Below are 61,023 nucleotides of genomic sequence, written 5' to 3'. Positions count from 1 at the left end.
ACATACTTTTGTTATAAGGATTTTTATTATTATAAAATTGACACAATTTATTGACTATATTTTGTGGGGTTGTCATTGTGTCATTTGTGTTTAGGAAGACACAAATATGAATAAAACCCAGTCTCCACTCTAAGGGACTTTGTAAACTGATGGGTGAGATACACGGGAAATCTAACATGGGAAGAGGTGCTTTCAGAATCTGCAGAGATGGAAATTAATGGAGAGACCAACGCCAGAAAGAAAGCTTAAACACTGCTTTCCTCTGTGTCAATTATACTTCAATTGTTTAATAAAAGGTTCCATAAATGTTCTGCCACTAAAATTGAACTTTACCTCCTATGAAAATGATTTTACAGTATAAACTATGAAGTTGTCATCAGTCCTTCTGGATCTGATTGCAATTACAAATATCTGAATTATTTCATCAAGAGTTTTTGAAGGTTTTGTTCTATTTTTTAAAAAGAAATTTTTATTTATTTATTTTTTTTATTATATAAATAATAATAGTGATGAAGTTTTGGGGTGGGGAGGGTAGTGACATCCAGAGACGATGGCCAAGAAAGAATGTTGAAGACGTCTTGGGTGCAAAAAGGTGATTTTATTAAAGCACAGGGACAGGACCCTGGGCAGGAAGAGCTGTCCTGACAGGTAGAGTAAGTCTCTAAGGTATTTTGGAAGCAAAGTTTCCAGGACCTTGAGGGGGTAGCTGTTGCTAAGGGAACGCCATTTATTATCATTTAGTAAAACCTCAGTCATGAGACCCTTTAGATGTATGGGGGTCTCTTATGGGGGGCCATAAGCTTGGAGTAGGATTACCAGCATATATCTTGGGGCAGTTGAGATAAAGGAAGTAGACTTACAAGATCCTTAAAGTTGGGATAATGTAAAGCCAAGGTTCCCTTTTGCCCCCAGCAAAGTGCCATCATGGAGGCAGCTGAACTCCTAGAGGGAGGTCACTCTGCCGGTTTCAAGGACTTGCCAATGGCTGTAGGCAGTAAGGGAATTTAAGTTTTCATTTGCCTTAGTTTCCCACAGCACCATGGCCAGCACTGATACCCCTTTCCTTCGTTCTTGGGCGGTCAGGGGTGTCCGAGGAATATCACACATGTCCCACCTGGGGCGGGGGTGTGTGCTAGCTTGTGCTTTGCCCCTCAGTCGTCCTCATGCTCCCTCATCAATAGTACGCACTTTATCCAATGACCTTGGAGCTATAGGCAACTAACAAAAAACTCAGTTAACATGGAATTATAAGCAATAGTGTATCACGCTTGAATATATTTTACTTAAAACAAAAATGTGTATTTATTTGCCAATTATTTGATTATGGGTTCATTGGTTTGATAAATCAAAACCATGCGAATAACATAATTTTAATAACAATTTAACAATGTAGTCGTTCTTGTGAGAAATACAAACAATGCAAGAAAGCAATTACTAGCGATTTGATCTGTTAAGGGCAGACAAAACTTGTCCTTTCTTTCCTTCTAAGTTCTCTGGCTGGTCTAACAATGAAGTTGACAGAGGACAGATGAACAAGAGGAAAACATTTAATTTTGTACATGCAAGAGTCCCACCAAGACTGGTGAGCCTCTCCCACAGTGAGGCAGTTGAGGCTTGAATGCTATTGAGCTAAGAAGGGGGCAGAGGTCTGGGCTTCAAAGGGAAGACTGTTCACAGGAACATGGGGAGAGGATGTTCAGTAAACAAGTTTGCCAGGCCTTGTGGAGACAAGGAGACAGGGAGAAATTTGATCAGGTCCTGTGAGCTCCCCACAGCTCATTGGACCTAGCTCACACTTCGTACTTACCTCTGGTGATAGCTCTCTTCCTGGCCCAGGCCCAGTCACATCCTTGTAGGCGGTAGAGGGGGTGTAAAAAGTCTACCTGAGTATTTTGGGCCTAATTGTCTTCAGCTCATAAAACTCCACTCGTCAAAGTGTCTCATGCTGGGAGATTTGTTCTGAACCTTGTCACAAAAGCCACATCAATCATCAAAACAGCGTATTTTATGATTAAACGTGGAAAGAACTCCTAGGCCTTCCTTGGAGCTGTGTTAACTTATTCTATTTGACGTTTCCAATGCTAAGAGAAATAGCTGTTCAAAGTTTACAAATTTGATTAATGCAGGTGACTTTTTAAGAGGAAACAACTGAATAATCAGATTCACTGAAATCAGGATGTGGGTCCTTTGACATCGAATAATCGTAACTTTGAAAGAAACGTTTTTAAAGGTGACATTTCCCTCCTATCTGGGATTGCTGTGTTCACGGATTCTAGGGGGTTTTTGCCTGTGACTGCAGTTCAGATTTCACGATAGGACATACAAACCTTTCAAGAGACGCAGGAAATAAACTAATTCACATAGACTAGAAGCGGCATAGAAACTTAATTTTATTAGAAGATCTTCGTGAGGAAAAACTAAACATTGGCGGAGGTGTACTTCCGTGGAGAGGAATGGAAGACGCCCTCCAGCTTCTGACTTGGTGATAAGGGTGTGCTGGTGGCCGAGAACAGCCAGAATAGGCACTGGGACTCATTGGGTGCCAGTATAGTGAAGGTGAAAATCTGACTTACAACGTCCACCTCTCACGTCTGTTGCAAAGGCACATGGTCTCCCCGATGTGTTTCCTTGCCGTCTTTACTTCACCTGTGTACAATTACGAAATGCATTGTCTGCCTGAACTTATTTCAAACAAGGAGTCCACCGGCCTGCAGGACTAACGCAGGACATATAGGAGGGGGGAGTCTTTTTCAGGAGGATTCCATTGAATTAGAAGAGGGAAGGATAGGCCAAAGTCACAGGCTGCCAAGTTTGGGTTCCACATGGACATTCGATCCTGCGGGAAGAATCAAGGACACCCAAGTTTTCCTCTTATGGGTTCCTTAGGGCAAAGGTTTGTCATTTTTGGCAAGGTGACTTCTTTTAATTCAAGGACTCTTGGGTCGATTGACAGGCCTATAAATTTTCTTTTAAACAGGATTTGCCACTATTCAACACCTGCTATCCCAATGACAGAACGTGAGGCACAGCTCTTTTCCTTGATTAAGTGGATGGCTCTAAAAAGAGCCTTTTGGTTTGGACAGGAGACTTGAGCTCCAGACTAGGCCATATTTCTACTTGCCCTTGGCCTTATGGTGGCTCTCGGTCTTCTTGGGCAGCAGCACGGCCTGGATGTTGGGCAGGACGCCGCCCTGCGCGATGGTGACGCGGCCCAGCAGCTTGTTGAGCTCCTCGTCGTTGCGGATGGCCAGCTGCAGGTGGCGCGGGATGATGCGCGTCTTCTTGTTGTCGCGGGCCGCGTTGCCCGCCAGCTCCAGGATCTCGGCCGTCAGGTACTCCAGCACGGCCGCCAGGTACACCGGCGCGCCGGCCCCGACCCGCTCGGCGTAGTTGCCCTTGCGGAGCAGGCGGTGCACGCGCCCCACCGGGAACTGCAGGCCGGCCCGCGACGAGCGCGTCTTGGCCTTGGCGCGAGCCTTGCCGCCCTGCTTCCCGCGCCCAGACATGACGAGAAAATATCACAAACCAGAGTACGCTCAGCATGGACTGAGCCAGAGCTACCCTATTTATAGTCTCTAATGGGCGCAAAAAGAAAACTATCCCATTGGCTAAAATTACAGTTTCGCTGTAACCAATGGGATGCTGGTTTTCAAATACACTTACTTTGATTGAACGAAATTAATACGTGACGTTTGCAGAACTCGCCAATTAGCTACAGGATTTCGTCCAGTGCCTCCTTTGTTTAAGAAGCTGTGGATTAAAAAGGACACTTAGAGCCTCGTACTCATTCTTTCTGTTTTCAAGTCCTTTAACAGTGATTCCCGGCCATGCCTGAGCCAGCCAAGTCCGCCCCGGCCCCGAAGAAGGGCTCGAAGAAGGCGGTGACCAAGGCGCAGAAGAAGGACGGCAAGAAGCGCAAGCGCAGCCGCAAGGAGAGCTACTCGGTGTACGTGTACAAGGTGCTGAAGCAGGTGCACCCCGACACCGGCATCTCGTCCAAGGCCATGGGCATCATGAACTCGTTCGTGAACGACATCTTCGAGCGCATCGCGGGCGAGGCGTCGCGCCTGGCGCATTACAACAAGCGCTCGACCATCACGTCCCGGGAGATCCAGACGGCCGTGCGCCTGCTGCTGCCCGGGGAGCTGGCCAAGCACGCCGTGTCCGAGGGCACCAAGGCCGTCACCAAATACACCAGCGCAAAGTGAGCCCGCCGGCTGCAGAGCAATCGGTAAGGCTCGGTCCACACCCCAAAGGCTCTTTTCAGAGCCACTCAGTCTTCTAAAGGGAACTGGCACTTATTTACACTGGGTCTTTGTTTACTGTAAAGAAACCGTATCCGAGTCCCGTGTTTTCGTCTCGCTAGAAATTACAGTGTACAGCAAGTTGAAATAACTCCAGAGACGTATTTCTATGGGTTTCGGTCAGGAAGGATCACATTCGTGATCAGACAAGCCTACTGAAAGAAAGCACCCTTTGTCTCAAACAAAACCTGGTTAGCTTTGAACAGTCAGCCTGGCAGGAAGTTCCATGACCACAAAGCTCTGTCCTTAGCTCTCAGGCGCACCTTACAGCGAAGCCCTGGGCACGCGCTGAGACGCGCACACATCCTTTTATTCACTACTGTTTCTTTTGGGGATGGTGCCAGCTCTGCTCCGCCTGGTTTGGATTCGCCACTCGCAAGTTAGAAAGGCAGCAGAAGGAAATGGAAGATCCCGGCTCATCGGTGGCCACGTTGGTCTGGGCAGCCAACCAGGGCGCAGCGCGCGGAGTTTAAACTTTACCGCCGGCTGCCCGGTGGTAGTCTGTCCTCACTGGGGTGATTCTGGGCCGTGTGGCTTGGCGTGAGGAACCGCTGCTGGACTCACTCCCTCGTTTCTCTGAGTGAAATTCCTCTTTAGGGGAGGGATTGGGTTCTGTTCCCTGCCTTTCCTGTCGGAGAATCCATCCCATGTTTTCTTTCTCTCTGTGCGCCTTGCATTTCCTGTTTCTACGGGAAGACGTTTGGAAAGAAAATGAGAAAAGTCAGAGAAGGCTGTTCCTTCACCCCCGATTCAGGGAGTACAAATCCTTCCCTCCGCTTTAAGCCTTAGGAATGGCATATTTAAAAATATTTTGGTCTTGGCGGGGGGGGGGGGGGGGGGGGGGGGGTGGAAACACTTCTACATTTGAGTCGGGTTTGCTGAACTTCTTGATAATGCCCTTTGTCCAATGTCAGTACTCCAGTGACTCAGTTCCACCCACAGGTGTCTGGGTGAGAATATTCTGCACACATTGAACAGGAGACACAAGAGTGGAGCAGCGGGCTCCATTCTTAGTGGCAAAATAGTAGATGCGGCCACATACTCATGGCCAAAAAGACTAAACAAATATATTGCGGTACATTCACTCGCTAGGAGTCCACATAGCAGGAAAAAGATTAAGATACACAGCGGTGCTTGGTTAAATTTCAGAAACCTAAATCTCAGGAGGTTCATATATGATAGCACTCTATAGAACTCGAAAATACATTATTATTTAAGCTTCTATAGAAGCACGTGTAAGTGTAGGATTCAAAAAACTTTAAGAGCTCCATATGCGAGTTTTTAAAAATCAGGAAGTGCACACCTCAGTGACTGAGGTAAATAACTTGTTATCAACATTCCAGATTTAGTGCTAGAAGTTCATCATGGGTGTTTGATACAACTTGTTTTACACTTAAGATGTATGTTACACATACTCCCTTTATGTAGCAGATGCTATACTGAAAAATATAACAGGGAAAGAATCTTGCATAAAAATCAAGGTCCCATCATCTCATGTGTCCTAGAGGAAACCTTATAAATGAGAATTAAATACAGTACAGGGTTTCTGTAGATAGAATTAGTTTCTTTGAGGGTGTAGGAGAAAAAGACTGACAGGCTATTAAAAAGGCCCATGAATTCAGAAAACTCAAGATGTGGGCTACAATTCAGCCAGAACCCACCTCCAGCTCCTGTAAACTTTTCTGTCTACTCAGCTTCTCAAAATCTTTGGGACAGGTCTCTGACTGGCCTATACATGTTTGTGTGTGTGCATGTGTGTGTGTGTGTGTTTTGTATATGTTTTATGTATTCATGTGTATGTATGTGTGTATATCCCTTCCTCAATTCTGTTAGAAAAGAAATATTTTTAAGTCTATGTATCATTTCTCCTTCCATCGTCCTTCAAGACAGTTGATGACAGGGGCGCCTGGGTGGCTCGGTTGGTTAAGCGTCCGACTTTGGCTCAGGTCATGATCTTGTGGTTCATGGGTGTGAGCCCTAACACTGGGCTTCAGATTCTGTGTCACCCTGTCTGGGCCTCCCCCACTCACGCTCTCTCTCTCTCAAAAATAAGTAAACATGAAAAAAAATGAAAAAAAGATAGTTGATGACAGTAAATTTACCATACATTTGGTTATTTTCATCACTACTTTCAGACTACATATGCCTTTGGTCCTGTCCATTAATCCATTAGTGCAGATAATTGGCGGTAAATTCTGGTATTTCTGTTTTACAGCATGAGGGAATCGGCAGATAAAATCCAGGGGAGGAAATGAGAGGATTTGGAGGGATTAAGTTATCTACCACATAGATCCTCGGCCTGGGTAATGTGTGTGTGTAGAGATGGGTGTGGATGGCATAGGTACAAGTACACGTATAGGAATAGGTAGATATGACTTGCACCTGTCAGCAGGAAAGATGTTTTGAAGAACCCGGGAAGGAGGATTCTGAAATCTGCGCAGAATGGATAGTAGCGCGCAGAAGGCGTTTGTGGTCCCTCTGTACAGGGTTCACACATCGGGTCCATTGCACTTCAACATTTAGAAACTTGAAATTCCTGAAAGGAGAGAAAAATAAAGAACCCAATGCTAGATTTTGTGGGTTATTTGCACTTTGGTGATCCAGGTATCTAACCCCTTGTTGTTCAAAGTATCTTGATTAATTTATGGCACTGCTGATCAGTCTTGGGGAAATTGACTTGAGCTCATCCCAATCTGAATGTCACTTCACTGTCTTACACCAGACTGGCTGGTATCTTCAGTGATCCACATGATGTGCCCCAAGTAATACTTTTTTTCATTTTTTCTCTAAAGAACAACTTCTGGAGCACAAAGGGACAGATTGGAACATAAAAAACAGATGAGAAAATCTTAGCCTAAAGGACAGGCTTTTCCCCAAGTTACATTACCTGAAAATGGCCTTTGTCCAGCCTAGAGAAATTCATGTTTTCTTCATTGAAAACTTCCTTCCAGGTTGAACAAAATGTCCTGACAAAAGCTTAACCCTTTTTTTTTTTTTTTTTTTTCTCACTCCTTCCTAGATTTCATGCAGTTTACCAGCCCTCAGTTAGGACATTGTATCGGGCACATGACATTAATTTGACCACAACTTCCCTTAGGCACCTGTTAGGTTCCTGGATATGGAAGCATCTCCTCACCCACAACTGTCCAAACCACTTTAAATGTGTATTGTTTCTGCAGATGGCTCGTTTATCTGCTTCCTAATACCTTTTCTTTTAAGGCTTATTTATTTTTTTTACATTTATTTATTTATTTAGAGAGAGAAAGAAAGAGCGTGCAAGCGGGGAAAGGGCAGAGAGAGAGAGAGAGAGAGAGAGAGAATCCCAAGCAGGCTCCACACTGTCATCTCAGAGCCCCACTCGAGGCTGGATCCCACGAACAGCGAGATCATGACCTGAGCGGAAACCAAGTCAGACGCTCAGCCGACTGAGCCACCCAGGTGCCCCGGCTGCTTCCTAATTGCTTTCAACTTCTATTGAGCTTCTGTTTCAGAAGCTCGCCTTTTCTGATGTTGTCACCTATTCGGCCTCTTGGGAGGTTTCACGAGAAAAGCAGACATGCGGTATTAAAACACAAAACAAGTTAACAAAACGCACAAGGAAATTATTTTCCAGACTTGAATAGGGTTAAGAACTTTCTCTCAACTCCTACAGCGTTGAACATACGTGTAAGTATTCCTGGCATCACGACTGACTAGGACTGCTTCAGCTTAAACGAGTTGACTGAGGGCCTGACAAGTACTAGGAAGGGGGTCGGGTAGACTACGGGACGAGGACCCCACCCCTGCAGGCGTGCAAGAATCCCAGTGACAGAAAGAAGAACCAATAAGTGCCTCAGCCAAAGGGCTGTGCTTACATCATTTTGAGGGAGAAATTATGAAAAGCTGTAAGGGAACTCTGGAATCCCAAGGATATTAATTTGGGGAGAACCTCATACGTATAGATATTTATTTGTTTTTGAGGAAGAGAATGTGAGCAGGGGAGGGGCAGAAAGAGGGGACAGAAGCAGGCTCTGTGCTGAGAGCAGAGATCCCCAAACATACGGGGCTTGAACTCACGAACCATGAGATCACGACCTGAGCCAAAGTCGGACACTTAACGGACTGAGCCACCCCTGGGGAGAACCTTTAAATTTCAAGGCACCAGGGCAGAGGCTCCAGGCCAGGGCTGCTGAGGCCAGGGGGAGGAGAGGGAGGAGCCGTGACCCGCGCTTATGCACACGCCGTGAGGTCTGGGCTCGTGTATCTTAATAAACAGGGTACATTTCCTGCACTTCATTTATGAAAGGCAGTGGTTCTCATGTGTGTCATTCCCCGGGCCCCCTTTTATATCTATTTTTAGTGGCCCCTTTTTCCAGCCTAAAGTTAAATTCTTAGGTAATAACACTTAAACGCATGCATAGTTTCTAAAGGTCATGAAACAGTGTAACTATTATATAAAAATGAAATAAGAGACAGTTATTTTAACAATAAAGGAGATGACTTCAACATGAATGCTTGCGTCCTACACAGAAACACATAGAGAAGTAGTTGAGTATTTGCACCTGTACTGGTGAGCAGTGAAACCAGTAGGATGGATGTGTATATATATTAAGACGTTTCTTACAAGGACCCGGCTCCTGTGACTGGGGAGGCTGACAAGGCCCGAGAGCTGCCGGGTGAGTCAGGCACTGGGAGACCCAGGGAGGCCATGCTGTTCCAGCCTGAAGACCCGCAGGTTTGACACCCAGGCAGAGCCCATGTTTCAGTCTGAGTCCAAAGGCAGGAAGAAGCCAATATCCCAGCTCAAAAGCAGCCAGACATGAGTAGTTCTTAGTCAAGGGAGGGACAGCCTTTTTGTTCCTTTTTCTGATTTCAACTGATTGAATGTGGCCCATCCACATCAGGGAGAACAATCTGTTTACAAATTAAGTCTACCAATTTATTTTTAATTTTTCTAATGGTTTATTATTCATTTTTGAGAGACAGAGTGCTAGCAGGGGAGGGGCAGAGAGAGAGAGAGAGAGAGGGAGACACACAATCTGAAGGAGGCTCTGGGCTCCGAGCTGTCAGCACAGAGCTGGACGCTGAGCTCAAACGCATGAACCACGAGATCATGACCTGAGCCGAAGTCGGATGCTGAACCGACTGAGTCACCCAGGAGCCCCTTAAGTCTACCAATTTAAATGTCGCTGTCATCCAAAACCCCCTTGACAGAAATCCCCAGAATAATGTCTGACCCAGTATCTGGGTAGTGCACGGCCCTGTCAGGTTGACACAACAGTCCTCACAGAACCTGTGTAGAATCATCCTGGAGCCACAAAGACCTTGTAGGGTTGACTCGGGTGTTCAAACACTGAAAAGAGACTTAACTCTCAGTGAGGCGACTTTTTTTTTTCTTTTTGTAAACACCAATGATTCTTGGGGGACATGAGCATGTGAAAGGAACAAAACACAGTCCGGATTTGTCGGAAACTTCAGTGTCCCCTAAACTACACACAAACACGTGGGCAAAGACCTCGTGCTTCCGGGTTCTGGGCTTGATCCACAACAGGTCCCGCACCTTCAGATTTACCCGGAGACACTTGGAAGTCGCGTGTCCCCTGACTCCGTTCTTCACAGGACACCCAGCAGCCCGTCCGCTCCTGTCAGGGGTGCACCTCTCCCCAGTCACTGGGACAGCCTAAATCCGGTCTGCCTCGTTCCTGGCATGCTCCCGAAGGGCCACTACTGCTCTGCGGGAATGCAGACCCTGGTGACTTTGATCGCACGGGCTACAGCATGGCAATGTTAAAGGAGAGAGCTGCTGGGAGGCTTCCGAGATGCTGGGGTACCCCCAGAAACAGTCGGCAGTGCTGATAGATCCGTTCGCAGAAGACCTGGAGAGGCGTCAGCCCTGGGTAAGCCAGAAGGTCCACGTGTCTAGCCGAATGGTTCCCAGAAGCTGACCCTGGACATGGGAGTAAGCACAAGCGTGAGACGAGGTGGACAGCTTCGTCTGTGGGTGCGCCAGCCCGCCGGCTTTGAACGAAGGCAGCAGCACTGACACTGACATTCAGCTTCAGCCGGAAGAGAATAAACAAGCGGGACACTGAAACGCAGGAGGGGGGCCACCTGTGCGGGGCCCACTGTGATACCGGAGCTCCTCTGTGTACCCTCGACCCTAAGAACATAGGGGAACTCAGCTCTCCTCGAAATGTGGCTCAGAGGCACGGTGACCCCGGAGGGAACGGACTCCCCACAGCCGCCTCCTGGGTTGGCCTTTACAGCAGTCACCTCCTTGCAGATGCCTCAGAAGCCTCCCTCCCCTGGCCACCTGATACGTATGCACCCGATAGGTCAGCAAGTCGTCTCTCTGTAAAATCTGTCAGAGACGCTGAGGGACCCCCTCCCCCCCCCCCCCCCCCCCCCCCCCCCCCCCCCGCTTGCTGGAAGCGTAATAGACATGGAGTGAGAACACGCTCTGGGAAAGACGAGGCACATGGGAGCTGCTGGTGCTGGGACAGCGATCCCCAAACCTCAGAGTTGACTTTGTTTTCTTGTCCTTCTCACAGACGTGTTGTACAAGCCTAGAAGGAAAGAAATGAAAATAAATGTGTGTGTCTTTGGGGGGCAAAGAGAACTGAAGAGAGAAAGGGGTCCTCCTTTGGAGAAAGGGGATCAATTATTGTGTCCTTGGAGAAGCAGGTGATGAAAAAAAAACAAAAAAAAAACCACCATCAGGGGCGTCTGGGTGGCTCAGTCGGTTAAGCGTCTGACTCTTGACTTCAGCTCAGGACATGGTCTCTCAGTGTGTGAGTTTGAGCCCCGTGTCAGTGTCTGCGCTGACAGTGTGGAGCCTGCTTGGGATTCGCTCCCTCTCTGCCTCTCCCCTGCTTGCACGCTCTCTCTCAAAATAAATAAATAAACTTAAAAAAACAAAAGCAAAAACACGGTCACTGTCCTAAAGGACATAGATCATGATATACAACAACAGAAGGAGCTTTATACGTGACATATCTGATTCCCGAATCATGATCTGGTATGGTGTGTTCTAAGGGAGGTGGAACAGAAGGGGCAAATTCTTCAAAGCAAACCCCAGCATTCAGGGCTCAAGCCACACGGTCCCAAGGATAACTAGTCTGGATTCATTTGTGTAGAAAGAAGCATTATTGTGAAAAGCGTTATTAACGAGGCAAGTGACATTTTAGAGAGGTTTACTCCGGCGGAAGCGTGCAGAGGGAGAAGACTGGGGAGGCAGGCACCCTCCGCGTGACTGAGGGATGAACGGAAGCAGACGCCGAGTCCCTCACTCTGCCCCCTCCACCATCCTATTCCACGCCCCACCTCCTCTGTCCTGGCCACTGAACAGCTTCCACCTGCTGAATGCTCCCAGCCCCTCGCCCCTGCATCCCCCAGCAGCCCAGAGATCCCTGGGACTTCGTCAGATCAGCTTCAACACTTCCGAGCCCTTACCCTGGTCTCTGAGGGGTCAGGTGCTCCGGCCCAGGGCTGCCTCGGGCCTCCGATCCCTAGTGTCCAGCTGGCCTCCTCTGCCCCAGCCTCCCTGACCCCTCTGGCCTTCGCACTACCTCTCCCTCTGCCCGGAATGCTCCCCCACGTTCCTTCTCGCCGCCTCCCTCCCAATGACCCTCCTCCGTGGCTAGGACCGGGCAGCCTCACTGGTATCAGGCAAGAAATTACCTCGAGGTCCCGCGATCTCCCGCAGAGGGCACGGCACAGAAAGACTCAGACTGCGTTTCAGCGCTCTCACCACAGTGCCTTACTTAAACCAGTTAGAAACCCAGCAAGAAGCAGAGGGGAAGAGAGAGGTTCGGTGTACGAGTGGGCCGAGCCAGCTACCTGATTCAAGTGTGTGTGACTCTCGTCTATCTGTTCTCTCCGAGCATCAGCCCGCGGGGCAGATGCAGGGCCGGCGCCTGGCCCCACGGAAGCTCGCCCAGGAGTCTGCTCAACAGCCACAGGCTTTATTTTTGTTCCCAGACCCCTGGTGTCCCCAGAGTGGGGCTGACTTCAGGCCTCATGATTAGCGACTGACACGAGTCTGGTGTGCGTGAGTTCCAAATATCTAGCATCTCATATACTTAGTGCAAGAATAGCTCTGGACTCTTTCGCCCCTACGATCTCTACTGAACAACATATGCCCTGTTTCCTATTTACCTCTTCTTATGACATCTTAAAGGTTTTTGCCTCTATGTTACTAATTAAAAGCATACTTGTCTTTTATAATAAAATTACTAATTTATAAAAGTAAACGTGTGTTACAATCCATGTCATTTGTGGGCGTAATCCCTGGCATATAACGGTAAATATATGCCGGATGGATGAGTCATGCTTTCTTTCCTCTCCAGCTCCTGCTTTTCCTGAATCGTTTGAGTGTGCACGCACACACGCACACACGCACAGGCACTGGAAAGGAATCCCACAGAACTGAGTTCTGGTGTGCTAGAGGGCTTGCCATTTGACCTGTCTCGTTTCTGACTGCTCAACTGTAAATTAGAGGAGGGTTTAACAAGACGATCTTTAAGTTTCCCTCCGGCATGTAGGGCGTCATCAATAATGTATCTCTCTGCTCCAGGTTTCTTTGTGCTGTGGCTTCACCTTAGTCCATCAAACACATCTCAACAAAATCAAAGGCCTTCTGTCTTTTGATAAGATTGTTAGGAATATTATCGTTAAGATCCAGAAGCAGAGGAAAATTTTCCTATATAACATCAGTGAATTTTGCATAAAGGAACCCATAAGAGGAGAAATTAAATTTTAGAGCCTTTTCAAGTGGTATAAAGTCAGTACAATAACAGATTTACACACAAGCCTGGGAAACTTTGCAGAGCTTTAAAAAAAAAAAACAACAAACATCTGAGGGGCACCTGGGTGGCTCAGTTGGTCAAGCGTCCAACTCTTAGTTTAGGTTCAGGTTGTGATTTCGTGGTTGGGAGATCGAGCCCCGTATGAGGCTCTGTGCTCCCTCTCTGTCTGCCCCTCCCTTGCTTGCACTCTCTCAAAAAAGAAATTATTTTTGATTATTTGAAAACTAGAGTAAAGTTCTCATGAAAGTAGTTAACAATGAAGTAACGTTATAGATTACCATCACTATAAAAAAATTAGGGGCACCCGGGTGGTACAGTTGCTTAAATGTCTGACTCTTGATTTCAGCTCATGATCTCATGGTTTGTTAGTTTGAGCTCCGAGCTGGACTCTGTGCTGATTGATAGCACAGAGCTTGCTTGGGACTCTCTCTCTCCCTCTCTCTCTGCCCCTCCCCCATTCGTGCTCGCTCTCTCTCTCTCTCTCTCTCTCTCTCAAAATAAATTGCTGGAAGCCAGGCTAACCCAGCCTGAGTGGCAGGGCCCGGGCTGTGGACGGATTGGTGACTGCAGGGCGGCCCCGCCGACAGCGAAGCTTCCTGTACTCCTGCTTTTAGGTGATTTGGCCTTAAAACTACCTGGGGTATTGTCTGTCAGGGAATTGCCCTCGGCAGGCCCCCGGGAGAAGAACCATTAGGGAAGAAAATAAGGTTCTGCAAGAAATTGCGGGGCCTTACGTTTAGCCCTCGCCATTCCCTATGGAGACTCCTCTTCTTACAGGAAGGATAGCCTCATACGTTTGCCAGCAAAGAAGGCCTGTAAAGGAGAGACATATGGATTTGAAAGCCCCACTCCGGCACTAAGGAGTGTATCTCTGGGCACAGGTGACTTCAGCCCCTAGGCCCACCTGGCCCCCGGAGGCATTCCAGGTGATGACTGAACCTAGTTGGTTAAGCTACAGAATGGTTCATTGGTTCCTAGGTGCATTGTCTCTCTGAGAATGTATGAGGCGTGGGTTTCTAAGGCTTTTTCGGCCCCTTTCCGGCACCTCGGACCGAGGCAGACACATTGTTCTTCTGGCCTCATGTGGTCAGGAGGTCATGTCCCTGTAACTGTTCCTTCCACTTGAGGTGTTGAGAAACGGAGGGCCTTTCACGAGAACAGCAAAGCAAATGCTTTGTAGATTATAGATAAACGCAGATGCATAATGGAATAATGTAAGAAATTAATCTATACTCAAAGGGTATGTGGGAAAGTTAGGGGAAAATCACCATGTTATTTGTTAAAGGCCCTTTATACATAGGAACATTTTCAAAATTAGGTAATGTTAGATGACGTAGGCTACAAGGAAATCACTAGCAAACATAATGCCACGTTCACGACAAAAAATGGGCCAGTTCGACACACTGCTGTTGTCTGTGTCCATTTTTATTTTAGTTTTTTATTTTTATTTCTATTTTAGTTTTGTTTTATTTTCACTTTTTCGCCGACGCCGTTCATCCTTCGGGAGCCCCTGGACCTGCTGGAGCTGGACTCCGGCAAAAAAGAAATAAAAACTTAAAAAAATGAAAGGCAAAGAGAACACCACCACACGGCAATTAGAAAGGCCAAAATCTGGAACGCCGAGAACACCAAATGCTGACGAGGACGTGGAGCAAGGTGAAGCGTCGGTCGCTGCTGGCGGGAGTGCAAAATGGAAAAGGGTCTTCCATCCCGGAAGAGAGTTTGGTCAATTCTTACAAAACCATACATCCGCTTTCCACATAATCCTGCAATCGCCTTCTTTGGTATTTACCCAAAGGAGTTGAAAACAGGTCACACAAAACCTGCACTCAGGCGCATGTAGCAGCTTTATTCAGAACTGGCAAAACGTGGAAGCAACCGAGACGTCCTTTGGTAAGTGACTGGATGAGCAAACCGGTGCAGCCAGACAACGCTATCACTCGGCGCTAAAAGGAAATGAGCTAACGAGCCGGGAAAAGACGTGCAGGGACCTAAAATGCATATTACGGAGTGAAAGAAGCCAATACAGCGTCACGGAAAAGGTAAAATTATAAAGATAGTAAAACGATCACTGGTTTCCAGGGGCCGAGGGGAGGGAAGGGATGAGTATGTGGCGGGAGCACAGAGGATTTTGAGGGCAGTGGAAACACTGCGTGATGCCATAATGCTGGATACATACCATTATCCACTGAGAGTGAACCTGATGTAAACTGTGGACTTTGAGGGGCGCCTGGCTGACTCAGTCGGTTGAGTGTCCGACTTCGGCTCAGGTCACGATCTTGGGATTCGTGGGTTGCAGCCCCGCGTCGGGCTCTGTGCCGACAGCTCAGAGCCTGGAGCCCGCTTGGGATTCTGTGTCGCCCTCTCTCTCTGCCCCTCCCCCGCTCATGCTGTCTCTCTTTGTCTCTCAAACATAAATGTGAAAAGAAAAACCTTTTTTTAAATGATAAAAAAATAAAAACAAAAAGTCAAAGATAAAGTAACATAGAAGTTGTGGACGTACTTCTTGTATATTTATAAGCTTGTCACTCAAGGACAGGAAAAAAAAATACTATTCTGCCGATTGATCACTTGAGGCAAAATTTCCCATCTGTTCAAATTGCCTATGAAAATATAGAGACAATTTAATATGATTAATTTGGAATATGCCAAGAAATAAATGACTGACCAGCCATGAGAAGTCTCTCAAAGGCGATGGCCTTGAGATGGGTGAAAGGAGAAGCTAGTCTGAATCTTTGCCTGAGACCTCACATTCAAAGTTGAATAGCTTCAGACATCTTTTTGGAAACCATATTATAATACCTTTGCTAGATGACTTATAATTTCAGATTTCTGAATTTTTATACTAGTGGTGACTTTAAAAGAAAAATTTTAATGCACTGGAACAAAACATAAGAGACAAAATAATTCCCAGAGATTCCCTGAGATGCTTAGAATGAAGAAAAATATCCACCGGTAAGTGTTTTTTGAGTGTGTTTTAATTTTTTTAAATGATTTTTGGGGTGCCTGGGTGGCTCAGTTGGTTAAGTATCTGACTCTTGATTTGGGCTCAGATCATGATCTCACAGTTTGTGAGATGGGGCCCTGTGTAGGGCTCTGTGCTCAGCGTGGAACCTGCTTGAGATTCTCTTTCTCTCTCTGCCCCTCCCCCACTCATGCGTGCATGCTCTCTCAGAATAAACATTAAAAAAAAATAAAACGACTTTATATCACATCTGCTTTAATTGTGAAAATAATACAGAACAAAAAATTGAGAATATAGGCATGGCCTTTTCATGCAAATATTCGGGTGTTGCACAAAAATGTTCAATAATGGTAACTTTTGAAAGTTCCTGCACTTGCGTATGAAAAAAACGAATACGAAGTACACCCCAATTAATATTAGAAATATGTGCATATGATGTGAATATGGAGTTGTACCTAAAACATGTTCTAATCCAAACATACTAGTGTTTTTTACCAGTTGGTTCTTGTGAATGTATTTTGAGAACATGGAACTATAAAAAATTCTTGCACTCAAATTTGAGGGGTAGATGTAACAGATGTAACACTGGATTTTTAAAATTAATTCTTGGGGCACCTGGGTGGCTCAGTTGGTTAAGAGTCCGACTTGGCGGGGCGCCTGGGTGGCTCAGTCGGTTAAGCTGCCGACTTCAGCTCAGGTCACGATCTCGCGGTCCGTGAGTTCGAGCCCCGCGTCCGGCTCTGGGCTGATGGCTCAGAGCCTGGAGCCTGCTTTGGATTCTGAGTCTCCCTCTCACTCTGCCCCTCCGCCGTTCATGCTCTGCCTCTCTCTGTCTCAAAAATAAATAAAAAACGTTAAAAAAAAAATTAAAAAAAAAAAAAAAAAAAAAGAGTCCGACTTGGCTCAGGTCACCATCTCATTGTTCCTGAGTTCAAGACCCGCGTCGGGCTCTGTGCTGACAGCTCAGAGCCTGGAGCCTGCTTTGGATTCTGAGTCTCCCTCTCTCTCTGCCCCTCCCCTGCTCACACTCTGTCTCTCTCTTAATCTCAAAAATAAGTAAACATTAAACAAAATTAAAAAATAATTCTTGATATTAACGTGATTGTTCTGTAGCTTTTTAATTTAATTCCACCACCAACATTTTAAAGTCACATCTTGAAAATAAAGTAATAGAACGTTAAGGTATCCTGCAAGTGTTAAGACATTTGTATTTGGCCAAATACAATTATTTATATTTGTCTCCAAGCAACTGAAACTTAATACTGCGTGCAACTAAAATAATTATACCATGAGTGTGTGTACATGTATATGTATATATGTATTTGTTCATGTATGTCACATACATAAATGTATTATTTATACACACGCTAAAATAAATTCTATTTTAATTTCTCCAACGCTTTTACTCCAAGGGGATTCCAAAAAATTCAAAAGCATTGGCTATCTGGTTTTTGATTATTTCATGCTCCCAGCACGGAACAGCAGTGAGATGGAAAATACAGATAGATGCAATCCTGACATCTTAGCTATATATTCTGTAAGCCCAAATACACTATACACATACATATATACGTACACACCCTAAAACAAAATGATACATAACACATTTTTATATTTTTTCATTTATATTGTATTTAATGGAATTAATGGAATAATCAGAAACTGGACAATCGCTGACCCCTTATTTTTTTAGTACTCTCTTGGGGTAAGAATGTTAGAAAAATTAAAACTTCGTATTCTTTTCAAAGAAGTGGCATGCGGCTGATAATGACTGGGAGAACCATTTGGGGCTACACGTGCAAAGAGAGCACACAGACGGCATCCTCATATTCATGCTGTGGACTCTATTAATTCTTTCAGAAGTTCAAGGTGGAATATTAAAATTACTAATTTATTATGAGTATTCTTTACAAAACTTTTTCTATGTTTATTTATTTTTGAGAGCCAGAGAGACAGAGCACGGGCAGGGGAGGGGCAGAGAGAGAGGGAGACACGGAATCTGAAGCAGGCTCCAGGCTCTGAGCTGTCAGCACGGTGCTCGAACTCAGACCGTGAGATCATGACCTGAGTGAAAGTCCGACGCTCAACCATCTGAGCACCCGGGCGCCCCATGAGTATTTTAACACATACCTGGATGGAAGTCCATTGTGTCTTTTCTAAAATTTGTAATTATATTGTTTTTTGAAACTCTTTATTTAGATTGAGACCCCAAATCTGGTAAATTAACCTTGATAAGGTGATGTCTTATATTGGCAGAGAAGAATGAAGCAATTAGCTCAGGAAGAAAAGTGAGTTAGAGTTAAAAAAAAAAAAAAATTATTCTGGACCGAGATGAAGGACTGTCAGAGAAAAGTGTAATATGCACTTGGCCTTTGAAAACAGCATCTGCCACTGAAATGTTCTTGAGGCTCTGGAGTCAGGCAGGTGCACCAGTGGTCACAGAGAACTAACTACCCAACGTAAGCCCTAGAGTGGAGATTTTGGTCTCTCTTTATTCACCAGAAGCCCTGGAAGAGGTAGTGATTACAAGTTTTGAGTTAACGCGTCCAAGACATTACTGACTGAAAGTAAGGCCGATCTTAGATGTCCGGACTAACAGTAACAGTAAAAAGAGAGGGGAGGCAAGAAAGTATGAAAGAATCATGTTTAAACCGTGCTAAATGGAGAATTAAAATTAAACAAACTGGCACCTGGCTCACTCAGTTGGTACAGCACGTGACTCAATCTCAGGGTCAGGAGTTCAAGCCCCGCACTGGGCGTGGAGCCTAGTTAAGAAAAAAATGAAAACGCTGTAGATCAAGCCTCAAAAAAGAGCTCCCTGCCTTTTTATTCACTGAAATTTCATTTCAGGAGAACAGATTTCATTTTAATGACAGCCATCATTGGGAATGCAGACTGATTCACAAGGCCTTCTCAAATTATTCTGTGTATCAGCTCCTGCCAAGGGTATCCCCAATGCTACCGCCAACAGGATGGTTATGAAATAAACAAATGAAATGTCTTCTTGTCCTAAAGGCAGTGATTCTCAAAATATGATCTGGGGACACATGGGGGTCTCTGAGACCCTTCTGGTGGGTGTGTGAGACTAAATTTATTTGTGTCATACTGAAAGTTACTTAACTTTTCCACTCTCATTTTCATTTGACAATCATATTGCAATAGATTGACTGCAGAAACAAATACTGTACATGAATCTAGCTGTCTTCTATTAAGCCAGAAATTAAAGATATTTACAACATGTAAACACAGTTCCACTCTTCTTCCTGAATTTTGTTATTCTGGAAAAATATAACTATTTCTCATAAAATATGTATGTTGCTGTAAAATGGGAGTTGCCTACGTGAAAATCACAACGAACAGACACGGGTTCCAGAAAAGAGGTCATTACAATGTGAGATAAAGGAGGCAGGCTCAGTATGCACCTTTCTGGAACTTCACTAGGAAAAATGGGGTGGAGTGAGGTGTATCTTGGAAGGTGTACCCAGGAAAACGTGCAAAAAGTGACCCCTAGAAAAATTCAAGTCTGAAAGTAGTGCCTGGATTAGCAATCCTCATCCTTAAGGGGTGAACGGAGGTGATTAATTTAGGTTCTCATTTTCCTCTCTGTCCCCATCTTTATCCCAACACCATTTAGGTAACTTGGTGAAAACGTAGGCCTACAATGAGAGGTAGCAGAAAGGTCCGTACTCAGCATTGACCGTAAAGAATGTTAAAGGGACTGTGACTTGGTAAGTTTCCTTTAAACCAATTTATGTGATTCAGAGCCTTCCAACGGGAAGGGGGAGGGGGGACAGCGGAGATACTGATAAACGGTGGTATTCCGTAAGGGGAGAGAAATAGATGTTCACCCAGATAAGATTTTCACTAGAAGCTGAAAGATATTCTTTCTTCTCGTCGTAATTTAAAATTTTCTCACTAATTAACCGAACGAGTGATTCTTGGTGTGAAAATTTAGATGTTAAGTGAAATACAATAAGATGATTTTGGGGTGTCTGATGTTTGTGAGAATAAAAAAAAAAACCAAACAAACTTTAGATCTTATTGGAAACACGAGGCCAAAATGTAGCTTTTGCACAAATTAAGAAGCACGGACCAAAGCCTTCAGATTAAAAATTGCATTTGCCTACCTCTAAATCGGGGCAAAATGGGCACTAGTGTTTTTGGAAAGCGTAGATGGCTGTGAAAGGAAGCCTGTGGGGGCGTCTGATCCCTACCTTGGAGGCACCTTGTACACGTACACGCCCGCGGGGGCGGGGGGCGCGATCTCCCGGCGGCTGCGCTTGCGCCTCTTGCCGTCCTTCGGCGCCTCGGTCACCGCCTCCTTGGAGCCCTCCTTCGGGGCGGGAGCGGACTTGGCTGGCTCAGGCAGGGCCGGGAGTAGTTGCTGAAGGGCTTGAGAATAAGAGAGAAAAGGAGTAGGGGGCTCTACGTGCCTCTGTTCAGAGCTTGTTAGCCTTGACTGGTCTTGTCACGGAGCACAGGAACCACCCCCGCCCCCCAAGCCGAAAGGCTGGAGAAAAACTGAGGGTCTCTAGGTTCTCTTTATGCACAGCTTCTCACGCGAAGAAAATTAAACAAACCGGGTGTCTAATTGGTGGTAAATTCTAGAGGGCATCATGTGGTTGTATCCAATCAAAATAAGTGTATTTGAAAAGCCAGGATTCCATTGGCTTAAATAAGACTGGAATTTTAGCCAATGGGACAGCTTTATTTTGGCGCCGCGTGAGGACTATAAGTAGTGAAGCTGTGTCCCATCCTACTCACCCACATCCTAGTCCTTGGTGAATTGTTTCGTGTCGTTATGTCTGGACGCGGGAAGCAGGGCGGCAAGGCTCGCGCCAAGGCCAAGACGCGCTCGTCGCGGGCCGGGCTGCAGTTCCCGGTGGGGCGCGTGCACCGCCTGCTCCGCAAGGGCAACTACGCCGAGCGGGTCGGGGCCGGCGCGCCGGTGTACCTGGCGGCCGTGCTGGAGTACCTGACGGCCGAGATCCTGGAGCTGGCGGGCAACGCGGCCCGCGACAACAAGAAGACGCGCATCATCCCGCGCCACCTGCAGCTGGCCATCCGCAACGACGAGGAGCTCAACAAGCTGCTGGGCCGCGTCACCATCGCGCAGGGCGGCGTCCTGCCCAACATCCAGGCCGTGCTGCTGCCCAAGAAGACCGAGAGCCACCACAAGGCCAAGGGCAAATAAGGTCTCCCTAGCAACTTGCAAACCAAAGGCTCTTTTCAGAGCCACTCACTATTTCTGGGAAAGAGCTGGGACAGTAGTTTTAGGGTCTACCTAATAATGTGCCACTGAACCTTTAAAGCCCAGCCCATCTGCGTTTCAATACGCGTACCAATCAAGATCCTGCCTGCAGGAAAAGAACCAATTAGGGATGTTGCGCGGGCTTTTTAAAAAAGCAAACTGCTCTCCTTTTGTAACCCCACATTTTTACACGCGGCAGTACATACAGCCCCCTACGGGCGATCCATCCATCAAGTCGTAAGTAATCCACAAGAGCTGAATGGAAATTCAGCCCAAATACGTTCTTTGCAAGTGAAACCGAGAGAAAAACTGAAAAGGGGAAGGGGGAAGCAGATGCAGGGTTTAACAACCCGCAGTGTTGGCTGACGCAATTGTTCAAGATTAAGGGTTCGACCCGAGCGTACAGCTGTTTTCAGAAATCTCTGGGTGGCTCTGAAAAGAGCCTTTGGGGTTTTGCTGCCTTCTCAAAGGCCAACTTCCTACTTCTTTTTCGGGGCCGCTTTCTTCGCCTTGGCAGCCTTGGGCTTCGCTGCCTTGGGCTTGGCGGCTTTGGGCTTGGCCGCCTTCGGCTTCACAGCCTTGGGCTTGGCTGGGCTCTTCGCCGCCTTCTTGGGCTTGGCGGCGGCCTTGGCCTTCTTGGGGCTCTTGGCCACCTTCTTGACCCCGGCAGCCGCGGGCTTCTTCGCCTTCTTCGGAGTTTTCTTCACCGCCTTCTTGGCTCCCGCAGCCTTCTTTGGCTTCTTGGGGGCGGCCCCGGAGGGCTTCTTGGCCTTCGCCGCGCCCGCCTTTTTGGCTTTAGGCTTGGCCTCCCCGGAGGCCGCCTTCTTGTTGAGCTTGAACGAGCCCGAGGCGCCGGTGCCCTTGGTCTGCACCAGGGTGCCCTTGCTCACCAGGCTCTTGAGGCCCAGCTTGATGCGGCTGTTGTTCTTCTCCACGTCGTAGCCGGCGGCCGCCAGCGCCTTCTTGAGCGCGGCCAGGGAGAGGCCGTTGCGCTCCTTGGAGGCGGCGACCGCCTTGGTGATCAGCTCTGACACCGGGGGGCCGGTGGCCTTGCGTTTCGCCGCGCCACCGCCCGCAGCTTTCTTGGTCGCCTTCTTCTTGGCAGGTGACTTCTCCACCGGCGCCGGGGCAGCCGTCTCGGCAGGCGCGGTTTCCGACATGGCCAGAGGCAGGAACTGCGAGAGGAAGAGAGACTCAAGATCCAAAGAGCAAGTCGTGCAATGCCGCCCGACTCCGGCCAGGCGCTTATATAAGCCGGTGGCGCTCTGTGATTGGTGGAGCGTCCAATCCACTGCCCTCAGGCAGCCGCCCTTCGCGGTTGGCCTCCAGAACTGTGTTTGTCAGCCCCCCAGGTTTGATTAAATGCTGAAGATAATTGTACAGAATTTGACGCTTTGAAGCTGTAAAGGAGGAAAGCAGCCTCCAGGTTCACATGCTGGCTTGTGTTTTCATGAGTCGTGCGCAACAGATGAAAGCTATTTTTAAAAATCTTTTCAGCTTTTCGCGTATATCCACTGGGTTTAAGGCATTGTGCTAGTTTGTTGCAAGTTGCAATAAGTGCCTACGAACTATCAAGTGCAGATTTTTTCAGAAGCTTTGTCCCTAGGCTCGGCCTTTGATTTTTTGCTAGAGGAAGACCCAGGTTTCCTTGGTTTGGACATAAACTTTGTTTCCAACTGTAGCAAGTAACACAGGGGCAGCGGAGACAGTTGCCTGCGGCCCCAAATTCACCACATACACCCCACACACCCCACTTTCAAGACCAGTTCTGCTTCCTACGATTTTGCAGGTGACAGTATCTCTAGAGAATGTCTTTTGCAGCTTGGAGATGTTCAGTAGCCAGAATGACGTCTACCTTGCAGCGGGAGGAAGAAGAATGACTTTGGCTTCAGGATCCAATGCCCTGGATTCAAATTCAAACTTCAATTGAGTGTGTGTGTGTGTGTGTGTGTGTGTTTTTTTATCGAGATCCTTTCTCTCTTTAGTGTTAAGCAAATCCATGATGATAAGTACAAAAATTGCCTTGTCCGGATAATGTGCTTTAGGAAAAACTCAAACCTGCTGAAAATATTCAAGGGGTTCCAGTAGTCCTCAAAAGTACAGACTGTGTAGATGACATGGGACTTTGTCGGGTTTCCTAGGGGCTCTTCTCAGTGCTCTCATTCAAACCCCATATCTCCGTCAACATTTAATAAAATACACTGTCAGGAATACCCTCTTCTGTAAGCAGCCAGGAGACATCAATGTGGGCATTTTTGTGTGTTTGAGCAAAGGCAGACCTGTATTTCAGAGAAATTGTTGACTATCAACTATGAGAAGGGTGGGAATTGAGGGACTGCAAGTTATAGAGGTTCAGAAGAATTCAGGAATACATTAGCATCCAAGAGAACGGAGGCAGTAACCTTGAGGTTGGAACGGAGGGAGGATATGTTTGCTTCTTTGTTTGGGAGGAGGGTGAGGTGGGGAATGGATAGGATTTTGTGACTGGCCTGGATGAGAAGGGAGGTCTAATGATTAGAATCTCTACTGCAATCAACACTCACCTAGTTCTTCCCTGTGACAAACTTTAGGGAAGTTTAAAGTTGCCAACGTATTTCTCCCCAAAGAGCTCCTGGAGTTGAACCTGTAGCCAACTCAAGGCCAAATCGGGACAGTGTCGTTTTCTGTTGCTCTCAAGTTAAGAGTGCTTTTTAGATTTTTTAATTGTGTTAAGAAAAAAAAAAAAAAAAAAAAAAAAAAAAGCCGGAGACAATATTTGGCCTGAAAAGGTCAGAATGTTTGCTATCTGGCCATTTTGCTATGTTTTGGACTCATCCACACAGACACAGATTATGGGATATTGCTACAAGCCTGCCTTTTTTCAGAACCATGCACGTCAAGAACTAAAGAAGGGATATTAACAAAAATGTTTTAAGCAAGCATTTTCCACCACTTCAACCACAAAGCTTTCAGAAGATCTAGGGCGGGGGAAACCCAAACCTTTATGCTTAAGAGAGGCATAATTAACAAGGGCTAACATTCACTGAGCATTCACTAAGTGCCAGGAAGTAATCTAAGATTGCTCTGCAGTCTTATTTGCCACAGTTTACACCTATACAGAGACCCAGGGCAAGGATGAGTAACCTACCAGAAGTTATATGGCTAGTCATTGGCAGTTTTAAGGTTTGAACCTGGACCACAAGCTCTGTAAGCAATATATGTCCTCAGCTCTATTATGATGGGAAAAATCCTAGAAAGGGTGAGGAGAAATCAATCTTTGAAGCTTGTAAGAGATAACATCAAGTAGTCTCTAAAACTAAGAGCCACTAAAGAATTTCTAAACTCCTCTATAAGAGGACTCTGGCCCGCAGGTCAGAATGGCCTTTTTTTCTTTTCTTTTTTTTTTCAGAACGGTCTTTCTTGTCAATTCCCCGACATTCCAAAAAGTTTTAGGAGCCTGTAGCTGGGATGTCAGCCTCTCCGGAAGGGCAAACCCCAAATACGGGAAAGAATATAAGGCCCAGATGGCTGACCAGTCTGAGAACACTCGAGAAAAACTGCAACCTCATGGGAATTAGGATTTGTAATCAAAACAAGCAAATAAACAATTATAGTCCTATGTGAAAAGCACCAGATTTTTCAAAAAAAAAAAAAAAAAAAAAAAGTAATTGGACAAATTTAATAGACACAACAAATTTATTAGGAAACCCATTATTTTTGTGGAAACTAGTAACAGCTTTAAAATCTTAGTTCCGTCTGATTCCTTTTGAAAAAAAAAAACAAAACAAAAAACCTCACAACCCAACTTCACACTGAGAAGCACAATTTTAAAACAAGGAAATACCTTATGCTTTTTAGAGCTCCTGAGAACTCAGAGGACAGCCTGCAGGTCAGAATATGTAGGTCATTGTCGGCCCATTTTCCACAATCACATATATGGATAAAACCGAAGAGACTATTCTTGTCAAACATCACGTTGAAACCTTCTTAAGCACGGAGGGTACTACATGTTCTGTGCCTCCGAGTTAAGAGAAGCAAATTGAGGCCCATTCCTGATGTAAAAGCACTGGGGCCACTTGGCAAAAGCAAATAAGCGGTTCTTACCAACTGCACAATGCACAGAAACCTGAACTCAACTTTAAAACTTTCTTTCCTTCAATCACTTCGTGGCCCAGAACAGCTCATTTCTAGGATGGCTGGTTCGTTTCAATATATTCAAACAGCTCCTTTGTGCTAAGTACCGGGAGGGGTCAGCCAATGCGAAACCTCCCGATTCACAGCACAGCCACCTCCTGCAGTCTTCGGGTGCACACGCCTGGCGTGGCACAGGAGGTATTGGAAACCGTCCCGTGTTGTTCCGGAGCCTACCGTATATTCCCTACAAGTTTAACAGCTCTTTCCTGGTGACAATGGAGGGGCTCTGAAAAGAGCCTTTGGGGGAGAGTGTACGGAGAACGCTACAAAGCTTTATGCCCGCTCCCCACGGATGCGGCGCGCCAGCTGGATGTCCTTGGGCATGATGGTGACGCGCTTGGCGTGGATGGCGCACAGGTTGGTGTCCTCGAAGAGCCCCACCAGGTAGGCCTCGCACGCCTCCTGCAGCGCCATCACGGCCGAGCTCTGGAAGCGCAGGTCGGTCTTGAAGTCCTGCGCGATCTCGCGCACCAGCCGCTGGAACGGCAGCTTGCGGATCAGCAGCTCGGTGGACTTCTGGTAGCGGCGGATCTCGCGCAGGGCCACCGTGCCGGGCCGGTAGCGGTGCGGCTTCTTGACGCCGCCGGTGGCCGGCGCGCTCTTGCGGGCCGCCTTGGTGGCCAGCTGCTTGCGCGGGGCCTTGCCGCCCGTCGACTTGCGCGCCGTCTGCTTCGTGCGAGCCATGACAACTAAGACTAGCTACTCAGCACTGCGGGATCAAGAACACGGGTCCCAGTACTTATAGCGACTCTCGAATCCTGATTGGATAGTAGGCGCCCGCCCCGCCCAGCCTCGCCCCGCCTCCAGAATTCACTTGGTTCAATCCATTGAGGACCGGAAGCGTCTTCCCGCCTCGCCCGCCGATCTCTGTGATGATGCACAAAGAAAATGTCGGACTTTTCAAAAAACTTCTAGGATGCATGAGCATCCCTTCCCATGTTGTATTGAGAATCCCAAAGTGCATTTCATGAATTTAAAAAGCGTCATGATTGCATTCCTGGTAAAAATGCACCTACTTTAAGTGAAGTCAATTGGCGGGACTGACGTGGTTTGCACGTCCTGCCACTGCGTTCTAAGCCAGAACTCCCAGACGAAGAGAATCGCTGTTTACCACGACCGTCCAGTTGCACCTCGGACGTTGTATGGTAAGTTAGTTCGGCTTTCAGTACAAACCTGCCTTTGACAGTGAAGACTCGGCATGACCGGACGTTCAGCCACTTTGTGATGGACACACCGGGGGCCGAGAGTGCAGGGACGCGCGGATATTTCAGGCACACTAGTTTCAGGTTTAACGGGTCCTAACCCACGCTAAGGACACTCATGGTACGGCGCTCAGCTAAGTCAACAAAGGGGTCTACAACTCCTTAACAGATTTCGTGGGTGGCCCTTAGAAGGGCCTTTTGGGCAATTGGTGCGACAATTTAAGGTCATCTTAGCCCCCGAAGCCGTAGAGGGTGCGGCCCTGGCGCTTGAGCGCGTACACCACGTCCATGGCCGTGACCGTCTTGCGCTTGGCGTGCTCCGTGTAGGTGACGGCGTCCCGGATCACGTTCTCCAGGAACACCTTGAGCACCCCGCGGGTCTCCTCGTAGATGAGGCCGGAGATGCGCTTGACGCCGCCGCGCCGGGCCAGCCGCCGGATGGCGGGCTTGGTGATGCCCTGGATGTTGTCGCGCAGCACCTTGCGGTGGCGCTTGGCTCCCCCCTTGCCCAGGCCCTTCCCACCCTTGCCGCGTCCAGACATGTTTCCGGAACAGACAAACAATTACTCGCCGAGGTAGGAGTTTATATACTCCTCTGTCGGACCTGTTTGGGAACACCGCCTACCCACAGTATCCGCCCGGTGAGGTCTCCGACCGAGCCCAGCCCGAGTTTTCAGCATCAATGCGAGGGGCGGTGCTTACGGTCCTTGGTTTAAAAAAAGGCGCCTAATGGAAAGTTCCTGCGGTTCTCTGCGCTTGCCCGGACCTCGGTGGCCGGGTGAAATCTTGCTGTTGTTTCTGTCGCTCAGCACTGGTCGAGGTGGCGACTCGTGGCGGGGCAGCTGAGCTCGCGTGGAACTCTCCTGAGCTGCGATTGCAGGCATTTGGGGCGTTTGTGAAACCGCGCCGGGCGCCGGGTCCTCTCTCCGTGACCCGTCGGGCGGCCCGCGTCAGCGCCTCCTGGCTACAGGTCAAGGTGCGGTTTTTACCTCCCCGTTTCCCTTCTTTACGTATTACTTATTGTCTTCTTTCCCTTCCCCTTCGCTGCCACATATTTTGGGGGAAGTGACTTATTCTCTTCATCTGGGTTGGAAACACTAGGTTTCTTAAGTTGTTGAGGAAGGTGACCTTTTACCCATGCCTTGCAGAGCGCAGGAGCAGGCGGCAAAGCTTTTCCAAGCTCCCCCTCCCCCACCAAGTCCTTTGATGAACTGGGAAACCGACTGCACCCAGAAACCCTCTGCCTTTCATTTACAAACAAAAGGCAGGATGAAGAGACTAGGGAAGGCTTTATTCCAGGGAAAAAACCTTGGAAAGGCGGCGCTGGTGGTTTCCCTGATCGGGCTGTTTGGAACGGCCTCTCTCGGGCGCTGGCTTGTCTCCCAGATAATGAATCGTTTCTCCCTGGAAACCTGCTCGTCCACACCCACGCTTCTCTTTCCCCCAGCCTCTGTTAGGTTTACACTTCCTATTTCAAAAGTGTGTGATTATTTACTCCTTGAACAAATACCTAATTTTATTCCAGGAATCAGCCACTGGGTGTATCCTAAACTGTACTTCCCGTAAGTTAAAAACACTACTTGCCTGTGTTGTATTCGTGAACATTTCTTACTGAGCGTCTAGTCCCGCCTCTTTTTCCATCCCTGTTTGAAAATGGAATCTGCGTGCTTAACCTTGAGGAAGTAAAAGGTGTATCTATCTGCTGATGAATAAGGGCACTCTTTCCCCTGCACCTACAGAGAAACGGGCAGCATTCTGCTTCAATATATACCAGCTGTTCTTGGAAATATTATTTGGAGACCAGTCTTTTCAAGACAAGTCTTGCAGCACAGAAAAGTTATGAGTGTTCCTTTGGTGAAGGTAACATACCTTGAAAGGCGTGTAATTTGATTTGATTGCATTGCCAGTGCTCTGTCCTGAAACATTCACGGTCTCTGTTTCCTGAAGGTGTAATTCCCTGTTAAATTCGAGACTCTTCATTCTCTTTTCCCCCTTGCATGGAGGGAGCAAACAGACGGGCCTGCAGATTTTTTAGCTACATCTGCTGGCAGTCTGTTCCCTGCATGCAAGGGGGAGAAGAGAATTAAAAAAGTCCCCAATATTTTAAGAGTTTAAGGTTCTCATTTCATTTAAATGAAATACTATTAAGATTCTTTTTTGTGTCTCAGCATGTAATTATGCTCATTGGCATGACCTGTCCAATAATTTCTTGGTGAATACTTGGGATACATGCAGGGATTTCCCCCCCCCCCGCCCCCCACATTAGGAGAGATAGTATTTTCCAAGAGAAATATTGACAATGTTTTAAGTTCGGTGAAACTTAATTAGGCCCTTAATTAGGCAAAATTAAGGCCCTTAAAAGGCCTAATTAAGGCCCTTGCCCCTTAATTAGGCGAAAGTTGCTTGCTGATCCACACCTCCCTGGTTGACAATTTTTTAATATTATTAGTTCCAAATGTTTGGCTCAATCCTTTTCAATATTGTCGTGTTTTCAATTTAATTTGCCACATCCTTATTTCCTTGTCACCTGATTTTGTTTTGTTTGTTTTGGTTAAGGCTTTGGAAGTGGCTGGGAGATTGTTTTCCTTATCTTTGACTTTTTTGTTGCTGTTCTCCACTCAGAGTTAGCTTCCCTACTAGTCATTACTCCCTCTCCCAAATCTCATTTCTCCTGTCCCCCACATGCATGCACACTCACTTATACATGCACACAGACATACCGGTCCAAATGCCACTTTTTGGAGTCTTTCCACTCCGTGAACTTAGGCTCTCAAGTCCTTTCTCCCACTTTGGTAGTGTCTTACGTCCACACAGAGCAGCCTTTCACCAGCTCAGAATCTTAACTGTGAGACCCGGAAGCAAGGAGTTTCCTTTCCTTGCCCTCGCCTCAGAGCAGTTACCACCCCTGCTGGCATCCGTAAACCTTCCTTCAGCTTCTAACTCCTTCCATGTGCTGTTAAGACCAATGGAAGGGGGTGCCTAGTCTAGGTGGCTCAGTTGGTTAAACGCCAGACTTTGGTTCAGGTCATGCTCTAACAGTTCGTGGGTTCCAGCCCCACATCGGGCTCTGTTGACCCTGTGGAGCCTGCTTGGGATTCTCCCTCCCTCTCTCTCTGTCCCCCCACCCCCATCAGTAAATAAACTTAAAAAAAGGGGGAGAGGGGTAATTGAAGCGGGATGCACTGCTCCCTACTTCGGCCTCTTCCTCTCTTCGTCTTACCCGTCCTCTTTCCTCGGGTCATTGTCATTTTCTTGTCCGTTAATGGCTGGAAAAGTGATTTTTCAAAACTCACTGGTCAGTGGCAACTCTTGCTTTGTTCTGAAAGTCTAAAGACTCAAGTGTATTCTCCAACATAGGCATTTCATGCCTGACGTCTCATTTTATCGAATGTCCTACCTTGTTTCTGCAATTTCTTACTATCACGTGATCCATGATGGTCTTTATATTGTTTTCTAAGCTTCTCTTAATTTAGCTAATTTTCATGCCTGAAATCTATCCGACAACGTTGCCGGGAAATGCTGTTCATCTTACCTTACTCATATCTCCAGGGTTGGCTACTGAAAACATAAAAACCACAGTGAAGCTGAGGGCCCTGGTGTAGAGGCCCCCTTAGCCATCCTGGCTTCCAAAGAAGGGGGAGAGGCCAAGAACGCAGTTCCTAAGCTTCTACTCTTCGAAAATGAACTGGTTGCTGTAGACTGAATGTGTGTGTCCATTCAGAATTCATAACGTTGAAACCTGAACCCTAATGTGATGGGCCTTGGAAGTGGGGATACTGACAGGCGCTGAAGTCGTGAGTGCAGAGGCCTCCCAGATGCTGTTCGTGCCTCTGTAAGAGAGACCCCAGTGATCCACTGTGTCTCCCACGGTGTGAGGACCCAGTGACATGACCGTCTGTGAACCAGGAAGTAACTTCTCAGTACGCACTGAATTTGGCCAAAGCCTTTGTCTTTGACTTCCCAGCCTCCAGAACTCTGGGAAATAAATTTCTGTTGTTTGTAAGCCACGCAGCATATGGTGTTCTGTCCTGGCAGCCAGAACAGACCAAGACACTGGTGTCCTGTAAATCAGGTTTAAAACGTACTCAAGATTCAGATGAACCTAGGGGAAGGGAAGGAAACATGAGATAAAAATAGAAGGAGGCAAACTGTGAGAGACTCTTAAATACCAAGAACAAGCTGGAGGGGAGGGGAGGGGAGGGGGGAGGGGCTAGCTGGGGGATGGGCATTGAGGAGGGCACTTGTGATGAGCCCTGGGTGTCATTGTAAGACATGAATCACTGGGTTCTACTCCTGAAGCCCAGACTACACACTGTATGTTAACTAACTAGAATTTAAATAAATAAAGAAGAAAGGGGGAAAAAAAAAAAAGGACTCAGAATTGGTGCCTTTGGTTTTGGTGGTTATTCCAGGTCATTTGTGAGTAAAGCCAGAAAATTCTGTTGGAGATCATGGCCCAAGAGTCCAGGTATGAACTGAATGAGGATGAGCAGGGGTGAGCGTTTGGTTCAGCTTTTGTTTTTGCCATTTACTTGTTTCTTGATCTTAAAAGAAAGAGCACTTCTTGGAATTCAGCCACTATATTTTCCTTATTCATGCCCTTAATTTATCTCTACTCTTTTGCTTTCACAAATAGCACTTTGATGAATATTCTCGATATGTCCTTTTATGGGTCTGTAGGAGAATTTCCTTTGGGCATAGACCTGGGCATACCCAGTTCTACGAAGTAAATTAGAAAATTCTTCAAAATGTATTGTGTAAGACCACCATCAGCAAGCCACCACAAGAAAGGAAGTTTCTCCACCTCGCATGCCACGTGTGATTTTTACCCAGTATTTCATTATTTTAACTTGCATTTATCTGATTACCTAGTGAAGTACAAAAATTCTTCATATAATTGTTAGCTATTCAACTGTCTCCATTTAAAGTCAGATTTTTTTTTCTTTAAGACAGGCAATAAACTAATATACTCAAAGCATATTTTCTTCCACAGAACTATCATCCCTATAAACCCTGTTTCAGGCCATTTATGTAGATGAAAATTTTTAAGTGCACTTGGTACCAGTTTCCATCTCAGAAATACATTATTTCTAATCTTATCCAGATAAGAAACCTTATTACTGGTAGAGATATATTTAGAAATGCATTTTCTACACTTAATCTCTCATAATGAGAACCGTGTCAGTGGGGGACACTTCCGGCAGCATAGCCCGCTGCAGAGTGAGCACCCCCCATGCTTCCTTCGTAAAGAATCTTTGGCCGGGTGCCTGGGTGGCTCAGTCAGTTGAGCATCCGACTCTTCGTTTCAGTTCAGGTCATGATCACACATTTTGTGACTTCAAGCCCCTGCATCAGGCTCTGCGCTGACAGTGGGGTTCCTGCTTGGGATTCTCTCCCCCTCTCTGTTCCTCCCCTGCTTGTGCTGTCTCTCAAAATAAATAAACTTTAAAAAATATACATAATGAATTCTTGGTGACTTTGCTTCCTTCCCTGCTTGATGGCCTCTCAGGGCTTCTCCCCTCTGGAGAGCCTGTGGGCAGTTCTAAAACCGTCTTTTCTCATCTAATTATCTCAGCATCTCCCCTGCCTCCTAAACACTGGTGTTCCTGGGGAACAAGTACTACCCGGAATTGGAAGACAAGTTTGGAGAATCCCACCTTGTGAGACAGAAACTTCACAGAAATAAGAATCTTCAAAGAAATAAGATTGGCCACTAGCAGAAGTGAAATCCTTTTTACGAGTTGCTGAGTATTACTGATCAAATTAGATTGTTTTCCAAATATCAACCAATGACAATAGTGACCGACTCCTGAATGTAATCTTATAAGAGGATTTGGGTTTATTTCCTCAATGTTACAAGAGCACACCACACTAGGAATTCTGGATGAAATTAGGTTTACTGGGTCTTACTGTGCACTTAACATCTCTGGGGGGGGCGGGGGTGGGTACTCTCCTACAGTCTCATATATTACCACATTTATCTTTAAAGCAATCTCTTGAAAGCAAGGATCCATTTCATCATTAAGGAAAACGCCATCTAAAATAACTTCTAATCTGGGCATCTGGGTGGCTCAGTTAAGTGTTCGACTTTGGCGCAGGTCATGATCTCCTGGTTTGTGGGTTCGAGCCCCGCATCGGGCTCTTTGCTGACAGCTCACAGCCTGGAGCCTGCTTCGGATTCTGTGTCTCCCTCTCTCTCTGCCCCTCCCCCACTCATGCTCTGTCTCTCTGTGTCTCTCTCGAAAATAAATAAAACATTAACAAAAAAATTTAAAATAACATAATCTACATGTTTGCTAGTCTCTACTGGTGTGGAATCTGGGAAAAGGAGAGTCACAGAATAATGATTTGTAATGGTTTATTTAACAAGTATATCTGACCATTAGAAATGGTACTTCTGGGGGCGCCTGGCTGGCTGAGTCTATGGAGCGTGCAACTTCTGATCTCCGGGTCATGAGTTCCAGCTCCACGTTGGGTGTAGAGATCACTTAAGTAAATAAGTAAATTTAAAAGAGAGAGAGTACCTTCAACAGGTAAATTTCCAAAAAGAGAGAGAGAAAGCGCTGCTGAGAGCGAGAAAGGACTCAGCTGTAGTCTCTAGCCCAGCCTGCATGAGCACCACACTTCCCATGCCTTCTAAAGTCTGCAGCTGGAGGTGACCATACCAGGTACTTCAAAGCAGCTTCAAAGCAGCCCTACCTGAGGAACCAAAGACTTCATCTTCCTTCTGAATCTTTTGGGGCACAAAGCTGGTCTCCAGCCTCTCTGGACAACAGCAAAAGAAAATCCTGCTGCCAACGGGGCAGTGGCTATGGCGCAGAGCTGTGGGCTGTGGTCATCTCGTCTAGACTGATGGAGTCCATTGGGTGACCACTAACTCTTCTGGGTTTTTTTTTTTTTCCCCAATGCATTGGTTATTCACTGTTGTGTAATGAATTACCCCCAAAACTTAACAAAAAATGTATTATTTCACACGGTTTCTGGAGGTCAGAAAACAGTGGTTTAGCTGGGTGGTCTGGTTCAGGGTCTCTCAAGAAGAGTCAAGCTGTCCACAGGGGCCATGGTCACTTGAGGCTTGACTGGGGCCGGAGATGGCTGGGGCTCCCGTGGCTGTTGGGAGTTGTTCATGGAATGTTGGAGAAAGCGTCAGTTTCGTCGGCTGCCTGCATGTCCTCCCAACACGGCAGCCAGGGTCCCCCAGGGCAAGTGGCGGGAGAGAGAGCAAGGAGGACAGTACCTTCTGTGACCTCGTCTCCAAATAGCTCCCCATTACTTTGACTTCATGCCTTTGCTTTATCCCATTCACTAGAAGCCAGTCCCTAACCAAATCCAGTCCAAACTCAAGGGGAGAGGAATTAGCCTCCATTTTTTGAAGGTAAGAGTATCAAAGAATTTTTGAACGTGTCCTAAAACCACCTTTTCCATGCCCAAACTTAGCCTTCCAACAGAATATTCCTCACTGTTCCATAGACACTCTTCCATAGACACCCCCACCCCCACCCTCCGATCCCAGCAGGTGTTCTGTCTGAGGACCTGGAAGATATCAAAACAACCTGACTTCTGCCCTGAGCCTTTTTGCCTAAAGGAAAATAGGTTTTCCTGCCCCTAGCTTTGCTTTGCTTTTTTAAAAATTAATTCTTTATTTTCCTACAGCCATTGGAGGCTTATCCAGGTCTTCCATCCTAGGGTTTATTGAAAGACTCTTAAACAGATCTACTAGCTTTGCCCCCTAATACTTGGGTACTTATGGAAAAGATAAACGTTTCTACAGCTAGTGAAGCAGTAGTTAGTGATAGGCCCTGTCCAAACCCCAGCTACAGTCAGGTTCACATTCAAAAAGATATGCAAAGATACTTTGGACACTGTCAAGCTTTCTATAGTTGTCAGTATTTCATCTACGCACCGTGGGAATCACAATAGTGGTGATTACACGCAGGATGACAGGTGCAATGCCGGTGGCGGTGAGCACGGTAACCGCCTAGGGCTGAATGGAGCTATCTTGGGTGGAAAAGACAGCAAATCAGCAATACATTCGTTCAACGAGGATTTAATTAGCACCTGCCGTGTATCAGGCTTTTAGTATTCCAGAGATAGGACAGTAAACAGAGAGAAAAAACTCTGGCCTCATGACATGTATGTTTTATGGGGAGAGAAGAGTGGGCTGGTTGGCCTCCAGGCCTCCGGTGCCAGGCCCCCAGAAGCTGGCAGAGGAGGACCAGAGGGCCAATGCGCTGAACTTAGAATATCTTTTCTTAGCATGTGTGTGGAGGAGAGTAAACATTCCTGAGCTTTATCCTATAGTTACCAGATGTTAGTGCTAAACAATGCGAAATGCCATGAGAATGGCCTGAACATGAAGCTCATTTGTTTGGCAAACAGAGCTACGGCCTCAGCCAAATTCCGGCTTTTTGCTTTTTTGGAGTTGTATAAAGGGAATGGAATATCGGTAAGAAAACGTGACGCCTGCACGCCTGCTAGGTTCTAGGCAAAACACTAGCAGTGCCGGATTTTAACCTGGCGGCAACCGCCACGTCCTGGGAACCTGGACAACTCAAATCTTTCAACTCCCTGGAAGAACTTCAACGTGCAAGTAACTTGTCCTCCCGCGTGCAGTGGATACACCAAAGTTGCACCGAACTCCACTCCCAGATTGTAGGAGATGGGGCGGGAGGTACCGTATCTATGCTGAATCTTGCTTTACTTGGTGACAAAGTTCCTTTCCTGAAGGTTTTCTATCTTTACATCTGGAGGACTTAAAGGATCAAACAGTAACTTCGTCTCTACAGTCTTATAAACCGTCTATTAAGGAACAGCTTTCGTATTTAATAGAAGACGAACCCAGTAGGCAAAGCCTCCGCCACTAAACGTATTTAGCATAAAGGCGAAGCGACACTAGCTGGAGAAAAATTGTGGTACGCCAACCCCACTTCCCTGCTGTCTTCCACGAAGCCTGCACTTTTAAATCAGTAGCAGCCCGGAGTACACAGCTTCTCTTCGTGAAAACAGAAGTGGCTCTGAAAAGAGCCTTTGGGGGAGGGGGGAGGAAGCGAGGGCGCCCGGACCAGCTTCGGGAGAAGTTTACGCCCGCTCCCCGCGGATGCGGCGCGCCAGCTGGATGTCCTTGGGCATGATGGTGACGCGCTTGGCGTGGATGGCGCACAGGTTGGTGTCCTCGAAGAGCCCCACCAGGTAGGCCTCGCACGCCTCCTGCAGCGCCATCACGGCCGAGCTCTGGAAGCGCAGGTCGGTCTTGAAGTCCTGCGCGATCTCGCGCACCAGCCGCTGGAACGGCAGCTTGCGGATCAGCAGCTCGGTGGACTTCTGGTAGCGGCGGATCTCGCGCAGGGCCACCGTGCCGGGCCGGTAGCGGTGCGGCTTCTTGACGCCGCCGGTGGCCGGCGCGCTCTTGCGGGCCGCCTTGGTGGCCAGCTGCTTGCGCGGGGCCTTGCCGCCCGTCGACTTGCGCGCCGTCTGCTTCGTGCGAGCCATGACAGTGAAGCTCGCGCTGCGAAAACCAGCGACTGGAGAGTCGGCGCTGGGACCAGACTTTATACTGATGATACGATCCTGATTGGCCAGAACTGTCGCGGGAGTAACCTGATTGGTTTCTCCTTCAATCCTCATCTGAGTCCTAAAATCTCTGAAACCGTTTTGTTTTCCATGCTACTGACTTTATTTCCTATTACAGGAACAAAATCATTGCTGTACTCCATCCTAAGTTTACTGTTTTCAACAAAAATGTTAAGATTCCACCAGTGAAACAGAATCGGACCTGGAGTTTGTGGAAGTCAGCGCCTAAATTATCTTTAAAAATGCATTTTTATTTCAGCTTCTTCCCCTTCTCAAATATGGCGGGGGGTGGGGTAGCGGGAATTACACCAGAATAATGTATTCGTTAGTCTCATTTTAAATAAATTCCGCTTCGTGACTGCATAATTTAGATCTGCTTTTAATGACAGTACCAAGACCTGGAATGAGGAAGGTTTTACACTAAGTGACTCTTTGGAACAACCAGACTGCCCTATGTGGTGTGGGGAGGGGAGCTGGCTATGTCAGTCCAGGTTATCAGTTGAGTAGTTAATGACACCTTCACTAACCGATTTTGATGAAATCAAGTGCCTTTTTGGATTAACTCCTAAATTGTATGCTAAATTTAACCAGGGTGGAGTGGTGAGATTAAGCGGTCAACACTTAGAGCTTTTTCAAATAGTTCTGAAAGTTTTAGGACGATTTAATTGACCAGTGGACCATCAGGTTCTGCTAGTAAGACTCGGGGTGGGGGCGGGAGGACAAAATAGGCTTAATATTTAGAGTAGTTGCTGGAAGAGAAACTTTTTAATTCCCCAGAACACTGTGCTCGTGGGGAGGTGACCAAGAGGTATTTTAATGGCTTTATTGAGCAAAACCACACATAAGAGTCAAAAGTAACTTGGGCAAACCAACGGAGACTTCACGCATTTTTCTGAACCGTGTAAGTTCGAGGGACCCTAAGTGTTCAGTTCTTCCACAGAAATGGTGGGTGGCTCTGAAAAGAGCCTTTGATCTCAAACTGAAATGTGAGAATTCAAACTTTATTTGCCCTTGGCCTTGTGGTGGCTCTCGGTCTTCTTGGGCAGCAGCACGGCCTGGATGTTGGGCAGGACGCCGCCCTGCGCGATGGTGACGCGGCCCAGCAGCTTGTTGAGCTCCTCGTCGTTGCGGATGGCCAGCTGCAGGTGGCGCGGGATGATGCGCGTCTTCTTGTTGTCGCGGGCCGCGTTGCCCGCCAGCTCCAGGATCTCGGCCGTCGGGTACTCCAGCACGGCCGCCAGGTACACCGGCGCGCCGGCCCCGACCCGCTCGGCGTAGTTGCCCTTGCGGAGCAGGCGGTGCACGCGCCCCACCGGGAACTGCAGCCCGGCCCGCGACGAGCGCGTCTTGGCCTTGGCGCGAGCCTTGCCGCCCTGTTTTCCACGTCCAGACATGACCACCTAAACACTCTAGAGACACTTGGCGACACGAGCACACAACCAGCACTTTTTATAGCCCTGATTGGGCGCGAAAAAGAAAGCTTTGCATTGGCTAAGCTTGTGGCTTTATTTTCTCCAACGAGAATGCAGTTTGGGGAGTGTCGCGTCGTGATTGGGCAGAGCTAACTACTGACGTCATGTTGACTAGCCACCAATCAGACCCAGGACTGTAACTTACACCTTATTTGCATAAGGGTTTCTATATAAACCGGACAAGTTGCGTCTTACCCGCCCTACAGTTTCGTTTTTTCTGAGCGCGTCCTGTGTCGTCCCGGCCATGCCTGAGCCAGCCAAGTCCGCCCCGGCCCCGAAGAAGGGCTCGAAGAAGGCGGTGACCAAGGCGCAGAAGAAGGACGGCAAGAAGCGCAAGCGCAGCCGCAAGGAGAGCTACTCGGTGTACGTGTACAAGGTGCTGAAGCAGGTGCACCCCGACACCGGCATCTCGTCCAAGGCCATGGGCATCATGAACTCGTTCGTGAACGACATCTTCGAGCGCATCGCGGGCGAGGCGTCGCGCCTGGCGCATTACAACAAGCGCTCGACCATCACGTCCCGGGAGATCCAGACGGCCGTGCGCCTGCTGCTGCCCGGGGAGCTGGCCAAGCACGCCGTGTCCGAGGGCACCAAGGCCGTCACCAAGTACACCAGCTCCAAGTGAGTGCTGGGAGGCACGATCCAACCCAAAGGCTCTTTTCAGAGCCACCTACATTTTCCGAGAAAGCAGCTGGCTTATTTTGTCTCGTTTCCTTTAGAAGTGTTTGGGGCTGGGTTCGGACTGGGAAAGAGCGGGGAAGAGCGGTAGGAGGCTAAGCCCCCCGCAAGAGCGGTTGGGTAAGCATTTAAGCTCATTGTCCTTAAACTTTAGTGTGGTTTCTTAGGCGCCCTTTGGAAGGTGGCCTTGTCCTCTGCTCCGGTAGCCGAAATTTCGCCTTTGTTATTTTATCAGTGGAGCCCCCGTCATTAATCCTTGGTTGCCTGCAGAGCCCGCCGATAAGCTACGCTACTTCCTGGGGAGGAGCTCCCTAATTTTACCACGTTCCTGAACTCGTGGGCATCATTTTCATCTCCTTTTTTTTCTTTGCTCTTTCCGAGACTGGTTTTTTGTCTCCATCCTCGGAGGCCTTAGGGTGCCGCGTTAGGCCTCCTTGTCCTCTTCTGCCATCTTGTGGCAAAAAAGCGGAGGCACGGATCTAAGGCTTCCCGAGGACAACCAATTTGGAGGGTAGGTGCAGTTACTGTTTGTCTCTTTACCCGCTGGATTTGATGAGTTTCCTTGACAGTCACTCGTGCGCATGATAGAAAGTCGTGGAGAGTATTGCTGTCTGGTTAAAGCTGTCAAAAGAAAAAAAAAAAGCAAAATACTCTGCACCCTAAAATAAGTTTTAAAGAAGAGTTGTAGGGTCCTGCCCTCTCTAATTGCTGGTCCTCAAAGTAACAAGCGCTTTGTTTCCTGTGAACCTAAACACCGGACAGAACCCTCAAACCCCTGATTTTGCTGGCTGCTCTTCGAAGGCATGTCAGGATTTAGGAATAGGATTACATGTAAGTAAGTTGCACTTTTTCCACCATGAAGGGGCCAGTATAGACTTGGTAACCCCAATTTTGCAGGTCCCTCTGCGCTTTTAAATATGTGTTTCCCCCAAAGTCTGACTCTTCACCTCTTTGCAGGTAGACCTTTTCTTTCTAGATATTTCTGTCTCGTGCTCCTGCATCGATACTTCTACTGCCTAATTAAGTCCCACCATTCTACTAAAATGCTTGCAATAGTCTTCTGGTGTTGCCACAACAAAATACCATTTATTGTGTCGTTTAAGCAACATATATTATTTTCTCACGGTTCTGGAGGCTACGAGTCCAAGATCAAGGTGTGGGCAGGGTTAGCTTCCCTCTGCTTACACCTGTGTCCTCGTGTGGGCTTTTTTCTGTGTTTGCACACCTCTGGTGTCTCTCCTTCTTCCTGTAAGAACCTCAGTCCTATTGGATGAGGACCTTCCTTATGACTTCATCTAACCTTAATTACCTCTTAAAGGCTGTGTGTCCAAATACAGTCAGCTGGGGTTTGAGAGAACACAATTTAATCCATAACAGCACATAAAGCCATTTTCCATGCTTTGCTGTCAACCTTCCAGTCCAAATTGTCTTTCATAAAACATCTACACTTAGCTTACAGGGCTGCTAACAAGACAGCTGTGCTGTTCCCTACGCTGGGGGTTTCAAATTAGATGCTCACAAAGGCCCAGCCCGTAAGAGCCAAACTGGCTGGATATTAGAAACCACGCCTCATCTGCACAAAAAAAGTCTTCGCTCTTTTTCTTCTTTTTTAAATGTTTATTTATTTTTGAAACAGAGAGAGAGACAGAGCATGAACAGGGGAGGAGCAGAGAGAGAGAGGGAGACACAGAATCCAAAGCAGGCTCCAGGCTCTGAGCTGTCGGCACAGAGCCCGACGCGGGGCTCGAACTCACGGACCATGAGATGGTGACCTGAGCCGAAGTTGGATGCTTAACCAACTGAGCCGCCCAGGGGCCCCTCTTTGCTCTTTTTCTTGAAGCACATGGACTTTCCATACCAAATGTCATTTTCCCGGTTTTAATGGCACATTTCGCTGTTCTCTTGCGGATGCTATCATGCCAGCTAGCATCTGCCCATGAAGGGGACCAGCGGGAACTTCAGAGAACTGAAGAACGTGAGGCCTATGCGGTAGATTTCACCTACTTGTTGCCCTGCAGGGGCTGCGAGCCCTGGACAGCGACTCTCTCCAAATTTCAGGAGGATATGAGATGCATTTGAATATGGAATATTCTAAAATTTCAATACGGGCAACCAATAAAAAATGCGTAACATGGTGCGCGTGAAACAAAAACAACGTCTTAAAGCTCACAACCCTTAAGCTCACAGTTGGAGATCTCTGGGCATTAGCAGAGATTCCTGTGCCCATGACAAGCTGTCCCTTATACATCCCCTGCCACCAAAGCCCAGATCCAGTTCCCAGATCTCCCCAGCTTCCTACATCCTCCACAGAAAAGAATCCATTCCTCACCTGGAAGGTGTGGGCAGAGCACAGGGTCTTGCGCACTGCAGGCTTTCAACAGCTGCTCTCTGCCGATTAAATAAATGGATAAAAAGCTAACAGATTTTTTAATTCTTTAAGCTTGCTACCAGCAATGAAATAAAAGCGGTGAAAGGTGGAGTTATTTATTGTGGATTTGATAGTTACCTGGTTAAATAAACCCATTCATATCGGATTATGTTATGTTTGTCTTATTGTGATATATCCTCCTGTATCTACTTTTCTTTGGCCCAGTCTTTTCTTTAGTGACTGTCCCCGCCTCTCCTGTCTTATGAGGAATGAAAGGGAAGGACCGAAGGCGCCACCGGGAATCCGAACCGGAGCTCCACCTCTCCCCTTCCTAGTGTGAATCCCTTCCATGAAGGGCCCACCCTTGTTCCCCTGAACCCAGCTCGTCTTTCTCGTTTAGTCCCTTACTTCCTGCTGTTCACTGAAGTGAGACACAGACTCTCACATTCCGTTTAATTCAACTATCTAGTGAGTCACTGCTTTTACTTTATGTTATTTTTTATTTTACTTTACCTTCATGCCTATGGGAGAAATAAGAACCAAACTGTCTTCTGATCAAACAAAGAAATATCACAAAGGGAAAGGTCTTGGGGCGACAAGGAGATTCGACCTAGCATGTTATTACCGGGGCAGCACATTGGTAAAAAGACAATCACTGGCAGACTTAGAATTTAAATGTTACTTTCACAGGTCATAGGAACGATCTGAAGTCCACGTGTTTGAAAATCTTTCATCAGAAACGTCGGTGGCCAGGTCCATTGATGAAGCCTTACAGGATCCATCCCTCCCTGTAGCAAAGAAGGGGCTTTCTCTCTCCCGCACCAAAAAGGGTATGTTTCCTAAAGTCTAGGTGCCGGTATTCCACTAATTGGTACCTCCTGATAAAAGCAGGCCTGCGAATGAAATGTTGGCGTGGAGAAATAAGAAGGGAAAGGGGATTGGTAATAAAATTACTATGAGCTGTCAGAATAAATTACCAGCTACCTGGAACTGGATGAAGGGGACACCAGGGTGGCCTTTCAGTGGCGCACTGTGGCAGCCTCCAGGTCACGTGGCCACTGGAGGGTGCATCTTCGAGCGCCTTTGAATGATTAGGCTATTTGACAACTTGATAGAGATAGACTGTCAGTTGTAGACATTAATAAAATGCACATGATTCAGGGTGATGAACGTGGAAAGGAAGGTGGGAAAAAGTGAGCTGGTCCCAGTCTCTTGTCTTCCCCCCAAAGCTCATCAAATGGACACTCAGCTCCGCAAGAAGAATCTGGCTCCACACAAGGAAATTCTGCAGTTTGGAAATCTCTGTAATCTGCCTTAAAAGCCATCCAGTGAAGACGACGATTGAAGACCAGCACTTTGAGGAATCAGAAGGCTTGAGTCCCATCCACCATTCATCCCAGCAGCAACAGCCACACCTTTCTGGGTGTTTTACCAGATTGATCTTTTAAAATAAGCATTGTGCTATTTAAATAAAAGCCTTCATATGAGTCGTTTCCAGACTCTTTGCAAATAAAGATTATTTATTTTTAAAAAATGGGAGAGATGCACATCAAATTCATGTAGTGTTGCCCAGAGGAAGAGGATGGTAGGATTGAGGTGAAGTTAGAGCGCTTCAGTTTTGTGTGGGCTTCCCCTCCCACCCCACCCCCCCCGCCTTTAAATATAAAAGAGATTTCTAGTGAACATACCACAATGTTAAATAATAGATCGATTTTGTGTGGTCATTTTTGTATCCCATAATTTTTTAAAAGGTAAGAGAAGGTGAAGAAAAACGTCACATATTGGTGTTTGGTGTATTAGAAATTGTAGCTTTTCACATATTCACCAAATCACCAAAACAGACAAAAATCTCCATTCTTGTGAACTTAGATCCCAGGAGGGAGAAAACATATACTATAAAATACACGGCATGCCACGTGCTAAGGAGGAAAACAGTGGGGGAGAGATTGTTGGGACAGTTGTCATTTTAAATACCTCAAAATGTGCTTAACTAAGTCTCCAAAACTGAAAATAGCTCTTTACGGTTCTTTTGAAATCGAAGCCTAAAGTCTTGTGGTCTTACCACATGGTAGTCGGTAGATATGCGACCTTACAGCTGATGGTTAAAATGAATTCTCTCCTCTCTGACCTGGGGCACCTGACATCGCTTAATTAGAAACTTTTTGATTTGTAGGTTATTTTCGTCTCCAAAATAATTCCCCTGCCAAAACCTGCCAAAGCTTTCATTAGAGATGGTGGGGAGGTTATGTTCTCTTTTTGTGGGGTTTTGTTTTTTGAATAAAAGAAAAAGGCTAGCTAGCAGAGGATGGTTTCGATCCATCGACCTCTGGGTTATGGGCCCAGCACGCTTCCGCTGCGCCACTCTGCTCGGCACGGCGCAGTAGCTTTACGAAGGTCTTTTATTATATTTTCCTCCAAAGGCTGCCAGCAGTTTTTGTATTTTGTTTTTGAGATAATTGCGTTTTTTCCCTTAAAGCTCACTCATTATTCATGCTTCCAAAAGGACAATGAGCCCAGGGTGCACTGACCCCAAATATTCTGAATGCAAAACATTTCGTGATTCCGTCGGGAAAACAGCCGCGCCCCGCCTGCCCCGCTGATCTGAGCGGGAGCGAGTCTGCAGCTCACAGTCCCACCCCGTACGAGTAGCCCCCCAAAATCCAGCGTGGGAGGCATCCTACGTCTGCACGCACGGGAGCGATTTAAAAATAATTAGAAAGGATCCAAAAGGTAAAAACAACCCCAAGGGCCCCTTGCATTGGCCGGGAATCGAACCCGGGCCTCCCGCGTGGCAGGCGAGAATTCTACCACTGAACCACCAATGCTTGGTAGGGGCGACTCAACGCCAGCGCTAGAAATGGCCGCGGCGCCGTAACACCGACAACCGTGTATATTTTTCCCTTAGCTCGTGTTCTGTTCTTATGGACTAGAACCCGGTGATGCCCCTTCTTCCCCTCTTTTCAGGAAAACCTCACTTTCGTTGCAAGTTCCGCGACCGGGAGGCCGGCCGGGCGGGGGCGGAGCGGTGGGACCTCCGGCCACTTGGTGGGACGCTCGGGACGCGGTGGGGGCAGCGAGGTCGCGCCCCCGGCAGGCGGTGCGGGCAGCGCCGTGGGCCTCCCGGAACGCGGTGGGGATGGCCCGGTGGCGCCCTCTGCTGGCCGCCACGGAGAAAAGCAACGCCGGGCTTAGGCGTCCTTCGGTTGCCATAGAAACCCCGTCAGTGTCTAGGGCACAGAGCTGTCAATGAAAGGTAATTTCCAAAAACCAAAAAACAAACAAAAAGACCAGGTGAAATCATAACTGTCATACGAATATAAAACTTTTGAAAGGTTTTTTTTTTTTTTTTTAAAGATTTCATTTAGCTCCTTCCTGAGATAACTGATGAGGGGTTACTACCCGTTCAGAGAAGTCAAAGAAGGGATGCCATTTACAGGTGAGGAACAGTGACCCGAATGTGACCCGAATGTGTCGGCGGGGTCAAAACCGGCTTTTCGGCGGTGGGAGTGGGCAGGGGGAGCGGACTGGGGAGGAGGAAAATGTCCCGTCACCAGACAGAATCCATCCCCATGTCCACAGACGCGACTTGTTTTCTACTGCTACCAGTCACCGACAGTTAGAGTTTTAAAATAGGATCCGAATCACGTGACACAGACGGGTGTGCGAAGTTCTCCTCTGAAGCAGATTTTCCTGCAGCTTTTTTCTTTTTCTGGGAGATTCGGCCAACTCCGAGTACGAACTTAAGGGCCCAACTCGCAACGTAAACACACCTTTGTGTTAAGAGCCCTGGGTTACTGTTCCTGCCCATCTTTCCTTACAGTTTAGGGTGGGGGTCCTTAACCTGTGGGTTCACAGACCCCTGTAGGAACGCCGTGAAACATGTGAACATTCTCCCTGGAGGCCTGTGCACACTCACATGCACTAGCGATTGAGTTCAGGTGTTGGACCTAGGATGAGCTCTCTTTTACCTGGAAGGGGGTCCTTCTTCGGGAACATACTGCTCAGGCATTCATTTCCACCCCTACCCTCTCCAGGTTTCTGCTCAGGGCCTCAGCTTGGACTGGGGGCAAGGGGCAAAGAGATATTCGTAACTGGGTATAGATAAACCTGAATTCCTTAAAATCATGCAAGAGACCCTCGGGGGCAGGAAGAGCGGCCCTGGGATTTTGCCCTCGATGAGGGAGCGCGGGGCAACCTGAGGGCAGAGTGCGGCCTCAGGGCACCCCACCCTCAAGGTGAGATCTGTATGATAGTCCCTGGACACTCCAGGCTACCCCAAAACAGGAAAGGACAAAAAAAAACAAACGGTTAAACTGATAAGAGTCTCCACCAGTTTACCAGAAAAAAGCAACCCCATCAATAGCCTGAAGCCCGGGAAGTCCCTACTGTCTTATGTTAATGCTTTGCTAGAGGGAGAAACAACCTTAGCTTGACCATAGCTGGGCCTCCGGTAAGTCTTGAGCTTGTGAAAGTCTCTTCGGAAACTCCCTCTGGACTCTTCCCCCGGCTCCATAAAGCGGTCACCCCCCTACCACTCCAGTGCAGCCCTCCCTGCCTGCAGGTCCTGTCCCCGCGCTTTAATCAAATCACCTCTTTGCACCAAAGAGGTCTTCTTTCTTTCTCGGCCATCGGCTCTGGACGCCATGAACCACCCCCATGACCCCAAAACTTCATCACCCTCAGCTTGCCTCATGCTCCCTCATCACCCCTGGCTATACTGTCTTTGGTCCAAATGGGCACATATTCATGTCGACCTGGTCACCTTGAAAGCAAGAACTTGCACTGAAGTGAAAGAGGGCTCCTGTGTCTCCTACCAGCACGAGCCAGGATGCAGGTGTGGGTGGGGGTACGTTTCCCTCCTTACCTCACCGGCTCTTTAGCTGGCCTCATAATTAGATCGACATAAGACAGATGCACCAGAGGCAAAAAAGTTAATTTTATACATAAAATTGTAAGATAAATTAAATATATAAAATATAAGACCATAAAGATATAAGACTCAAATAAGTGACCAAAGCAGGCAGCTTTTTATGCCTTTCGGGCAAAGAAACAATACATTTGGGAATCACTGACAAGACAAAGTTAGCAAGCATGTCACATTATTAATTATTGTATTAATTATAGTATATATCAGCATATAATATTTATTAATAATAATTGTATTAATTACTAATTATTACGTATTCATCTTCCCTATTGATGAAGACTGTGTAGGGGTCTTTCCTCTGTAGGGAAAAATAACCTTCCCTCTACCCTTCATTGCTCGTGGCTGAGGACCAGCCCCCACATAAAAGAGATGAACAAGAGAAGAACAAACACGTTTCGCAACAGGTGTACCTTATGCATACGTGGGAGAGACCGTCCCGGGAAAACTCCCCGGAATGGCCCGGGCCACCCCCTTAAACACCATCTTCCACTAAAAACAAAGATGTGGGCGTGAGGGTGAGGAGGGGCAGTTACAGGAGGGAACTAGGCAACCCACACGAAGGTGGTTGTCCAGATTTAATCTGGTGCCTTCCCCACCGAGTTTCCGGTGATTTAGAGTCACCTTTCTCTTCCAGGTGTAGACAGGGAGTCGCCCTTACGATGACACACTCGTATCAACGGACGAGTCCCCCTTACGACGAATCTCCAAATGGAGATTTCTGTTATAAATGCAAATTGCCTCGACAAAAGGACATCTTCTCTGCTTTTAGAGCTTCTGGGTCTGCTTTTTCTCAAAAAGAAAAAAAAAATCATTTTATTTTGGGATGGATTATTCTGCTATCCTTCAACCGTGGTTTTCTTGTGATAAGGATGCCTTCCGCTCTTCTGGTACAGGGATGGCACCTGTCACATGGGGGACTTGTCCCCTGTTTACAGGGAGAGAGGCAGATTCAGAGAGACCTTTTCGTACTGCCTGGTCCTCAAGTACCTTTAATTTAAAAATATCAGTGTGTCAAAGTGGCATATTTTGACGTGGCCCATTCTGTTCCCCCTCCCCGTGACTCCCACAGACGTGAGAAAAGGGTATCTGGAAACGAATGATGTGTCACTCCTCTCTTACAGGCCGTGTGGAATCTATCAGTAAACAGTATCAGCTCTCTTCAAAGTATCCTGTTAAAATGGAAAAACAATCTTACCCAGTCAGTCAGGAATTTTCTGGAGAGCACCAGTGAGGTCATCTCCATCACCAGCCTGCAAAGCAAAAGGAGGTAATTTGTAAAGGACAAAGTAAAAGGACAGGACCCTCTGCCTTGCCCCCTAAGGGAAAGTGACCTTGCCAATCTTTTCTTTTGTCAATAATTTACTTGCCCCACCCCCTCCTTCCTGTAAAAGCCTCCCATTTTGTCCACCTCCTCAGAGCCCCCTCTACTTGCTGGGTAACATGCTGTCCAATTTATGAATCACTTAATATAAGAGCCAATTACATTGTCTGAAAAACCACCACCACCACCAGGCCCCAAATGGCATCACTTAGTTTTTTGGGGGTTTTGGTTTTTTTGGCATCACTTAGTTTAAAGCCCTGAGTCAGGAGACGAAGACTTAATAATCCCTAACCTAAGCGCAAGTTTCACTCCCCAAGAATATAATCTTTGACCAGTCAACATGGAATTTTCTGGTCAGGACTAGGGAATTTACTGAGAGACCACTCCCCCTAAGGAGGGCAACCTTGCCTAAACAACGCATTCTTTGCTAATCAATACCTTTCTTTCTTTCTTTCTTTCTTTCTTTCTTTCTTTCTTTCTTTCTTTCTTTCTTTTTGTTTTATGCCCTCTCTCTGCCTTTAAAAACTTGTATTGGGCACTTGGGTGGCTCTGTCGGTTGAGCCTCCGATTTCAAGTCATGAGCTCCCGGTTGGTGAGTTCGAGCCCCGTGTCGGGTCACTGCTGTCAGCCCTTCTGTGCAGAGCCCCTTATGGTTCCTTTGCCCCTCCCCTGCTTGCTCTCTCCCCAGAATAAATTATTGAAAAAACAAACAAAAAAACTTTCATTTAGCTCAGTGGAGCTCCCCTGTACCTGCTAGCTGGGATGCTACCCAATTCATGAATCATTTAATAAAACTAATTAGATCTTTTAATTTATTCAGCTGAAATTTGATCGCTGAACACCCAGAATCTCACCACTGCTCACCACCTCTGTCCTTACACTCCGGTCCCTGCTACCAACATCTCTTCCCTAAGTCATTGCCAATGCTACTAACTGCTCTCCCTGCTTCTGTCTTGTTTGTATTATAGTCGATTTTGTCCCTCCTCTATTCAAACCCTCTCACCCATCATAAAAGACAAACCCTAGAGTGACCCATCCTTCCTTAGGGGAGGACAAAACTTTTCCTCTACCCTTTTAGGTTCAGTAGCTGGGATGTGCCATTTAAACTGACAAGAGACATTAACAGGTGAAAAGTCATACAGGTTTTACTTTCAACTTTATGTGCGTGGGGTTCCACAGAAAAGAAACGAAAATGCCAAGGAAGCAGTTTGACTTGGCAGCTGATATTCCGTTGTAACAAAGGGTGAAAAATTATAGAGAAATGACCTGACCGAGGGAAGAGGGGTTTGGCTTCTAGGAGAGGTAAATTGCAGGAAGGAAATATATGGGGAAATTGATATTAGATAAGGGTTATTTTAGTAAAGTTCGTTTTATGCGCACTCATCTGGGTGCTGACCTTCCTTCTTCCTCATGGCTGTCAAATTCCCCCGGAGAAGGGATTTCCGATAGTCCTCATTTCTCAGGATTTTCTGCGTTTAGTCAGAGAAGGGAGCTCCACGAAGGTTTCTTTCTGCCTCTGTCAAGTCTCAATTGCCTTCAGCTCAAAATAATCCATATGCTAATCTGGCAAACTTTGGGGTGACATGCGCTGATCCCCCCCACGCCTCTACTTGCAATCTGTCTCCCACCCCTCTCTCCCTCACCCACTTCACCTCACCCCTTTCGGTCACAGGTGTAGCAGAGGAAAAATACGTTTTCCCCTGTTAACCTTAAAAATAAAACTGCCAGTCGTTTTACGGCAAAAATGGGTTCACGTGGCAATAGCCAGAGACTTGCAATCTGGGACAATCAAGGCCATGAGCAAATCTAGACAGCAAAGGAGAACACACTGTTTTCTAGAAGACAGGGGGGACTTGGGAAGGTTGTTATAAACGAAACGTCCATTGGAGCAAAGTGAGGTCCAAAAGCGTACAGGCTCTTCATTGGCTGGGTTGTGACGGTCCCCTCGGCCGGGCTGCTGGGGGTGGGGGGAGGGGAAGGGTTTTTTCCTCTTGCTGGGGTCCCAAAGCAGGATCCAACCTCCAGGTCGGTCTCTTCCCGTTTTTAGCTGCACTTGGCCGCGGGCTGGGCGCGCTCCCTCTGCTGGCCTCTGTCTCCATTCAAAACAGATCTTTCATTAATTTTCACAGCCTCTGTCTTCCTAGGCTCTTGGTGGAGACGTCCGCATAATAAAGATTAGCCGGAGAAAAACGAACAAGTATAATAATGTGTGTACAGCCTGTATCTTGGGAGACACCCAGGAAAACTGAGTAACTCCCCAAATGGCTCAAGCCACCACCTTAAATATCTCTCCACCTGGGGCCCTAAGCCATGTTGGGGATGCGGAGGGAGGCCAGTGAGGGCAGATTTTTCAGGCCAAGTACACTAAGCAAGGGCATGGTTATGGGGCAGACTGCAGTCGGTACCTTCCCCACTGATGTTTCTAGAGATTTAGGCATCCAGCTCTTCAAGGTACGAGAGGGAGACATACTTACAAAATGCAGGTTTCCCTTCTGAATGTGAATGTCTCTTACAAAAGGGTAACTTTTACTCAGTTTTCAGAGCTTCTCCTGTGGCTGCACTTTCTTAAAAATCACTAACTCGCGGGCCGCCTGGATGGCTCAGTTGGTTAAGCCTCTGACTCTTAATCTCAGCTCAGGTCATGATCTCACGGTTTCGTGGGATCAAGCCCCGCAGCATTGGGCTCTGCACGGACGCCTAGGAACCTGCTTGGGATCCTCTCTCTCTCTGACCCCCTCTCCCCCACTTGTGCTGTCTCTCTCAAAATAGAGACACTTCAAAGAGAAAAAAAATTGTTTTCTTCAAAAACCCGGCTCAGTATAATCCTTATGCCTGAGAGGCATGTTTTGGGGCGGCAAATACTGCTCCCCTCTGACACCAAACACACCCTAGCTTCTGGCAGCTACAGTCCGGACCAACCCCCTCCCTCCCCCACCCCACACCCACCATCCACCCCGGGGCCTCATGGCCCCAGGTCACTGCTGAAATGTCCCATTCTCAGGAATGCCTGAAAAGTGCGCCTCCTCCCTACGCTTTTTCCTGTTGTTTTTTTTTTTTCCTTTAGCCTGTCACACACTTATCTTGTTTATTTTTGTCTCTCTCCCCTTTCCAAATCACACATACAAATCTTACCTCCCCGAGGTTTTTGGTTTCTCTTGGCTGTGTGAGGGAGCAAAATTTGCCACCCTCAAAAGTGTCTCTTTGGCATGTGGATTATTTTAGACTGATTATTTTTAAATTTTTAAAAAATTTTTGTTTATGTTTTTATTTATTTTTGAGACAGAGAGAGACAGAGCATGAGCAGGGGTAGGGGCAGAGAGGGAGGGAGACACAGAAAACGAAGCAGGTTCCGAGCTCGGAGCTGGCAGTGTTATGCCCAGAATTCATGATCCCCAAAGACCACTAGGGAGCCGAGTCCGATGCAAAAGCAAAGAGCCTTTATTCGAGCTAGCTCGAGCTCAATCCCCTACCTGCACCGAGGCAGCGGTGAGATAACAGGGAAAGAGAGCGAGTTTCAAAAGGACAAAGGTTTTATTGGGGCCTAGGGGCAGTTGGTGAGGTAATGGCTATGGCCTCAGCCGACTGACTGGCTGGGGAAGGGTCCGAGTCCTGTTAGGCATGTGGGGGGGGGGGGGGGTTACTCAAGGGGAAGAGGTGTGGTCAAGGTGAAGGACACAGAACAAGATGGAGTCGGCCGGCGTAGGCCCGCCCTTTCAGCAGCACAGAGCCCCACGCAGGGCTCGAACTCACAGACTGTGAGATCATGACCTGAGCCGAAGTCGGAAGCTTAACCGACCGAGCCACCCAGGTGCCCCATAGACTGATTATTTTTGAGAAACAGAAGATTCAGGAAGAATCTTTCACCTTCCTTTCGTTGCCTAAAACGATTGAGATAGAGCAACTGTTGCAGGAAGGAGCTCTCACCTCCCCCCCACCCTTGCCCCCAAGTGGGCTCTCCTCACTGCCCTGGAACAAAGGAAAGGAAATAAAACCAATGGTTAACTGATAGCGATCATAGTCCTGCATCACCCGAGTCTCCATCAGTTTCCAAATGTCTCAGTAAATGACACGAAAAAGGCAATCTTATCAATACCCTCATCTTCAGAAATCTATAGTTTCAGTTTCCTGGAGCCCCGACATGACCTTCCCCTCCCTAGTGATATGGGAACAAAGGCAAGAAGAAAAGGTAAATAACTGAATTTCTGTATAACCTGCGGCCTGTTGACAAATACTTGAGGCAAATACAGAGTATGACGTTTCTCCAGGAACCCCCTCCCCTCTTAATGCTAACGCCTTACTAGAGGGACAACAACCTTTGCTTGACCGTGGCCGGGGCCCCAGTATCTTAAGCGCCCCCTGTAGCATATGAAAGTCCTTCTGGGGGCCTCCCTGCCTTTTACCTTGACCTCCCCCAAGTCCCTAGTATATGACTCCTCACGACCCCAGTGCCGCTCCTCCTGCCCACGGGTCCCGTCCCCATGCTTCAATAAAATCACCTTTTTGCACCAAAGACGTCTCGAGAATTCTTTCCTGGCTGTCAGCTCTGGACCCCCACCACTCCCAGACCCCATCATAACTATGGTATGATGTGAATTAGGCGTGGGAGACAGGGAAGAATTTAACAAAATCTGTTAAAATTCCTCTCTATGTCCCACTCTTTCCGAAAGCCCAGCAAACGTTTGCTTTCCAAACCTGTACTCTTTTTTATCTCCCTGTGAATTGCATTCCTTCCCTTTAAAGTCCCAGACTTCTAACTTCTCCTTGGTTCTAGGTAACATGTCAGCCTCAGCCGTGTGACTACCTGTGGGCCTCATATTCCTATAGCTGAACCACATTTGTCATAACCATTTCTGTTAATGACCAAAGGGGCAAAAGCAGGCCAAGAGAAAATGGTACATACAGCCACGTGTTTGGGGAAATGTCATGTGTGAGTGGTGGCGGTCCGGAGCTGACATCCAGGAAAGAATTCTCGAGACGTCTTTGGTGCAAAAAGGTGATTTTACTAAAGCATGGGGACGGGACCCGAGGGCAGGAAGAGCTGTCCCAGGACCATGAGGAGAGACTGACTGCACACTATGGACTTGGGGGAGGTAGAGTCAGAAGGGTGGCCCCCAGAGGGACTCCTATACAGAGGACTCCTAAGATACCTGAGGCCTGGCTGTTGTGAAGCTAAGGTTGTTTTCCCTCGAGTAAGACATTAACTTTAGCACAGTGGAGAGTTCCTGGAGAAACTTCACTCTCTGGATTTGCCTCAAGTATCTGTCAATGGGCCGCAGGTTACGAGGAATTTTAACGTCACCTGCCGTTTCCTTCTCGCCTTTGTTCCCACATCACTATGGAGGGGAGGGTGATGTTGGGGCTCCAGGAAACTGAGTCTCTAGGTTTCTGGAAATGAGGGTATTGATGAGATTGCCTTTTTCTTGTAAATTACTAAGGCAACAGGCTTGAGCAATAGAACCTAGAGAGAGGCAAAAGGGCCCACTATCCCCCCCTCCCCAAGCTGACCGAGCTGAATGCAAACAGGCTGGTGACACGACCCACCCTGAAAGGGCCACAGGCCCCAGCCAACCAATGGGCTGGTTAGACCAGGCAGTTACCAAAAAAGGGAAAAGCCCCCACATCCCCCAAGCTCCCTGTGGCCCCTCACCAACGCCTCGGGGCACACAACCTCTGCTCTGCTGTCCTGCCCACCGCTCCCCTGCAGGGTACTCAGTAAGCTTCTGTGTCTTTTCTTCTGCCTTAGGCGCATCTTTTCACTGCCCCGGCCACGCCCCCATCCAACCCGGTCACCCCACGGACAATCCCATCTCCCCACGGACAACCCGGTCACCCCACGGACGATCCCGTCACCCCACGGACGATCCCGTCACTCCAAGGACGATCCGGTCACCCCACGGACAACCCGGTCACCCCACGGACGATCCCATCTCCCCACGGACAACCCGGTCACCCCACGGACGATCCCGTCACCCCACGGACGATCCCGTCACCCCAAGGACAATCCCGTCACCCCACGGACAATCCCGTCACCCCACGGACAATCCCGTCACACCACGGACAATCCGGTCACCCCACGGACAAGCCGGTCACCCCACGGACAAGCCGGTCACCTCACGGACAATCCCGTCACTCCAAGGACAGTCCCGTCACCCCACAGACAACCCGGTCATCCCACAGACAAGAGCAGATAGAATTGCTTTACCACCTTGGTCATCACTGCTCCATATTATGCAATACTATGGGAAGTGTGCACATTCTACTCAGAAATCGAGATCGGTGACACACATCTAACATTCCCTAACAATAGATACAGGTAGTCTAGTATTTGCTATGCTAAATAATCCAGAATGGATTCTACTTATTTATAATATATATTTGAAGTCATACACTAAATACATTAAAAAATATACTAAATACATTGAATAGTATATTACATTAAAAATAATATACCACATAAGATAATATATTAAATAATCAAAATAAGTATACCATACATTAATAAGTAATAATATTAATAATTATTTATATAGCATATACTTTTATTAACATGTCATATATTTATCATATATTTATATTAATATGTATTTAATATATAATATATACTTTTAAAATAATCACAAACTGATAGTAAAATATTTGTAGAATTTTGTTATAAATCACTTTAAAACCATTATATCACGTATTGAATCAATTACTGGCTCAGTTTTAAAAATGTGAAATACCTCAATTTCCATCCCCGGTTTCACTGCTATTTCCTGATCATTCTTAAAGGTTACTGACACTGACTTTGGGATCATATCAAAATTAATCTCTGGTAGTCCAGTATATTATTTATTTGGACTTCAAAATATGAATGCGTTTCACTGGGGAATGTCTTCTCATACTTCGATCTATTCTCTTAGTGTTTTGCTTCCATTTTCCCTTTTAATTATAGTTCTCACTGATGGAGATAAAAGATAGGAACTCAGCAAAACATCTTCACTTTAGATATTAGCCCAGCAGTCTCTAAGGTGCGGTCCCCTGGTAGTCCTTACCTAGGCAATCATTAGACATGCAAATTTCCAGGCCCAGCTCTCCCCCAGATCTTAGAAAATCTGGCAGCTGGGTGTGTCCCCCCACCAGGGGGATTTTAAAGCCCTCCAGGGGGTGCTGATACCTGTGGAAGCTGGAAGAACCATTGTGTTGTGTTGGGATGACACGGAGACAGAAATGGATGCTGTTATTGGGAGCTCTTAAGAAATGTGCTAATCGTGTTTCTTGGTTGTCTTTTCTCTTTGTATGGTGTACTTAGTGGAAGAAAAAAATTGGAAAAGAAGGATAGTGAGGAAGCAGTTCAAATGACGACTGTATGACAATCATGAGATTGTCACGCTGTATTATAACCAAATAACCACCTCACAGGGTCCCAGCATTTTCCTCAGCACTGTGATGATCTCTGAGGGCCGTATGGAATTAGCACAGATTACAGCCACCTCAAGGGAACTAACATGGAATTCATAAGCTTTGCTTCTTGCTTGAGGAAAAGTGCATCACATAAGTCATGAATGTTATTACATGCTGTGCTATTTTTATTTTCATGATGTAGTCTATAAGTGCCTTCGGGTTTAAAAAGAGAAAGATCATATAGATAGTAGGATGATCGTGAAAAAACTTTTCATCAAAAAACATTTGCTTCAGGTGTAAAATGTAGCTACAGTTGACAGAATAGAGTAGGACACTTCAGAAGGGGGGAGTGTAGAAGCGGGGGAATGGAAGGCGCAGTAAAACTGGAAGGAATTTCATTGTGCACTTTAGGATTATGTTGATGTGGGAAGAGTGGTAATAATTTAAGCTGGGGCTATGAACCTTATATCTGCAGTTAAGAGGAGGGGGCTTTGAATGGTTTTATGGACTTCTGTTAAATTTCCTGTGAAGCATGGGTTGAGTGTGGGTGGGTGTATTCGGGCTGAGTGTGGGTTGAGTGTGGGAGCTGAGTGTGTATGAAGGTATTTGCATGTGTATAAAGATGTTTTGTTTACTAAGCTTTTATTCTAGTCTCACAGAAGTCTAATTCATCCCCAAGCATACAAACCAGGGGTATCAAGCTTAGGGTGTTAAATATTTTAAGGTTATGCTATTTTAGGGGATCATAACAGACCAGTTAGTGGGACTTGTACAGTGAATATATATATAGAAAGTACAACATAAATGCAATTTTCTATGCAAATACAAATACATTGTATTTGAGGGAGAGCACCATAATAGTTCTAAGAGTAGTGAGAATAAAGCAATTTAGAGACAATTAAATTATTAAAATACATAAACCTCAAGTCTTTAAGAAGGCCTACCATTTGAGGGGCACCCGGGTGGCTCAGTTGGTTAAGCATCTGACTCTTGATCTCAGCTCGGGTCATGATCTCGGCGTCATGAGTTCAAGCCCCGCATTGAGAACAATCCAGGAAGGCTTATCATTCGGGCATTCCTATTTCTTGATTAAGAAGACCCACACAATCACCCTCTTAAATGCTCCCTTTACATCTTTATTCCTAAGTGTGTATATAAGGGGGTTCAGCATGGGTGCGATGATCCCGTAGAAGAGGGACACCATCTTGCCCCGGTCCTTGGAGTTGGGGGATGGTGGTTGCAGGTACATGGAGATAGCAGTGCCATAGAACAGTGACACCACAATTAGATGGGAGCCACATGTCCCAAATGCCTTTTTCCGGCCTTCGGCCGACTGGATTCTCAACACTGCTCGGGCAATAAAAGCATACGACACAAGGATGAGGGTCAGGGGTAGTAAAAGAAATAGCACACTGATAAAGAACAGTTCAGCCTCGTTTGCTGTCGTGTCCACACAGGACAACTTGAGCAGAGCAGGGACTTCACAGAAGAAGTGATCCACTTCTTTACGGCCACAGAGCGGCAGCTGAAGGGTCAAGGTCGACTGCAACACTGAGTTGCCAAAGCCGCTAATCCAGGACGCGGCCGCCAGCTGGAGGCACAGCCTCTGGTGCATGATGACTGAGTAATGGAGAGGCCGACAAATAGCGACAAACCTATCAAAGGACATGACGGCCAGGAGAAGGCATTCAGTGGAACCCAAGGCCAGGAAAATGAAAAGCTGGGCCACACAGCCGCCGTAACTAATTACTTTCCTGGTGCTGCATATGTTGACCAGCATTTGTGGAACTGTACTTGTGGTGTAGCAAAGGTCCAGGAGTGACAGATTGGTAAGAAAAAAGTACATGGGGGTGTGGAGTTTGGGGTCCAGATGAGACACAGCAATTATCGCCAGATTGCCAAAGATAGTCAAGACGTAGGAAACCAGGAACACCACAAAGAGCGGGAGCTCCAGCCATGGTCGATCTGAGAAACCCAAGAGGATGAACTCCCGGGGGGCGCTCGCGTTTACCCCCTTCATGATCGGTGGTTCAGCTCTTGGTTCCCTGCAATAGAAACAGTCATGAAGGTAATAATTACACACTTATTTGCTGTCGATTGGTCATAATTACTTTGCTAATAATCTGCCTACGTTACAGACTGATAGTATCCATAATGTGAAAAAGTATTGATAAAAATATAAATATCTTTCCAAGTATTTCAAAAGTGTTTCTATATTTGTAACAGCCTATTAGCAGAATGAATTTCAAGACTTTTTATAGCATATCATCAGTTTCCACGTTCGCAGAGTTTATCCTTCGACCTTTTATCAGTTTGCAAGTTCATTATTCTCAGTTCTTTCTGCCTAGGTACCTACTATTTGGTAGAAGTTGGCATAGTTTCTGCCACTGGAATGTATTCTAATTTCTCCTTAATGCCACGACATTCCCTGTTAGTACGAAGTAGTCAAAATTGTTTAAATCTCACCCCTCCTACCCTGAAAAAAAAAAAAATAGACCCTACCTAGCAACTTATCAGACTCAATTTAAGGAATTATATCCTTTTACTTTTAGAAGGTCAGAATTCGTATAGGAGTTTTTAATAATGAGGAACTTGAAGTCCAACAGGTGTGGTGGGATCATACCTTGTCCAATTAGTCACATTACCCTGGGAATGCTTCTCATCCTCTGATCTTCAGTCTCTTCGTGTCTCCAGTGAAGATAAGAATGCTTGTCTAGGTTGTCTCGATGTGAGACATAGCTGCACGCGACTGTCTCAACACCGGCCCCAGAAACAGCAGTGCGGATGAAGGGAGCTTTCGCGACTCAAGGTCTCCGAGGTGCTCAGAGAGGAATTCCGTATGATTTGCCCAAACTTCCTCAGGTTGCCAATGAGAAATGGCTCTGTCCATTGAAAAGTCACCTTCCCATTTCCTCCTTAACTCCCAAAACATCAGCCTGAGACACAGGGGTCATTGTAACCATAGGCTACGAAGTAACGTGTCACTTTTAGTGTCAGCTGCTTGGCGCATGTCTGGTCCACCCAAACCCAGCCACCACGTTCAGGAGAGGGTGACGGTGACACAGGAAGCCCGAGGTGCTCTGGGCAGAAGCTCCATAGAGCCCTGCGTGACCTATAGGTGTGACCAAGCCCGTTCTACCTGCCAAAAATCTCAACAGAACACGCGAAATTATTTCGCTACTTTAGCAATACCAGAATGTAAAGTTTTCATTGTTTTTCTTGTTCATCAAAATGTTAGCAATGTGTATTTTAACTTTGCTTTATGTATTTTATAGACGATTAACCCACCCCAAAATATCCCCTCTCTTGCTCTCATCTGCTAAATCGAGATGCATTGGCACAGATATAGATGTGAAATGATGTTCAGATGTATCTTTAAGTGACAAAAAGTTGATTATTGAACATTTGTGGAGCAGGATCCCATCGATTTAAAAAAGAAATAGTAGATAGACATAGGGACACCTGGGTGGTTCAGTTGGTTGAATGCCTGGCTCTCGATTTCGGCTCAGGTCATGGTCCCAGGGTTGTGGAATCAGGCCCCACATCGGGTTCTGTGATGAGCATGAATCCTGCTTAAGTTTCTCTCTCTCTCTCCCTTGGCCCCTTTCCCCCAACTCACGCTTTCTCTCTCTCTAAAAAATAAATGAATGAATGAATGAATGAATAAAACAAATAAATAAATCAATCAGTCAATAAATAAAATTTACTCTCTGTCTTTTGCTCTCAGATTGACCTTCCTTTTGTTGAAGACTTTGATCCCCTTAAGGGCACAGCTGGTTCCTCCTCAAAAAAGACAGGTGTATCATGTCGCGGCAGCCAGATGCGGCCGACAGCGGGTGTCAGGATAAATGACATGTCAGTTGTTATTATTGCTTTGGATTTTCAGATTTCTATTTCTATTCTATTATTTCATGTTTGTTTTTAGTTTCAGATTTCATCCACGTGAGACTCTGAGAAGCACAGTGAATCAGTGGACTTTCTTCCAGGCCGGCTCTGTTCAACCCCAACCCAAGCTGCGGAAGTTCCATCAGTATGTCTGGGGAAGGAAGATGTATGCAGTTGTCTGCCTCATGTCAAACAGCTTCAGTAGCCAATGTGATTTTCCTTTTAAGTCTTACCATCCTTCTTCCCTGTATGGGTTCTAGATAAATAGTTTTAAAGGATACTAAAGCATCAAGAACACAAAACAGACATGAGCTGAGTGACTAGTGTGGAAAGTTTAGAAAGCAGCACGGGGGAGGGGGAGCTCTTCAGAGCTTGCTCCCCCTCTCTCCCCCCCCCCCCCAACCAGAGCTGCCCAGAGCACAGATATTCCCTCACAAAGTGCTACAGCTAGTGCCTCCTTCTTCCTCTTCTTCAATGTGGAACACACTTTCAGATGTATTTAGAATTTTCAAAAAACTATGTGTTTGTTTCTTTGTTGTTTCTGTAAGGGCACCCAGTGAAGGAGCCCAAGGTGGAGGGAGGGAGGGGTGCTTGAACTCCTGACCGTGAAATCAAGACCCGGGCTGAGATCAAGAGTTAGATGCTTCACCCACTGAGCGCCCCAGGAACCCCTCCAAGGACTGTCTTGGATGGTGATGCTGCGTCTTCTGTTTTTGGCTGTCATAATCAAAGCCCATTGTCTTGCAATTAATGGTATTTTAGAATTAGGAAAAGACGGTAAACATGCATGTGATTTTCGGGTTTCTTGCCTGAAACCTTTTGACTCCCAGGCGTCAACTTTGCCGGTTCTCTTGTGTTCCGTTTGTTACTGGTTACATGGAAACATTCTACTTTGTTTCTAAAGGTATGGGAAACAATGGTGAACTCCAGTTTAACTAAAAGATTCTACTTTAGGGGCGTCTGGGTGTCTCCGTGGGATAAGCCTCAGGGCTTCGGTTCAGGTCGTGGTCTCACATTTTGTGAGTTTCCAGCCAAGTCAGGCTCTGTGCTGACAGCTCAGAGCCTGGAGGCTGAAAGGGATTTTGTGTCTCCCTGTCTCTGCCCCTCTTCCACACCCTCTCACTCTCTCTTAAAAAAAAAAAAAAAAAAAAGTTAAAAAATGTTTAAAAGATTTTTCTTGAAAAACATTTGTGAATGACGTTGTAAAGAGACAAAGAAGAATGTTATTTCCGGGATTATTCTCTTGGGTTATTTCGTAAAGTGAGGGCCTTTTGAGTAAAATAAAAGAACTTCAGTTTACCTTTGCTTTTCACATATTTCCAACTACATAGAATCGAATTGTATAAAAGTGCACTGCAGGGTCTCAGGAGTGCTTCTGATGAAATTAGCTGATACAGGCACAACGTGAAAGCTGAGAGCTGGACACAGAGTTGGCTGGCTAGTTATCCTTCAACTGCAAAGTATTTAAATACGCGAGTCATTTGTAAATGCCCAGTGTTTTTTTGGCTACAGTCCCATGTCAACATTCCATTAATGAGTCTTATTACCTTGGTTTAGATATTTAGTGAGAAAGACTCAAGTCAATCCTTACGGTAGCAAAAGGTAGATTCCTTTAGGGAGGAATTATTTAAAAATATATAACTATAATATATTTCATGTTGGATCAGCAAATTTATTTTTGGACACTTGGACTGTGATGTGAGGGGCCGGTGTGTGTGTATGTGTGTGTGTGACAGGAGAGAGCTGGTGAGCGAGCTCTGGGGTATTAGCGTTTTCCCCATCATTAGAAGCCATAAAGAGCAAACATACAATTCCAAGCTGAACCTCATGAACCGAATCAAACTTTTGCAGTAGGGGATGTTCAGCCACAGGAAATCAGTACGGGGAGTGTGTCAACAACAAACAAGAAAACTGGCTCGAAATATCACAACTTGTAGCAAGTATATACTTTCTGAAGCGCTTGGGTAATTAAATGAAAACAAAAGTCGCGCTGTGCGTGAACTTGTCCAGCTTTCAAAAAATGGAAGGATGCAGAACAAAAGTGCAATTCTGCCCGTGGCTTTGAGCGTGCACGTTATAAGCTGTTCTAGCCCGTCCACGTCGTAAAGCTGAACGTGAATTTAACTCACAGGATTTTCACTTAATGCCGTGTTTTTATTGCTTGTTTTTTTTTAAGTTAATATGAAGTCTTATGGCATCCCTGCTAAAATTTTAGAATGTCTTCATTCTTAAAAAAATGTCTTTTGCCCTCCTTTGCTCTAATGTAGATCACACCTTAGGAAACCCGGTAGCTATGTGTCAAGGCTACTGTGTATTTGACTTGTAATATACTTTTATCGTCTCGAAATCCATCCATTAGTTTTCTGCCCACACATCCCCAACTTCAATCTCACAGACTTTCCCCGCACATGCAGCAATCTCCTTGGTGCTGTTGTACCCAAATTTCCCCCAGAAACACCCCCTTCTCTCAAATGTCACCTCCATCTGACCTCGGCTGACTATTCCTCCCAGAGGCTTTCCGTGATTCCAATTCCGCTTCATGTTCTCAGTGTTAGGATCGCACTATTTGCCAACAAGTAGAACAGACAGACAAAAACCTAGGAGGTTCTTATCTGCGTCTCTGCAATTATATCAGATTTGCTCCGGATTCTTGACGCACAGGCCAGGAGCTTGTGGTTGTGGCTGGTACCTTAAAGGCCACTGGGCAGATTCCCCTGGTCTGGAGGGAAGCTGCATGG

The 61,023-nt window shown here is 46.8% G+C and overlaps 9 protein-coding genes, 1 long non-coding RNA gene and 2 other non-coding genes across 12 annotated transcripts; 4 read left to right on the top strand and 8 right to left on the bottom strand.

The window, feature by feature from the left end:
* Positions 1 to 2,373: 2,373 nt before the first annotated feature.
* Positions 2,374 to 3,521, bottom strand: LOC122219417 (histone H2A type 1-E). Its single transcript, XM_042937664.1, has one exon. The coding sequence runs from the start codon at positions 3,504 to 3,506 to the stop codon at positions 3,114 to 3,116; it is 393 nt and encodes a 130-aa protein (XP_042793598.1). The 5' UTR covers positions 3,507 to 3,521; the 3' UTR covers positions 2,374 to 3,113.
* Positions 3,522 to 3,633: 112 nt separating this feature from the next.
* On the top strand, positions 3,634 to 4,252 carry LOC122219430 (histone H2B type 1-K). The gene has a single exon (XM_042937679.1). The coding sequence runs from the start codon at positions 3,828 to 3,830 to the stop codon at positions 4,206 to 4,208; it is 381 nt and encodes a 126-aa protein (XP_042793613.1). The 5' UTR covers positions 3,634 to 3,827; the 3' UTR covers positions 4,209 to 4,252.
* A 16,580-nt stretch (positions 4,253 to 20,832) lies between these two features.
* Positions 20,833 to 21,275, top strand: LOC122219420 (histone H2A type 1-E). The gene has a single exon (XM_042937667.1). It carries the CDS (start codon positions 20,857 to 20,859, stop codon positions 21,247 to 21,249), a length of 393 nt encoding a protein of 130 aa, XP_042793601.1. The 5' UTR covers positions 20,833 to 20,856; the 3' UTR covers positions 21,250 to 21,275.
* A 389-nt stretch (positions 21,276 to 21,664) lies between these two features.
* H1-5 (H1.5 linker histone, cluster member) lies at positions 21,665 to 22,552 on the bottom strand. The gene has a single exon (XM_042937630.1). The coding sequence runs from the start codon at positions 22,464 to 22,466 to the stop codon at positions 21,786 to 21,788; it is 681 nt and encodes a 226-aa protein (XP_042793564.1). The 5' UTR covers positions 22,467 to 22,552; the 3' UTR covers positions 21,665 to 21,785.
* Positions 22,553 to 25,713: 3,161 nt separating this feature from the next.
* Positions 25,714 to 36,185, bottom strand: LOC122219292. The gene is made up of 6 exons (XM_042937470.1): positions 35,762 to 36,185; positions 30,214 to 30,239; positions 28,551 to 28,622; positions 26,917 to 27,205; positions 26,496 to 26,755; positions 25,714 to 26,178 (listed from the first exon to the last, which is right to left on the bottom strand). Exons 1-6 carry the CDS (start codon positions 36,168 to 36,170, stop codon positions 25,753 to 25,755), a joined length of 1,482 nt encoding a protein of 493 aa, XP_042793404.1. The 5' UTR covers positions 36,171 to 36,185; the 3' UTR covers positions 25,714 to 25,752.
* Positions 26,860 to 27,225, bottom strand: LOC122219445 (histone H4). Its single transcript, XM_042937697.1, has one exon. The coding sequence runs from the start codon at positions 27,221 to 27,223 to the stop codon at positions 26,912 to 26,914; it is 312 nt and encodes a 103-aa protein (XP_042793631.1). The 5' UTR covers positions 27,224 to 27,225; the 3' UTR covers positions 26,860 to 26,911.
* A 1,039-nt stretch (positions 36,186 to 37,224) lies between the features above and the next one.
* Positions 37,225 to 37,651, bottom strand: LOC122219424 (histone H2A type 1-E-like). Its single transcript, XM_042937672.1, has one exon. It carries the CDS (start codon positions 37,643 to 37,645, stop codon positions 37,253 to 37,255), a length of 393 nt encoding a protein of 130 aa, XP_042793606.1. The 5' UTR covers positions 37,646 to 37,651; the 3' UTR covers positions 37,225 to 37,252.
* Positions 37,652 to 37,943: 292 nt separating this feature from the next.
* LOC122219435 (histone H2B type 1-C/E/F/G/I) lies at positions 37,944 to 38,380 on the top strand. Its single transcript, XM_042937684.1, has one exon. It carries the CDS (start codon positions 37,968 to 37,970, stop codon positions 38,346 to 38,348), a length of 381 nt encoding a protein of 126 aa, XP_042793618.1. The 5' UTR covers positions 37,944 to 37,967; the 3' UTR covers positions 38,349 to 38,380.
* A 4,685-nt stretch (positions 38,381 to 43,065) lies between these two features.
* TRNAM-CAU lies at positions 43,066 to 43,137 on the bottom strand. Its single transcript has one exon. It is a non-coding gene; the product is annotated as a tRNA-Met (tRNA).
* Positions 43,138 to 43,523: 386 nt separating this feature from the next.
* On the bottom strand, positions 43,524 to 43,594 carry TRNAG-GCC. The gene has a single exon. It is a non-coding gene; the product is annotated as a tRNA-Gly (tRNA).
* A 368-nt stretch (positions 43,595 to 43,962) lies between these two features.
* Positions 43,963 to 48,159, top strand: LOC122219470. Its single transcript, XR_006202390.1, has 4 exons — positions 43,963 to 44,022; positions 44,124 to 44,205; positions 46,818 to 46,963; positions 48,096 to 48,159. It is a non-coding gene; the product is annotated as an uncharacterized LOC122219470 (long non-coding RNA).
* A 7,319-nt stretch (positions 48,160 to 55,478) lies between these two features.
* Positions 55,479 to 56,420, bottom strand: LOC122219368 (olfactory receptor 2B2). Its single transcript, XM_042937599.1, has one exon. The coding sequence runs from the start codon at positions 56,418 to 56,420 to the stop codon at positions 55,479 to 55,481; it is 942 nt and encodes a 313-aa protein (XP_042793533.1).
* Between the last annotated feature and the right edge of the window lie 4,603 nt (positions 56,421 to 61,023).

The sequence above is a fragment of the Panthera leo genome, chromosome B2 (genome assembly GCF_018350215.1).
Source record: "Panthera leo isolate Ple1 chromosome B2, P.leo_Ple1_pat1.1, whole genome shotgun sequence".
NCBI lineage: Eukaryota > Metazoa > Chordata > Mammalia > Carnivora > Felidae > Panthera > Panthera leo.
Note: the sequence above shows the minus strand (reverse complement) of the source record. Positions and strands in the feature narration are given on the sequence as shown.

Bases quoted from the DNA above. Each gene is read 5' to 3' on its own strand.
- LOC122219417 (XM_042937664.1), bottom strand. From the start codon at position 3,506: ATGTCTGGGCGCGGGAAGCAGGGCGGCAAGGCTCGCGCCAAGGCCAAG.
- LOC122219430 (XM_042937679.1), top strand. From the start codon at position 3,828: ATGCCTGAGCCAGCCAAGTCCGCCCCGGCCCCGAAGAAGGGCTCGAAG.
- LOC122219420 (XM_042937667.1), top strand. From the start codon at position 20,857: ATGTCTGGACGCGGGAAGCAGGGCGGCAAGGCTCGCGCCAAGGCCAAG.
- H1-5 (XM_042937630.1), bottom strand. From the start codon at position 22,466: ATGTCGGAAACCGCGCCTGCCGAGACGGCTGCCCCGGCGCCGGTGGAG.
- LOC122219445 (XM_042937697.1), bottom strand. From the start codon at position 27,223: ATGTCTGGACGCGGCAAGGGTGGGAAGGGCCTGGGCAAGGGGGGAGCC.
- LOC122219292 (XM_042937470.1), bottom strand. From the start codon at position 36,170: ATGGCTCGCACGAAGCAGACGGCGCGCAAGTCGACGGGCGGCAAGGCC. The intron at 30,240-35,761 runs AAACTTCTCCCG...TTATGTTTTCAG, and splicing joins CATCCGCGGGGAGCGGGCGT to TAGCCAACCCTGGAGATATG. The intron at 28,623-30,213 runs GTAAGATGAACA...TTACACCTTCAG, and splicing joins ACCCTGGAGATATGAGTAAG to GAAACAGAGACCGTGAATGT.
- LOC122219424 (XM_042937672.1), bottom strand. From the start codon at position 37,645: ATGTCTGGACGTGGAAAACAGGGCGGCAAGGCTCGCGCCAAGGCCAAG.
- LOC122219435 (XM_042937684.1), top strand. From the start codon at position 37,968: ATGCCTGAGCCAGCCAAGTCCGCCCCGGCCCCGAAGAAGGGCTCGAAG.
- LOC122219368 (XM_042937599.1), bottom strand. From the start codon at position 56,420: ATGAAGGGGGTAAACGCGAGCGCCCCCCGGGAGTTCATCCTCTTGGGT.